Source organism: Camellia sinensis, chromosome 2 (genome assembly GCF_055761805.1).
Source record: "Camellia sinensis isolate YWXY chromosome 2, ASM5576180v1, whole genome shotgun sequence".
In the NCBI taxonomy this organism is placed as follows: domain Eukaryota; kingdom Viridiplantae; phylum Streptophyta; class Magnoliopsida; order Ericales; family Theaceae; genus Camellia; species Camellia sinensis.
This window is the reverse complement of record NC_138962.1, coordinates 90,709,571-90,781,659: the sequence shown is the minus strand read 5'-3', so window position 1 is coordinate 90,781,659 and position 72,089 is coordinate 90,709,571. Positions and strand designations below refer to the sequence as shown.

The 72,089-nt window shown below is 35.6% G+C and overlaps 1 protein-coding gene and 1 pseudogene across 1 annotated transcript; both read left to right on the top strand.

Moving 5' to 3' along the window:
• Positions 1–6,404: 6,404 nt before the first annotated feature.
• Positions 6,405–8,621, top strand: LOC145815434 (ubiquitin-conjugating enzyme E2 35 pseudogene; annotated as a pseudogene).
• A 47,149-nt stretch (positions 8,622–55,770) lies between these two features.
• On the top strand, positions 55,771–71,255 carry LOC114288155 (histidine kinase CKI1-like). Its single transcript, XM_082912109.1, has 7 exons — positions 55,771–55,800; positions 56,027–56,149; positions 56,795–57,236; positions 61,263–61,531; positions 61,707–61,835; positions 62,040–63,257; positions 71,031–71,255. The coding sequence occupies exons 1-7, from the start codon at positions 55,771–55,773 to the stop codon at positions 71,253–71,255; spliced, it is 2,436 nt and encodes an 811-aa protein (XP_082768235.1).
• Positions 71,256–72,089: the final 834 nt, after the last annotated feature.

Here is a 72,089-nt window from a genome sequence, read left to right as displayed (position 1 = left end):
AATTTTGGGGGAAATGAAGTTTCCTGGCAAAAAAAAAAACTCTAAAAGGTAAATTATAAGTAGACTCATTTGCTTGTCTTCAACTTCTTAGTTCAAATCCCAAAAACACCATATATAAATACAAAAACTCAACATGTTTTGAACATGGGTAACAATGTTCAAATCTTAATAAAAAATTTATGGAGAAAAACGAAATCATACAAACTAAATTTCAATTTGTACAAAAAAAAAAAAACAAAGTGCAAAACCCATTTTTTACTTCCACCAAACCTCAAACTCATTTACAAAAAATAAGAAATTACTTACACCGATCGTTCATGGAGAAACCCCTTCATAGAGAATACCTTGATCTTTGTCTTCAATGAGTCTCTGAGTCTTTCCTCTATGCTCTTCTCTCTTTATCTTCTCTCTACATTCCTCTCTCTTTTCTCTGGAGGCTTTTGAGTCTTTTCCTCCAAAAAAGGCTTGTGGTAGGTAAAAAAAGATGTGTTGAGATGACAAATAAAATATCTCTATTATTTTCATGTTTTATATGTATAAAAGTTAAGGATAAATATGTCATTTTAACTTAAAAGTTAATACCGTCAAATAATTATACTGCCAAGGGGGGTCAGTGTAATTTTCCAAATGTAAGGGGGAAACTGTAATAAACATAAACATCAAGGGGTGTCAGTGTAAGCTGTAGAGAGAAATTAGCATGTAAATGCTCTAAGCTAATCTCCTCCACTTTTAACAAATTAACTTGCTTATCTAAGGAACAACAAAAGACAATGCCAAACACATACGGGCGTACGCGCACACACACACGCACACACAAAAAGGGCCCAGTCTACAACGATTACATAAAATCAAAAGCAATGTACTGAATGTACTTGACGCATTTGATACCTGCATGTGTGCATCCTTTTTGAGAAGCTCATCATAAAACTCACCCATTTGTCCCAACAACGATGAAATGGTTATCATTTGATTGAATGAGTGACAATGACATAAGTGAGCTTGATTTCACATACTTGATTTATTTATCCCATGTGAACAAAAGCTATTACCTTCAAAACAGAACCTTGTCCATATACTCTGACTTAAACTTCCACAAATCGCATTACATCTCCAGGACGTTTTCTAAGGATAAAGGGAAAGTGAATGACTCTAAATAAAAGAAAATGCATAGCAATACCGTATCCTTTCCTCTTCTTGAAAAAGAACTAAATAAAAGAAAATGCATAGCAATACCATATCCTTTCCTTTTCTTGAAGAAGAAATATTAAAAATCCTGATATTAAAAGTGAAGCAAACTTGGGCTTCAATTAGTTTCCCATTGATCATATTATACATACATACACTATTGAAGAAGACTCACGAAAAGAAAAGCTGGCAGATGAACTTACTCCCTAAGAAAGCTCAAACCTTTCTGTGCAGGGCCGGCCCTGGGCTAAGGCCAGTGAGGCCTGTGCTTAGGGCCCCATAAATTAGGCCCCAAAAAAGGCCCCAAAATTCATTATTTTGTACTACATCAAAAATTCAAAATGGCCCAATTTTGTTTAATTAATTTAGGCCATTTTAAAATGTCTCAAAAGTTCTATTTGACCCAATTGATAAAAGGCTCAGTTAAAAAATATTTATAAGTGTTAGTTGTTAACCCAATTAAAAAAATAAAATATAAAATATATGTATATGTCTGTGCGGCCTATTTTTTTTCCTTCTGTTTTTATGCCCTAATTATGTGTTTTTTTAGTGTTTTTTTAAATATTTTACGCAATTTTATTTATTTATTTATTTTGTAGATACATCTAATTTAGAAACACTTAAAAACTACAATATATATGTTTTTTTAAAAAAACAAAAAAAATTGCCAAATACAAAAAAATATAAAAAAATACGAATTGCAAACTCAGATAATTATTTTTGAAAATTCTAAACCAAACAGGATGATTTTTATTTTTATTTTTATTTTTATGAATATCTAAAAGGCCTCAAAAAATTATTTCGCCTAAGGCCCCCGAAAACTCAGGGTCGGCCCTGTTTCTGTGGCATAACCCATTAAAAACATCATCCACAAGAAGAATATATTTTTTTCCACCTAACAAGACATGCCCACATCCAATGAATGACAACATATACGATTGGTTCAATGGTAAAATTTTGACTTAATAATCTTGAGGTTATAAATTTAATCTCGAGACAACCACTTTGTGTATTATGGGTTCAAGTCTCGGGACAATCATTTTGTACCCTATGCCAAAGGTTAGGTGTGTTCCCAATTTTTTTTCACTTCCAAACACACACTAATATATACTAATTGGCATTATTTTTTAAATAGAAAGGAGACCTACATAGTGGGAGTTGGGGAAAAAAAAAATTAAATAGAAGGGAGACATACGTGCCGTGGGAGTTGAGAAAAAAAATTACCAATATATGGAAGGGTGCAAGTGAGACATGCATCCCACAAATTTTCATTTGCACTCTACTACATACATATTTGTACCCCATGTGTTTATAATTTTTATTTTTTTTTTCCAATTCTCACCTGCAAATTTGGGTCCATTAAAGGTAGAACTCATGAGCTCTGAAATATAAACTGCAAATTGTAGGATGGTCATGGTTGCAAACCTTGAATTTGAGAATTGATTTGCAATTTTTTTTGTTCATTATATTTGTGTTGCAATCAAGTGACAGTACAGTACAGGGATTTCAGATAATTCTCTAATTATTAAAAGGGAGAAATTACAAAAATAGAGAAAAAGAACTCTCTATACCCCATCAATTACTGTCTTTATCTTTAGGGCTCCGCCCATTAAGGAGCCTCCATTGCCACCTAGAGAAACCTTACATGATCTCTTCTTGGCGCCTTCAGCCCTCTTGCTCTTCTTACCCATCACTCGCAATCGAGAGAGATTTACATGTTTGGTCTGGTTTTCATTTCATAAATTAAAATAAAAAAATAAAAAATTTAAATTAGTTTTGTGAAAAAAATGAAAAATGCTTATTATTTTTACAAAATCTTATACATTTGAAAGGTAAAATATTTGTAAAAAATTTAAAATTATAATTTTGATATTTGTTTTTATCAAATTAATTTCTAATTTTTTAAAAATATTCTAATTTTTTTTTTTTTTTTTTTAAAGATTGAAACCAAACATGGCGGTAGGGTTTCATGGGATATGAATGACATGGGTTCGTTTGGGATGTACGTTGGCTTTTTAATTTTTTAACTTTTTGGCTAGTGCCTGAGGTTAAAAAGTCTCGTTTGGAATAGATTTTTTTGATTTTTTAACTTTTGTGAGAGAAAAAATAAAATGATTAAGGGTTGGATGTGATTTTTTGTTTTATTGGACTAAAAAATCTATTTTGTCTTTTTGTAACTAAAATAACCAAAAAGCCTGACATGCCAAACGAGGACAGAGAGACACGACTCCGTTTGGTAAGATTTTCAAATTATAATTCCACCCATTAATTTGAGTGTGTTGTTTGTTTTGAGCTTTCAAATCATAATTCTACACCCATTTCTCAAAACTCAATTCAAAACATAATCATTACTTTTCAAAACTCAATTCAAATCAATATTTTAATTTTTTAAATATTTTAATATTTAAATATGTACGATTTTTTTAATTTTTAAATTTTTTGAATATTTTAATTTCAAAATATTACGATTTTAATTTTTTAAATTTTAAAATATTTTATAAAAATAAATTCAAACTCTATTTTATAAAAATATTTTTAAATATTTTAATTTTTTTATTATGTATTTAGTTATAATTTGAATGTAAAATTATAAAAACAGTATGTAGTTTCGAGTGTTTGGTTATGTTGATACTTATAATGGATTCCGCGTGGCATTCCGGATCGTTTTCGGGTCAGGCATGAGTACATGCGTTTTTCGAAGCCCAATCTCACCCCCCATTAATCTTAAAACGGTGATCTCCAGTCCAGCCCTAACGCTATTTTTAAATTTTAAATTTATCCACTTAATCCTAAATGGACCCAAGCCAAAAAAGGACTATTAATTATTAAGTGTGTTTAGTTTTAATTTTTTGAAAATTAAGTTTTTTATTTTGTGTTTTTCATTTTTTATTTTTTGTGAATATTTTTAAATTTTTTATTTTGTTAGATACACCTTACTTATATTATATGTATCTAAATAGTAAAATATTTGTGAAATTTTTTTTTAAAAAATTAATAGATACACAAAATATGAAAAATATACTCTCTTTTTTTGTATTTCTGGTATTTAGTAAATTTTTTTAAAAAAATTCACAAATATTAAAATTTTTAAGCATATTTATGTTAGGTGTGTCTAAAAACTAAAAAAAATTCTTAAAATATTAAAAAAAAAATCAGTGAAAACAAAAAATATGAAAAACGAAAAAATAGAATTTTCTAAAAAGTGAATTCTAAAAACTGAAACCAAAGTTCTAAAAGATTATTAAATGAAATTTTTTTATTATTAATAATTACTTAAATTTGAATCATTGATAAATTTTAATTGTAAATGATTGGGTCTTTTAACCAAATTTTAATCTAAATTTTAGTCCAATTCGGAAGATAAATGAGCTCATAATGTTAGGGGTTGTTTGGAATGTCTTAAATAAGTGCACTTTTTGACTTTTTAGACTAAAAAGTTGAGAAAAAAAATATGATTGTTTGAGTTAACTTTTTGACTTTTTATGAAAAAATATATATTAAAAAATTGTATAAATTAGTATGTAGGAAAAAATTAGGATTGAAAATTGTGCATCCATACTTTTTGACTTTTGATAAATAATGATAACTTTTTAACTTTTTAAATAATTTTTTGACTTTTTAAATTTTCTTTAACTTGCCAAACTTGACCTTAATCTAAATTGACTTTGTGAGCCATAATACACATCTCAAAATCCTAAAAGTATCCAGTTGATCAGGTTATTAAATTGACCCTAGATAAGGACAAGTTGAGATAAGGTTAGGATCTGACAAAGAAGGGATGGGATTGGGAACATTTGTGAGTGGTTGTAGTAGGGTGGAAGGTGGCGGGGCTGGGATTACAAAGGTGGTGACTAAATGAGTGTAGGTGAAAACTATCACATAGATTTGAATCGTTACGTAATTAGATACCAGTCTAATTGTATTTTGTGATTTATTTACAACATTTTTTATTTTTTGATTATATAAATATTTTGACTTTCTGCTATTAAACAAGTACACAACTAGTACGGAAGTCTTGGAAAAAAATAATGATAATATTTCATTTAAAGAAGAGGAATTCAATTTGGCATATACAAAAAAAAAATAAATAAAATTAAAAATCATTCTAAATAGAGAAATGACAAGAATTTAACAAGAAAACAATTATTCACATTATGCATTGGAGGTCAATGAAAACTATTTGATTTTTACCACAAAAAAAAAAAATTTCCGCCTTTCGAACCAATTACTAGTATTTTTAAATGTATATATCCCTACCATTAAATTAATTAACAAAAATTATGTATTTTGTTCTCATCTAGGCATCTTTTGATACATTGTCGCTAAACTCAGCTGGCTTTCTTCATGAATGTCAAGTGTAAAACTACTTTCTCCCCCCCTCCCCCCCAAAAAAAAAAAAATCTAATTTGAATCTCTTAATTCACCCACAATGATATAGTAAGGAAGATATACCCTACACAATTGAGTATGACAAAGATTTTTTATCGGTATTAAATATTTTCTTTAAAAAATTGAGTTTATATTTTTTCATCGATTACATTGCCCTCCTCATCTTCAGTTTGGAGATGTATCAGAACTGGATAATTCCGTCAATTTGATATCAATTCTGCAATTTAAATAACAATATTGTTTTATTATTAGACAATGCTAGCAAGTGTCCCATGGACATTGTTTAATATTGAGAATTACACAAAAAAAGCGATTTGAAAACAATGAGAAAGTAAAAATAAGTATTAAAATAAATGCAAAGCATTATGAAATTAATTATAAAAAAATACATTAAGATCTATATTATTTTTATATTTTTTCTTATACCGTGAAACACTTTGTTAGCAAAACCATTATTATTACCCTATAGTTTTGTGCAATTAATTGAAGGGAAAATTGGCCTAGGGTCCCTCCCCCACTTTTCGTAATGGAAGAGATCCACAAAATTATTTTCTGATGTCTAAAGTCCCTAAACATATATCAGAGAAATTTGACTCAAATTTTAAACTTGTGACATTTTCAGATTTGTTCAACATGGCGGGCCGTGTCGCGATCTGTCGCGATCTGACCTCCCCTGGCAGAACCTCACTCGCCGTGTCTGGATCCGACCTCCTTTGGCCGCAGCCTCGCTCTCTCCGACCGATTTCGCATTTTTTGAGTTTCTGAAAGTCTCTCTCCCTCTCTTTCTCTCTGAAACCCTTGCGTACTCTGCAATCGAACTTTCTTCTTCAATGGCCAACAGCAATCTACCTCAAAGAATCATCAAGGAAACTCAGCGTCTCCTTAACGAACCTGCGCCGGGAATAAGTGCGTCGCCTTCAGAAGATAACATGCGGTACTTTAATGTCATGATTCTTGGTCCAACACAGTTTCCTTATGAAGGAGGGATTTTCAAGCTGGAATTGTTTTTGCCTGAAGAATACCTAATGGCTGCCCCCAAGGTTCGATTTCTCACCAAAAAAAATACATAGCAAATTAGAGAAATTCTCTGGAAATATTTGTTTTGAGAATTTTCTCTGGGTTGTGGAGTCCAGAGAAATTCTCAGAGAAATTTGGTGGACGAATCTGCAAACATCAATATCAGTTCCAGAGAAATTCAAAATTTCTCTGAAGATAAATTCGGAAGTCAGAGAAATTTGATTAAAATACATTATAAAAACACATATGATAATGGGAAGGGTTGTTGCTGATCTATGTGCTTTACCTTGAACCACAATGGGTGTAAGTGCAGGTATTTGAAATTTTATCTGGATCAATTTTTTAATTTTCCCTTCCTTTCTCAAATCAGAGAAATTTGTAAAATTTCTCTGAAAAGTCCAATTTTCTCTGTGATGCCAATTTTCTCTGGACCAATTTTCTCTGGATCAACTTGAGGGACCTTAGACATTATGAAAATATTTTGTGTCCTTTATGCTATAAAATGTTAATACCAGGGACCTTAAAAAAAAACCCCTTAATTGAAAGCTGTTAAACCAACTAGTCATTAAATTATAATCCGTTGTGTTTAATTTCAATGCATAGTTGTCAATTGAGTGTGCACACGCCTGGAGGTTCAACAGTGTTTCCTGGTTGTCATCAATGCCAATCCATATGGTTACAAATTTACAATGACAATTTCAATATTTTTGGGGGCAAAAAATGATCTAATTTTTGTGGTCAGTTTTGTTTCAATTCAGTACACCTATTGTTATAATTATAATTTTAAAAATATTAATGACACATTATTATAAATAATTTGTTTGCACAAGTTATTTATTTTTCTTACAAATTTTTTTTCTATAAAAACAAATCAATGCATAACACCCTTCATAAAAATAAATCAACGCGTAACATTCTTTTCATGTGAAGCCGTACTTGTCACAACAAGTGTCATCTATAAACATGACAAATATTGATTGGCTAGAATTAGAATAAAATCAAAGAATTAACGATTAGCGTTTGCCACTTCATTCGTCTTCAAACGAGACTTCATACGTTATTTTTCTCTTAAAACTAAGATTGCCCTTAATTGTGTTGGTTAAAAGGATAATTTCGATTGAAAAATGATTTACAAATAAAAAAGCCATACAAAAAGTTTCATAAAAATGATATGAAATTTAAATCAAAATTTTTTTATTTGAAATTAATGGACATGAATTCAATGTCATGTATAATTTTTTGTACAAATTTTTTTTTTCAATAATCAAATTTTGAGAGAGATCAATTTCACTCCTCCCGCATTACAAATCCTGAGAAATAACTTTTTGTTTGATTCCACCCGCACCTCTCAATTTGTAGAAAAATATTTGGCCTATTTTGACAAAAAAAAAACGAAAAGAAAAGTATTATTTATTAGTCAATAGGTCTAACCTCATCTCCATTGCTTTTCTCTCTCTCTCTCTCTCTCTCTCTCTCTCTCTCTCTCTCTCTCTCTCGTTAAGGTACTTTCAATCACTTCCTTACTGTATTGAAGAAGATCGAACATAACACTCAAACCACATATACATGCATGTATCTATATAAACACAAATCTTTCATGTATAAACATTATTTCTTTTGAGCATGATTTATATATATAAGATTATATACAGATTCTCCAGTATTGGTTGAAGTATCAATGATGAAGATGATTTCAAAGATCTGCTATACACTTTCTTTCCTTTCTTGCTTTCTTTTTTAATTGAATTTTCTCTTTGATTAGTTGTAGAGAAAGAAGAGGAAAGTCATAAATAAACATGATTGCATGTTAAAGTATTGACCAAAGTTCAAAGGGGATGATGATAATCTTTTGTCAAAATGATTAAAAGCAAATCCAGGTACAATGATTTTTGATGCTTTTGTTTGTTGATGTTTTTGTTTGTACATTTTCTTACTCTTCAACTTTCTTTCTTTTCTTTTCTTTAGGTGTATGTCTGGAAGCCATGAAAACCCTCATGGAAAAAGAGTCAACTCTCAAGCTTCTAATGTAGAAAAGAAATTAATTTTGGAAGATTTAGTTCATTTTTCTAAATTTATCACGAATGATCTTTTTGGTAGACAATTCCTTTTTCAGTCACTTTTGCACCTTTACTCAATCGAAAGTTATCACTTCAAACCCTAAATCATAAGCTGATTATGGTATTTGAAAATTATTATTTATTTTTTGATGTATCCAAAAAAAAATTATTATTATTATTTAAAATCAATATATGAAACTAAAATTAATGGTGTCTACGGTTACCCTTCGAGATTAATTGTAAAATAATTTTCAGTGAATGATCTTTAAATATCGCAAATTAAATTATTAGTTTAGCCGTTAAATTATTAGTTTAAATATCGCAAAGATGTACACATGTTCTAATTCAAAATCAATCAACACATAAGCATTCGTTTGTAAACAATATAGATACTCGGTATAATGCTAGACATAGTAAGAATAATATACACAACTCAGATGCTAAAACTGGAAACGCTCACTTAGTATGTATCCATAGTAAGCCAAAAGAATATGCTAAAAACATATGCATGATCCTATATGCAAATAGCTAATTTGATACATACACAAGAATGAACCTAAAGATTCGGTTGCTAACGCATGTCATGTGAATCATTTCAAGGCATGAGGTAGCGCAAAAAATCACTTTTCGAATGACAAATCCCACAGATGCAAATAAGTCGAATCCGAATGCATGAAAAATAGATATGAAGCATGGATATGATAAATAAAACATAATGCTATACATAGGTATGAAAAACATGTAAATCAAAGGAATATAAAGAAATGGAGATTGAAAGTTATTACAACAACGAATGAATAGAAAGACGTGGAGTTGGAAATTATTACAACAATGAATCAAAATAGAAAGACGTAGGTGTACGGGGAGGAAATAATTCTCCTCGTATAATCCTGTTGACCAAGTCCACGCTCCTCCGTACGACGTCGCTTTGTCACCTGAAAACACAAACGTGAGCTAGCCGGCGGGTGTGTGCCGGAAACCTCTCCGATGCCTAAGTCAGAAAACTTGACAAATAGACAAAGCTCTAAGTTCTCAGAAAGATTGTGTTCAATTACCTCCTCCAAGGTGATGCTTGTGAGCTTTTATAAGTTTCCCGTGGCACAATCCTAGTAGGACTTGTATTTCTCCATGCAGAGTCCTCCTAGGATTCATTCTCCTAAGGATAATGCTTATCCTTTTACACCCTCCCCCGCTGCTTAAACCAAGTGGGATGGTTTTCTTTATGGCCGAACTTCCATTTGACCGAAGTAAAATTGGCTATACCGAGCCACAGAGGGCCGAACTATCCTTAGCTCGGTCTTCTGCGCCAACTCCTTACTTCGGCTGCCCTGTTCACCCTTGACGTACTTAGATCAAACTTCCAAGCAACAATTTCTGACCGACCTAACCATTGTAAGTCACGACCGGACTAACTCTGAGACCGGCCTAACCGTAAGTTGCCTAAAGACCGGAGTAGTTTTACTCTTCCTTGGGCCGAAGTAAATATCTCTTCTCGAGCCGGAGTAATTTCACCTCCTTGGGCCGAAGTAACTTTGTCTTCCCAAGGCCGGAGTAACTTTGCCCTTCTGGGCCGGAGTATCTATTGCGGCCTTCTTACTTAGTCCTTCGCGTTTTGGGCCTCAATGCCCAACTCGCGGCTCGGCCCAATTTTTCCCAAACATTACCCTCTCAATTGCCCCTTAATTCCATCTGCTTAGCATGATTGGGATTACCAGTTCATCAGCCGAGCTGCCGTCGTTTTAAGCTATTCCAGCCGAGCTAAAAACCCTCGAATTTTTCAGCCGAGCTAATTTTACTCCGTGCCCTGTTTTGTCCAGTCAAAAACGTCTCTTCAATCATAGTGTCTGTAACGCTTCCCATTCCAGTGACACGTGGCAGGCTCTGATTGGCTAAGGACGGCTGTCACGCCGTCTTCGTGTTTCGTGAATTTGAAACAGTTCCCGCCCTTTCTGCTTTTACACAGGACAGTCCCTTTCATTTTTCGACTTACTCACTCTATTGCTGTTCATCTTCTCTCTCTGAGCCTTTGCTTTTTAAACTATTATCAAGCTCGTGTTTCTTCGTTTGCTGTGACCGTTCCATCTGTAGTTCCTTCTTCAATCTGGTAAGTAAATCCATTCTCTTCTTCTGTTTTCGCTTATGTTGCTTTCCATGCTTTTGCGAAACATTTCTTCCATTTTTGCTATGCTTCTGTATTTTTACGAAAAAACCAGTAGAACTCATGTGTGTATTAACTATTTTGTAGGAAAATAGTCTTAGATCCAAAATCACCTAGCAACCGGACTAGGATACTGTTTGTGTTATGTATGTAGATAGATTCAGAAAATAACCGAACTAGAACTTGTAGGAATATCAGTAGTTTCTTCTGAACCACTCTAGCCGAGATAAGATCACCGAACAAGCTTGCACATACCGAACTAGGTACTTCGGTCTATAACCGAGCTAAGTTTTCGGGGCCAAGCCGGTTTTCTTCGTTCTTAAACCGAACTCGGAAAGCCGCCCCTAGAGGCTTAACCGAAGTAACTCTATTCACACTACAACCGATTTAGGCCTTGGGGCTAAACCAGCTTTCTTAGTTTTTTAGACCGAACTCGAAAAGCTGCCCCTAGACGATAAACCGGTCTAATCTGCTCAAAACCGAGCTAACAAACCTTCTGATGAACCGAGGTAGAACCAGCCCACTAAGCCGAAGTAGGATTTGTATATCTTGCTTATAATTTGTAGCGCGGTTCAACGATCTGTGCTTAACCCCTTTGTTTTCTACTTTGCAGACTTAGGTTGCCCAGGCACTCCTGCGTGTGCTCAACCGAGCTATTGAGCCAAATTTTTGTACCGACATAAATTATAAGTAATTTATTCACCAGATGGGTAAGTATAGATATTTAGTCGAAACCCCTGGTGGTATGGCCGAATTTAGGCAAGATTACCAGATTCCTGATGATGTCCAACTGGTGTTGGCCAAGAAAGATGCTACTCCCTGGGACAATGAAGGCTTCGTCCCTTTTACCCTTCAATCCATAATAGAAACCGGACTACGGTTTCCTGTCCAACCGCTAATCTGCGAATTTCTTAGACAGACTAGGTTGTGCCCCACCCAACTGTCCACCAATACATATCGTATTATAATGGAAATAGCCGCATTAAACCACCAGACCGGACTAAATCTTGGTCTGGCCGAGATCTTTCATCAATACTCTATTGGCTCAAAGAATGCTGGGTGGGTCTATTACCTTAGAATTCGCCGCCGCCGAGAGAAGATAATTAAACACACTCCGGACAAAGATCTTAATGATGATGATTTCTTTTGGGTCTCTGGGAACTTTGAGGATTTTCAAGCTCAAATTCCTGGCCGACCTATAAGTTGGAAAATGGGAGAGCCTGGTAATTTAACTTCGGTCTTCTTCCTTGCATTTTATTTCGGTTCTTCAGTCCATTAACCGAACTAACACTTATCTTTTTTGCAGATTTTGCCCACCTCTGTTCTCTATATAGTTATCCCAACCTTGCAATTTTGCGAGCCGCACTACGGTGCCAAGAGAGGAGTTGGGCTAAGCTACTGAATTTTGAGCCGACCTACCGGTATAGCGGTCGCCGAAAAGCAAAGGTAACCGATTTTCTTCTTGAGGAAGACCCAGAACCGGACCCAACTTTGCCCGAGATAAGACTTGTCCCACTAACAGCTGAAGAAGAAATGGCAAAGAAAAGCAGAGTTAGGGCCCTCCTGACCGCAACAACCAGGACCGAAGTAACACCAACTACTGAGGTGCAGCCCGCCGTCGTGGCCTTTCCTTCACAACGGCCTTCTTCATCTCGCCCTCCCAAACGCGCCCGATCTACGTCAGCCGAACAGCAACTTGTTGATGAGGTCGAATCCGTCTCCCAGAGTCCTCCTCCTGCCCCCCAACCAGAGCAAACTGACCGAGCTCGATCTCCGAAGTGGGCTCCGCCGCTGATCTTCAACGACCGAAACATCAAAGCCACTGACTCGGTCGTGGCTGAAAAAGACCACCAACTGGCCTTTAACCTGGCCAAAGGTGTGTGCCTCCCCAAGGACATGGAGCACCACTTGAAGCAACTGAACACCGAAATGAAATCAATTCGGTCTGCTTCCAAGTCCATGATCTTGGTAAGTAGCTCTGTCTGTTTTTTCTGTCTAAATTTTTCCAACTTTTACTTCGGTTGAGAAGAAATCTTTGTTTTGCCAGGCCTTGCAAAAGAACAATATCACTTATAGGAAAGTCCAAGAACTCCGCAAGACCACAAGGCAAGCGATGGCGGAAGCCGAAGCAAAGGCGGCCGAACTACTAGATGCCGAAAAGAGAATGGCCGAGCTAGAAGCGGAGAACGGTCGTCTTGCCGATCTAGTTAGTTCGGCGGAAGCGGAGAAGCAGAAAGCAGCCATCGTTATGAAGGACAAGTATCTGCGGGAGTTGTTGAAGCTCGAGAAGAGAAAGGACGCCGAAATAAGCGAACTAAAAAAGAACATGGAGGCGGCCGAAAAGGAGGGGCACAAGCGGGGTTACAAAGAGGCGGAGGAAGCCTATGTGAAACAATGTGATGCTGCCAAGGAGTTGTTCTTCAAATGTGGCTGGAGGGCGGCTGTAGAGCAGCTCGGTCATGACCAACAGGCCGAGGTCTACAACCCTCCAGAATACTTCATACCGAAGTCCCTTGCGGCGTATGCAGACGCTCTGAAACAAGAGTTTTTGGAGGACTCAGACACTGATGACTCCTCTGCTCCAGAAGACATTCCGGTTGTTGGTGCTGACCCGTCACTTCGGTTGGAACCCATGGTAGAGGACCATCCTATCGAGCAGCCGAATGAAGACGTGGTTCCAACCGAAGGAATCATGGCAGCCGAGAATGAGCTTCCTCTTGAGACCGGTCTTCGAGTTGGTGATGATGCAGCTTTCGATGCTGAAATTGATGAACTTTTCTCTTAATTTTTTTTTTCTCTTTCTTTGTAACCGAAGTATGCCCCTCTGTAATGACTTTTTCTTTGAATGAAAATTTTACGCGACTCTTATTCCGGTTGTTGTGTGTATGCTTGCATTTGTAATGCCGTTAATTACTCCAACTTGTATTTCGGTTTTGGCTTTTTAAACTATACTTACCAGCCAACCCCTCCTTAGCCGATATACTCACTTCGGCTAAGGAGTACAAAGTGTAGGTTTATTCCAGCCAACCACTCTTCAGTCATGCACTTACTTCGGCTGAAGAGTAACAAGAGTTGGTTTATTCCAGCCAACCACTTTTCAGCCATACACTTACTTCGGCTAAAGAGTAACAAGAGTTGGTTTATTCCAGCCAACCACTCCCTAGTCATGCACTTACTTCGGCTAAGGAGTACAAAGTGTTGGTTTATTCCAGCCAACCACTCCTTAGTCGTGCACTTACTTCGGCTAAGGAGTACAAAGTGTTGGTTTATTCCAGCCAACCACTCCTTAGTCATGCACTTACTTCGGCTAAGGAGTACAAAGTGTTGGTTTATTCCAGCCAACCACTCTTCAGCCTTACCCTTACTTCGGCTGAAGAGTAACAAGAGTTGGTTTATTCCAGCCAACCACTCTTCAGCCATACACTTGCTTCGGCTGAAGAGTAACAAGAGTTGGTTTATTCCAGCCAACCATTGAAGTTAGTTTTTCCAGCTAACTTATAGTATTTGGTTATTCCGACCAAATGTCCTGCAGCCTGGATCCTTATCCTGGGCTTAGGAAGGGTGTTGGTTTAATCCAACCAACCTCTGAGTTAGTTTTTACGGCTAACTTAGAATAGAATGCTTGCAATATACTTGAGTTTTGAAAGCTAACTTTCTACAAAGAGTAACTTGTGCTAAAAAGAATTTCTCATTTTATTGAAGGTAGAGAAAATTACATATGTTTGAAAAGGAAAAGCTAAAAGTAAAATATCTTGAGATTGGCCGTATTCCATGGCCTAGGGATTGCCTTGCCATCCTTGTCCTCTAGGTGGTATGCCCCTTTGCCGGTTAACCCAACCACCTTATAAGGACCTTCCCAATTTGGGCCTAACTTGCCGTCTCCTGGGATCAAGGTGTTTCCCATTACTTTGCGCAGTACCCAATCGCCAATTTTGAATTGTCTTGGATGAACCTTTTTGCTGTATTTTCTGATTAACTCTCGTTGGTATGAGGCGATGTGGACTAGTGCTCTTTCTCTTCTTTCTTCTGCAAGGTTGAGTTCTAAGGCTATGGCTTCTCCATTTAAGTCTGGATCAAAATTTTCGCTTCAAATTGTGGGGAGGCCAACTTCTAGTGGGATCACTGCCTCCATTCCATAGGCTAAGGAGAATGGTGTTTCTCCAGTTGATCGCCGAGGTGTGGTGCGGTAAGCCCATAAAACATGAGGAAGTTCATCCGCCCACTTGCCTTTTGCTTTCTCTAGCCTTTTCTTTAGTCCATCCAAGACGACTTTATTTGATGCTTCAGCCTGCCCATTTGCTTGAGGATATGCCGGTGTGGAATTGTAGAACTCTATCTTGTATTCTTCACAAAAGCTTCTAAAGATCCTGCCGTCGAACTGAGTTCCATTGTCTGAGATCAGTGCTTTTGGTATGCCAAACCGAGTGATAATATTCTGCCAAACAAACTTCTTTACATCTTTTTCTTTGATTGACGCCAATGCTTCTGCTTCCACCCACTTTGTGAAGTAGTCTGTTGCTGCGAGAAAGAATTTTCTGCCACCGGGCGCTGTTGGAAGTGGTCCTACTATGTCCAAGCCCCACATTGCGAAAGGCCATGGGCTAGTTAAGGGTAGGAGTTCTCTTGCTGGTTGATGTATTTGGTGCGCGAATTTCTGGCATTTTTCACACTTCTTCACATATTTTTCTGAGTCTGCTTGCATATATGGCCACCAATATCCTTGCGAAATAGCCCTGTAAGCGAGCGACCTTCCCCCTTGATGACTTCCACATACCCCTTCGTGTATTTCAAACAGGAATGCTTCTACTTTGCTGGGATGAACGCACTTGAGGTAAGGCCCAGAGAACGACTTCTTGTATAATGCCAAAGATGGAGATAGCCAAAATCGCTGCGACTTTGCCCTTATTCTGTTGGCTTCTTTTTTCTCTTCTAGTAGGATGCCGTCTTTTAGGAACAGGATGATGGGATCCATCCAAGAAGGGCCTAATTCTGCGCAACACACTTCCTCCGCTTCGGGGTCTTCTATGCTTGGTTTTGGTAAGAAGTCGACGAGTAATGGATGAGGGATTGATGTATCTGCCATTGAGGCAAGGCTTGCTAGTTCGTCCGCTCGGCTGTTTTCCTCCCTGCCAATTTGTTCTATCCTTACCACATCAAACTTCTTGATCTCCGTTCTGACTAGCTCTTGGTACTTGGCCATTCTGCCATCCTTTGCTTCGTATTCGCCAGAAATTTGGTTTACCACCAGCAGAGAGTCACTGTATACCATTAGTTCGGTTGCTTTCATGAAGTGTGCCGATTTGAGTCCTGCGAGAAGCGCCTCATACTCCGCTTCATTGTTGGATGCTGGGAAGCCAAGGTTGATTGCTTGCTCTATAACCAGGCCGTCTGGAGAGATGAGGACTATGCCAAGCCCTGCACCATGTCGGTTGGATGCTCCATCCACAAAGAGCTTCCACATCTCTCCAACGAATAGTTTCCAGCAGGTGGAAGGGTCAGACGATGCCGTGGGGTCAAGGATGGTGTTTTCTTCAAAGTCCATATTGGCTGTCTGCCCTTCGTCCTCTGTTTGAACTGCTGGTGAGCCTTTGTTTGGCTCTTCCTTGTTGTCCTTAGTATGGTCTGCCTTTGTGCTTGATGGACTACCTTCCACTAGGGGTTGCGCTATTCCGGCGTCAACTTCCGTCCCTGGTTCGGTTGATGGACTACCTTCCACTAGGGGTTGCGCTATTCCGGCGTCAACTTCCGTCCCTAGTTCGGTTGAGTCAGTCAGGTCGACTGGGCAGATATGATGACTTCCAGGAGTAAACTTTGCGACGAAGTCTGCCAAAGATTGAGCTTTTATTGCGGTCTTGGGTTGGAACTTGATGTCGAATTGTCCCAACTCTACTGCCCATTTCAAAATTCGCCCACTGAAGTTCGCCCTTTCAAATAGAGCTTTTAATGGAAAGGCTGTGAGGACGACTATGGTGTGGGCGTGAAAGTAATGCGCCAACTTTCTGGATGCCATCATTAACGCTAATGCTAGCTTCTCTAAGGGCAAGTACCTTGTTTCGGCTCCCAACAATGTCTTGCTTACATAAAAGATGGGCAAGTGTTGTATTCCTTCTGCACGAACCAACACTGCGCTAACTGCGTGCTGAGAAACTGCCAGGTACAAAAAGAGTTCTTCACCAGGTACTGGAGTAACAAGTAGTGGTGGGGAAGACATGTACTCCTTCAAGCTTTCTAGAGCTCGGTCGCATTCTTCATCCCACTCAAACTTGGTTTTTAAAGCTTGGAAGAACGGTCGTAGTCTGTCCGATGATCTGCTTATGAACCGGTTGAGTGCAGCCGCCATGCCAGTAAGATGCTGTACTTCTTTGACTGAGTTTGGTCTCTCCAATTCCTGGATTGCTTTGATCTGAGAGGGGTCGGCTTCGATACCTCGGTTGGTCACCAGGAAGCCCAAGAATTTGCCAGATCCAACTCCGAATGCGCATTTGGACGCGTTGAGGCGCAGCTTGTGTTTCTTCAGGATCTGGAACATCTCGTCTAGATCTTTAAGATGGTTATTCTCATCCTTGCTTTTGACCACCATGTCGTCGATGTAAGCCTCCATTGTTCTGCCTAACAATGGTTCAAACATCTTGGTGACCATTCTTTGGAATGTCGCCCCTGCGTTCTTTAGGCCAAAGGGCATGACCTTGTAGCAATATAACCCCCTTGGTGTTGTGAAGGAGGTGACCTCTTGGTCTGGTTCATGCATGGCGATCTGGTGGTAGCCTCTGTATGCATCCAGGAAGCTAAGACGGTTATGCCCTGCCGTTAGGTCCACCAGTTGATCTATCCTTGGTAGAGGAAAGCTATCTTTTGGGCACGCCTTGTTGACTGTTTTGTAGTCGACGCAGACACGCCATTTACCATTCTTTTTCGGCATTACGACTGTGTTGGAGATCCATCTTGGGTAGTGCACTTCTCTTATTGCTCCTGCTTCCAGCAGGTTGCCTACCTCTTCTGCCACTATTTCGGCGTGGTGGAGTGCCGATCTGCGTGTGCGTTGAATGACTGGTCTGGCGGATGGGTGGACATTGAGTTGGTGATTGATGAAGTTTGGATCAATGCCTGACATGTCGTAAGGTGTCCAGGCAAACACTTCGATATTGGAGGTCAAGAATTCCAAGACCTCTAATCTCTCAGCGCTGGACAACGATGAGCCAAGCAAGAAGAACTTATCCGAGTTCTTCTCATCTATTTTTACCTCCACCAAGTCTTCCACTGCTTTTTGATCAGCCTCTTTGCCGACGTCAGCGAATAGTTCATTACTTTCTGGCTCTTCCACCGAATGAACGTATCCTTTGGCAGCTCGGCTTCCATTCGCTGTGGCGAAGCACTGTTTTGACATGATCTGATCGCCATAGACTTCTTCAATTATACCGGCGTCATTGGGGAACCGCATTACCTGATGGTATGATGACGCTACCGAACGCATGGCATGCAGCCATGTTCTGCCCAGGATGATGTTGTAGGTGGAGGGGACCTTCAATACCCAGAACTCCACCTGTTTTGTTACACTTCCTGCTCTGACTGGAAGGATTATTTTGCCGACAGGCCACTCTGGCATGGAGTTGAATCCAATCAGGGGAGAAACTGCAGGTGCCAAGTCTTTGTCTTGCAGCTTTAGTTGTTTGAATGTGTCGTAATACATGATCTCACATGAACTACCCTGGTCAATCAGAATCCGCTTGACGTCAAAATCCTTGACTCGGAGAGTGACGACCAGGGCATCATTATGGGGGCAGTAAATTCGTTCTAAGTCCTTATCTGAAAAGGTCATGACGTTTGTTGCCTCTGTCCTCCCCTTCTTGATGGCAGGTTGGGCACTCAATACTTCCCTAAAGTGCTCAGCCTTCTTGATTGAACCTCTGAGCTCACATACGCGCTCGGGTTCAAAAACTCCATGAATTACATTGATAATGCCTTGAGGTGGTGCATCGTTTGGCATTCTATTGGGATGGTCATTATGATCTTGGGGGGCCGGCTGCACTCTTCCTTCAATGTATTCGTCCAAGTGGCCTGCTGCCACCAATTCTTCCAAGTGCTGTCTCAGTGGCGTGCAATTCTCAGTTCGGTGCCCCTTTTCTTTGTGGAAGGTGCACCGTGATCTGTCATCGTAATTCTTCTAACCTTCCCCTAGCTTGGCTGGCCACTTGACAAAAGGCTTGTCTTTTATTTCGCTCAGAATCCGATATATTGGTTTTTTGAACACCGTTGTTATGGCAGTGCGGATTCTCAACCATCTTTTGTTTGGGTCTTCTCCGTTATCTCGTCTGCCACGTCCGTTCTTGTTATTTCGGTCAACCGTGTTGACCTTGGCAGGGGTTTTCTTTTCTGGTGCTGCGGTCGTACTTGATTTTGCTTTAGCACGCGCGCCATCCTCTTCTACCCTGATGTGCTGATGCACTCTTTCCATCAGGGCCTCCATGGTGAGGGGTGGCGTCATGGTGATCGAGTCCCTTAGTCGATTCCCTACTGGTAGGCCTCTTTTATACTGTGCAATGGCTAGATTGGTGGGGCAGTCTCCAATCTGGTTGAATGTCTCCCAGTAGCGACTGTTGTAAGATCTGAGGGTCTCTTTTTCACCCATGTCGATGGAGAGTAACTGGTCTATCTCCACCAGTGTTTTAGTATTTGTCCGAAACCTTGTTACGAACGCTTCTGCCAATTGGGCCCAGGAGGCTATGCTGCCCTCTAGGAGTTTTTCAAACCAAGTCAAGCCTAGGTCGCCCAGACTTGATGGGAAGAGTATGCACATTAAGGCCTCGTTTCGCCTGTACACAGCCATGACTTGGCGAAAGTGGCTCAAGTGTGAATACGGGTCCGTCTTCCCTTCATATGTATTGAATTTCGGCTGAAGGAAGCCTGATGGTAGGGGTGCGTTTTCGATCGCTGGGACAAACGGCGAAGTCTGTAGTCTTGCTAATGCCTTGTCCGTTGGTTCGTAGGCCGGTCGCGGTATTGGCATTCCAACCTCGACGCTTCCATGCGTCCGAGGAGCCAACCGTTGTAAGGCCGAAACTCGGTGTGGATCTCTTGCCCTGGCATCCTCCTTGCATCGTGCTTTTTCTTCTAGCACGGTTCGTAAGTCGGATGACCTGGGCAGCTCTGTTTGTCTGGATCTGGTTTGGTGTGAATGTGAAGGCCAATACGTGCTTCCTTCAGTGTATGATCTTTCGGATCTCGTCCTCTCAGACCTGGAGTGACGAGTCCTTGAAGATAAGGAGTGAGTGTCGCCTGTCCTGAGGCTTCTGCTCTCTCCTTGGGAGGGTGTAGTATTCCTACTACGATTCTCTGAGTGGCGAGGGGGCGTCTTATGCTTGCGCCCCTCTCCTGTCGCCACATCTTTAGTCTTCATCTGGCGTTTTAAAGCCTCCATGTCCGCCGCCATCCTTCGAATTAGTTCATCTTGTTCCTTTACGCGATCTTCCAGGGCTTGAGGATCAATCCTCCTCCTTTGCCTGTCGGGACTTTGAGAGTGACGAGGGCTGCCATTCCGCCTTCCCCTGTCGTTCCTCCTGGAATTATGTTGTTGGGGCTCCAAGTCCGCCATGGGAGGGACAGCAGGTAATCCTTCACGCCTTGCGCCCCCTTCTGGAGTTAGTCCGTCGACGGCGGACTGCAGCAAGTCTTCAATGTGTGCCATTGAATGAGAAAAGGAGAAGCTTAGTCAAGAGGTTTTTTGTTCTTGTCTGTTCTTCCCACAAACGGCGCCAATTGTACGGGGAGGAAATAATTCTCCTCGTATAATCCTGTTGACCAAGTCCACGCTCCTCCGTACGACGTCGCTTTGTCACCTGAAAACACAAACGTGAGCTAGCCGGCGGGTGTGTGCCGGAAACCTCTCCGATGCCTAAGTCAGAAAACTTGACAAATAGACAAAGCTCTAAGTTCTCAGAAAGATTGTGTTCAATTACCTCCTCCAAGGTGATGCTTGTGAGCTTTTATAAGTTTCCCGTGGCACAATCCTAGTAGGACTTGTATTTCTCCATGCAGAGTCCTCCTAGGATTCATTCTCCTAAGGATAATGCTTATCCTTTTACACCCTCCCCCGCTGCTTAAACCAAGTGGGATGGTTTTCTTTATGGCCGAACTTCCATTTGACCGAAGTAAAATTGGCTATACCGAGCCACAGAGGGCCGAACTATCCTTAGCTCGGTCTTCTGCGCCAACTCCTTACTTCGGCTGCCCTGTTCACCCTTGACGTACTTAGATCAAACTTCCAAGCAACAAGTTCTGACCGACCTAACCATTGTAAGTCACGACCGGACTAACTCTGAGACCGGCCTAACCGTAAGTTGCCTAAAGACCGGAGTAGTTTTACTCTTCCTTGGGCCGAAGTAAATATCTCTTCTCGAGCCGGAGTAATTTCACCTCCTTGGGCCGAAGTAACTTTGTCTTCCCAAGGCCGGAGTAACTTTGCCCTTCTGGACCGGAGTATCTATTGCGGCCTTCTTACTTAGTCCTTCGCGTTTTGGGCCTCAATGCCCAACTCGCGGCTCGGCCCAATTTTTCCCAAAAATTACCCTCTCAGTAGGGTTGGAAGTTATTATAATAATGAATGAATAGAAAGACGTGGGGTTGGAAATTATTACAACAATAAATTGAATAGAAAGATGTAGGGTTGGAACTTATTACAACAATGAATCGGTTCAGCCAAATAGAAGCTAAATCTAACAAATCATGAGAAAACAGAAAACAAAGTTTAATTAACTACCGCAAATGCCTAGGAGATCACGCATCGGAAAAATTGCCCAGTTCTACTTTGTTTTGCTTGGAAATATCATCTAACTGGCCAAATAAATGATCTGGTCGGATGAAAAAGTTGATGGCCATATGGTTTATCTGGCTGGTCGTACATAAAATCTGAAAGAACTCTGTTTTTGTGTAGCTCTTACTTGGCTTCAAAGAAAACACAAGCAAAATGAAAGCTAACAACTTTCTTATCATCTAACCTGAAGAATCATCCAACTGATTCCATAAGGCAACCACAAATACTCATCAAGATTGAGTATGGATTGAAACACATGAATCAAAACACTTGGATAATGAGAAAAGTGATGAGAAAGTGCATGAAAGCAAAGAAACTACATCATACAAGCCATTCTTGTGGACGGGTGGCTAATTCTTAATTCTCTCTACATCCATAGAGATGCAATAGAAATTACAAGAAATAAGAAATTACATCATTTAATCAAATTTGTGGATGGGCAGTTAGGTTTTAAATCCCTCCACATCCACAAGGATCAACTCACAGACTTAAATACAATAACAACGAAAATGTAGTGCGAAAGAGAGAAGAGAAAGAGATGAAAAAGTTCAAAGTTTATCTATTAGAAAAGCGGAAGATTTTCTTGATTGTCAAACTCTACTCCTAAGACCCTCACGACCCTTGAACAGGGTTTGAAATCTCAGCAAGAAGCTTAGTTTAAGCTTCAATGGTGTTAGGGTATGGTGTATGGAGGAAGAGACAGTTGAAGTTTAAGAATGTTTGAAATTTGAATGTGATCTTAGCTCTTATAAGTCTCTATGCTTGTAACAAAAATTTTCAAAGGGAATGGGCGTATTTATAGACTTATGAAGGTAAATATCTCCAGAAAATATATTTGAAAATATCTCCATAAAATATCTCAGAAAATATCTCCACAAAATATCTCTAAAAATATCTTCAGAAAATATCTTCGAAAATATCTCTAAAAAATATCTCTAAAAATATCTTACGTGCATGGAAGCCAATTTTTCAGAAAATACTTTGTTTTCTGAACAACTTATATGGCCGACACACTTTTAAGCTGGCCAACTACTTTTTATTTAGCCATAGGTTTTTTTGTACAGCTAGATAGAAAAAGAGTACGACCATTTTGAAGGGAAAAATAGGGTTTTTTAGTCCTCTTTCCACTTTGTCTTTTACTCGATTTACTGAAAAAGCATAGCATGTAAAGTTTGAAATGTTGTAGAAATGTTTGAAATTATACAACCAAAAGATTTTAAAAAACAAAGGGTTTTAAAAAAAAAATGTCAAAAATAGTTTTGCCAAAACGAATTCAAGGTTGGGAAGAATTCAAAAGACTGCACATTGCAACTTTCATTATCGGGTGTTCGAAATAAAGTGCTCAAGTTTTAAGGATGGTCAAAATAAGGTGTCAACTAACCTAATTTTTTTTTCAATGACTGATATACACTGAGGGCCCTATAAAAATGAACGATTTGAATCGTTAAAATGAGATCCATTGGCCCATTTCGGGACCCATTTATCTAAACTGTTCACTTTTTATAGTATGTTAAATAGCACATCTCTGTAAAAATCAAATTAATCGAATATTAGTAACTTTTTCATCAAATCATATTTATATTTAATTTTATATTTCAAATTACACCAATTATTTATTTTTTTGAATACAAATGTAATTTGATATAAATATGTAGCTAGAAATTAGTTAAGACAAGGCTTCACACACCCCTCTTTTTAATTTTGAAATGAGAAAAAAAAGAAAAAAAAAAGGAGTACTTCTTGGAGGCATCATTGCCACCTTAGATTCTGATATTATGGTTAAATTTACGTAATTTAAAAGGAAGAGCCCACTATTATTAGGGTAAACGGAAAATGCAACAACTCTCAACACAAAAAATAAAATTATGAGCGGAATATAGCATGATTAATTTCACCAAATAAATAAAACATTAAGGTCATATTTGTTTGGGTGGACATGAGCATTGGATTAATAGTCCAATAAAATTATTAATTCGATGTTTGGTTAAATAATTGAAGTACGGACTAATTATTTTAAACTTGACTATTAGTTAAGAAATGATACATAATCCAATGGATTCGTAGTTCTAGGATTATTAGTCATGAGAATGTTAATCCAGTCCGCCCAAACAAACATAGCCTAATTGTATTTTACAGAAATCAAACTTTACTTACCTGTAGAAGGCCACCGCCTTTTTGCACGCAACCACCACCCATCTAGTGGTGCCGTGGACACCCCTTGGCAATAAAAAAATTAAAAATTAAAAATTAAAGTAAATTCTTGGCACATGGTGATAGATACCAGCAAAGCAATTGAAGTCCTGGAAAAGGTAAAGTTTGGGAACTTGTAAAAAAGTTAAAAAATCAAAAAGTTAAAAAATTAAAATTATTCATCAAAAGTCAACAATTACGGCTGCACAACTCCCAATTCGATTTTTTCCCTACAAATCAATTTTTATAATTTTTTATTACATATTTTTTCATAAAAAGTCAAAAAGTTAACCCAAACATCCATACTTTCAACCTCAAATTTTTAGTCCAAAAAGATAAAAAGTACACTTATTTAGGACACCCCAACCAATCCAAACTGTAACCGAAATAAGAGAATCTTTCATGAAAGAATGGTGCATTGAATCTGGACATAAAGACTAACTTTATGGTGCATTGAATCTGGACATAAAAGAGTTCCATTATTGTATCAAATGCCTATTCTACTCGCACCAAATAGCCACCAACCAAAGCAAAATTTGATAGTAGCCGTTATACTTGAAAGAAAAATTAGTTTTTAAACCCTTGTTTTTCAGAAATTTTGAATTGGCAGTGGCTTTAGTCCAGTCCTAGATCAGACTGGACCGTATTGTTGGGTCCGTGGGAGCCCACCACGGGTCCCGTTTTGATAATTCGGACCGTTCAATGTGTAGAATTTGTCAAGTACTATATGCCTGTAAAAAATCACATTGATCGGATATCGATAGCTATGTGAACAAAACAGTTTTTTATCAACCGTTAATTGTTTCACTGTCCATTTTTGTTATACAAAACTGATTTGATCACATAACTATTGATATCCGATCAATGTGATTTTTAACAGGCATGTAGTGCTCGACGAATTCTACACATTGAACGGTTCAGATTATCAAAACGGACCTAAAAAATGGGCCCCATGGGCCGAACTGGACGGGTCCAGTCTTGATCTCAACTTGAGACAAACTGAACCCTTTTGAATTATAATTAAGGATAAATTACAAACACATCCCTTGAGATTTATTTAAATTATAAATTATTTATGTGGTTCTAAAAATTGCATTATACTCTCTAAGATTTCTAATTTCATAACAAATAGGTCTTTTTAATTAATAAATCATCAAGTTAATTAACAGTTTTTAATAATGTTAAAATTTTATTTCAATTAATAATTTATATAATTTTATTATTATATAGGTAAACAGTTAGAAATTTCACTTTTTATTCGTTAAATGAAAAATTCTGACAGGGACGTATTTGTAATTTTTCAAACCACAATGGACAATTTATATTTTATGCAAATCTCAGGAAATGCATTTATAATTTATCCTATAATTAATGTAGGATCCATAATTTTTTTAAAAGTTTGAGTAGTGATGCGTCCCTTTACCGTATAGTGAACAAGAATATATAATGAGTCCTGCTATTAACATTTTATCAATTATTTTGAACTCTTTATTTTTTAGTTTTTTTTATTACAATAGTAATCTCAAATGAAATTACTAAAAATGATATTAATAATTTTGGGACACTCTATCTCACAATTAAGCCCATACACCCACTACATCATGAGTTAAGATTTATGAGAATACCTACCTCCATCACCACCCACCCATTTTTTTCAAATCCCAGCTTCAAAACCTACACACTTTCAAAACCTCGAAAACCCTTTGGCGACAATATTCCAGCGGCAATGGTGGTAATGATTGGATTACATACACTTTTCAAATAATAAAAATGAGTGGAAGTTTTTTTTGGTAACTACAACTCCATGAAGCGAGAGGAGTATAACAATAAAAACTCAAAAAAGGTTCATAGCTTTTATGATGTTCTTAACTTAGTGGAGATTGACCTTGTAAGGGTAAGTTTTTTGAAAAAAAATGACAAAAATAATTAAAGTTGTTCGTTATTTCTTCGAGGCTGAACTCCCGAACATATGATCGAAATTTGAGAACACGGACCTGAACATTATTTATTTGTAAAGTAGCAACAGAAACAAGCAAACAAAGGAGGTCGGACCACCCTTGGGTGGTCGATCGATGGGTGAAATCCTGTCCAGTTTTGCTTACACAAAGAGTACACAAGTATAGTGAGGCTATGGATGAATGACAGAAAACCAATTAGAGAAGTATGAAAGTGGATTGTGTTATGTGTGTGAAGAAGTAATAATAAAAAAAAAAAATCAAACAGATTGACAAATCTTGTAATGAAGCAGAGAAAAAATTTCTTAATCACCACAAATTTTTTCTACAGATTTTGGGAGGTTCCACCGTCATGGGTTTTATTAGGGTTTTGGAAAAGAGGCTTTTTAGAGTGTGGGGGTGTGCATTTGAATAAGTGAAATATTTTTACGAGAATAATTTTGATATTATTTGGGTGGAAAATTTTTTTTTAAAAAGTTTTACAATTTATAAGTGGAGATCCAAAGAAATAGAACATCTAAAATAAATGATGGTATGCTAATAGTAGCACTTTATATAATTTGTTGACCAAAATCATTTTCGAATGAGTGAAAAATTGACATCTAAGTGAGCCTAATAAACAAGATATACAGTTGTGAAGTTCTCAACTAGTTGTTTTGAATTCTCGTTTCACGAAGGACATTTAGAAAAACTTGGACACTTAGGCATGGGTCCAACGGGCACTAAAGTTTTGTAAGGAAAAGCCCAGTGGCGAGCCAATCCCGTTTGGGGCCTAGGGCAAAATTTTAAAGTGAGGCATTTTCGTTTGAAAATATTTTTGCTTGTTTTTTCTAATGCAAAATTATTAATTAATTTTTTGTAATTGGATTTTTCTAATATGTATTTTCAATTAATAAAATAGTTATTTCATTCAAATTTTTTTGTGACATAGTTGATCTTAGGTACAATTTTATCAATTTTTAATTTTAAAAATTTTGTTTACGCAAAATTAACTGCTACTTAGTAATATTGTGTAAGTAACGCATATACTAAAGGAGGTTGTTGTTGTTGTTGTTGTTGTTGTTGTTGTTGTTGTTGTTGTTGTTGTTTATTAATATCAATTTAAGGGTGTTACTTGATCTTTGAAATTACGTTATTAAGATAAGCCCAAAAGACTTTAATTAAGATACAGTTCCCAATTATTAAAAAAAAATAAATTATAATTCATGCATTTGAAGTAAATCTGATTTTTTAATATGTCAATTGGTGTATTTTTATTTTTTCTTATTTATATAAATTTGTGTAAAACTTTTAGTTAAGAAAACAAATCTGAAAACATTCGAAAAATTCCCATGTTTCAAATTGTCATTGATTTCAATTTTTCAAAATTAAATAAAAATTAACCTTTTTAAGATTGTTCAAATCTACTCTCAAAAGAAGAAATAGTTAGATTTACTATTGTATTGCCTGGTTATTAGTATTTTTCTCAAACTAATTCTTTTCACGAATTATATGTTTTTTAATATTAGAAAATACATGACTAAAATGAGACTGATTTAATAAATTATTAATAAGTCTTAACAGTTGGATTTAATTTCTATCAAGTCTTATTGAAAATAAGATCTAGCACTTCACCCTGGAGCACCCCAGGGTGAAGTGCTCAGATGGATAAATTTCTTGTCTAACAAATCTTGTAATTGAGTTTTCAATTCTTTCAATTTAGAGGTTGACATTCGATATGGGGTTTTTGAAATTGGTTGTGTTCCGGGCACGACATCTATAGAAAATTCAATTTCTCTATCAATTAAATCCCTGGGTAATTCATTGGGATATCAGGAAAGTCATTAACTATAGGGATGCTCTCGACATTAGTATTATCAACAATCGCATTCAAAACATAACATAGATAACCTCGACACCCTTTTCACAACAATTTACTGGCTTTCATAAAAGAGATCAAATACGATGGAGGAACTACTCTATTTCCAGTAAACACAAATTCCGGTAACCCCAAAGGTTGGAATACAACAAATTTATTCACATAATCAACAGTAGCATAATACTTGGTCAACCAATCCATGCCCAGTATATACTCAAAATGATCATTGTTCAAAGGCAGCAAATCAACATATAATGTCAAATCACCAATGATTATATCATATGCCGAATAAACATATGCACATATCATAGAACCTCCAGATGGTGTAGACACGGATAGTAAACAGTTCCTAGATTCTAAAGGTATAGTTAATTTCTAAGAAAAAGCATGCGATACAAATGAATGCGTGGAATCCAAATTTATCAACACATAGGCATTTTGAGCACAAATAAGAATTATACTTGACACCACTGATTTAGGTGCCGTTTGGTAACACTTACGTTTTCAGTTTTCTGTTTATATTTACAAAAATTTAAAAAACTCGAATAAAAACTTGTTTGGTAAAATTTTTGATTTATAAATCAGTGGTCTCAGTTTATAAATTTGGCCAAAAAATGAAAACACAAAAAATGTGTTTCCGTTTTGAGTTTTGAGTTTTGAGTTTTTTTTTTTTTTTTTTACCACCCAACACTAGCCACTACCCGCCACCATTTTCCACCACCGTCTTCCGCCACCACCACCCACCACCCACCACCTACCCCTCACCACCACCTGCCACCACCACTCATCACCTACCTGCTACCACCACTTGCTACCACCCACTCGCCACCACCCACTCGCCATCACCACCCACTCGCCACCACCACCCACCCCTCGCCGCCACCACCACCACCACCACCACCACCACCATCCGTCACCCACCACCCACCTGCCATCTATCCGCTACCACCCACCACCCGCCACTACCATCCACCGCCTGCCACCACCACCCGCCACCTACTTGCCACCACCATTCACCACCCACCTACCACCACCATCCACCACCTGCCACTACCAGCCACCCACCGCCACCAGCCACCTGCCACCCACCCGTCGCCGCCACCCACCACCACCCGCCACCCACCACCACCACCACCACCACCACCCACTCGCTACCACTTGCCACCCGTCACCGTCACCAACCCACCCACCACCACCACTACTACCCGCCACCACCCGCCGCCACTACCACCACCACCACCACCCACTCGCTACCATTAACCACCCACCACCATCACCCACCATCACCACCCACTTCCCACCCACCGCCACCCACTATCACCCGCCATCTACTCTCCACCTGCCTCCACCACCCACTGCCTGCCACCACCACTACCACTATCCACTCGCTACCATCCACCACCCACCACCGTTACCCACCCACCCACCCACCCACCACCACCACCACCACCACCACCACCACCACCACCACCACCACCCGCCACCACCACCACTACCTACCAACCCACCACCACCATCACTCGCCACCTACTCGCTACCACCTACCACCCGCCACTGTTACTCACACACCCACCACCACCACCACCCGTCACTTATCCGCCACCACCCACCACCACTCGCCACCACCACCACCACTCACTCGCTATCACTAACCACCCGCCACCGTCACCCACCCACCTACCATCACCACCCACTACCCACTCGCCACCACCCACCACCATCACCCACCACCATCACCCGCCACCACCACCACCACCACCCACTACCCGCCACCACCACTCACTCACTCACCACCACTCGCCATCCGCCACCCACCTGCCACCATCACCCATCACTCGCCACCATCACCAGCACCACCCACTCGCTACCACCCACCACCCATCCGCCACCGTCACCCACCCACCCACCCACCACCACCACCACCACCAGCTACCCACCACCCACCGTCACCACTTTTCACCACCGTCTTCCATCGCCACTTGCCACCATTTTCCATTTCTCACATTTTTTTTTAATTTTAAAACTTTTTTAAACATTTTGTCCATTACCAAACGCGTTTGTAGTTTATGTTTTTCTAAAAATAAACAAAAAATAAACAAAAACCAGTTTATAAAATTTTTGTAAATATAAACTGAAAACGTAAACGTTACCAAACACACCCTTAGTATTCTGTACATTGCCAAGCACAAGTGCAAAAACTGTACCTTGTCTCAAGGGTTCTCTTATTGTATTAGCTTTGACATTTGTTCTTGATCCAGAAGCAGATTCTGCTGAACTTACCCCAAGGCGATTGGCATTTTCTGACCCAATCGGACAATCCCTTGTCATGTGGCCCGTCTTGCCACACTAGAAGCAAGTACCAAATACCCGATGGCAAACCCCTCTATGCCTTCTTCTACATTCAGCACAAACAGGTGCGGATATACTGCTTTGACTTGAACTGCTAGTAGATCCTGTATTTTGCCTCTTACTTATAGAAAATGAATGTCCCTTTTTGAAACTAAAACTAGATCTTTTCCCTCCCCATTCCATTGTTGGTGCTTTGACTTGTTTCTTTGCTGTTAATGTAGCCTCTGTCACAATGCTCTATTAAGTACTTCTACATATGTAGACAATTTTAGGACGCCTACTAGATCTAGACAATTTTAGTCCAAACTCATCTTAATTATTTGAATTGCTAATTATAATTCTTATTCTAGTGCAGACCTACAAGCCTGATGATGGACCTTGCAAAGATGAAAATATGAATTGCAAGCTTTGATGTAGCCAAGCTCCCTGAATCAATAACATAGGTTCCAACTGATGTTGAAAATGATAAATGCACTCCATAGATTGGTAATGATAAATGAACTTTATTTAAATAGAGTCCATTTGTCATATTTAATATCAGTTAGAATCCATGTTATTGATTCAGGTGGGTTGGCTAGATTGAAACTTGCAGTTTGTATTTTCATCATTGCAAGTTCTTCATATTAGGCTTGCGAGCCTGCAATAAAATAAGAATTATAATTAGAGATTCAAATAAATAAGACGAATTTGGGCTAGTATTTTCAAAAATTAGAAGATTTTAATTTTATACTCCTGTTAATGGCAAGCCATATATCTACTTAGCTAACCTACCTAAATCAATAACATGGGTTTTACTTGATGTTGAAAATGACAAATGGACTCCATTTATCATTCTTAACAAATGGGGTCCATTTATCATTTTCAACATCAGTTAGAACCTATATACTGATTCATAGAGTTGGTTAACCCTTCTGGGCTTGGGAGAACCGCACCCAGTGTCAAGAGTGTGGGCAAACCGTACCTAGTGTCAAGAGTGTGAGTTCAAATCCCTACCTGTGTGCCAGTCCGTGACTTATTACTACATAGTTGAGTGGATCTACTATGTAACAATCACCTAAGGGTGGCCTCTGAGACTTCAGCTCCTTATATGATCTAATCTCAGAGGTTACCCCTTTGTGATTAGGCCTTTATACACACACACACACTCTTTCTCTCTCTCTCTTTGTGTCCATATATATATACACCTTACCTACATCACTGTTATCACATGGTTTGTTTATCTTCATACTTTTAAAACATCCATTAAAAATTCAAAACCGTCCACAACATTGAATAGCAACCAAAAGCATTAAACCCATTGAACGAAACATTTTTATGACGATTTTTTACATATGTTGCTAAAAATTGACAATTAATGATTTTTTTTGTCACAATTTTTATAAATTGTCTTTAAAACTTACAATTAGTGACTTTTTTTGTGACGAATTTTTTAAACTGTCGCAAAAATTTAAAAATTAGTGACCTTTTTTTGTAACGATTTTTTAAACTGTCGCTAAAATTTATAATTAGTGACATTTTTGTGATAAAATTTTCAAATTGTCATTGAAAATTAACAGTTACTGACGTTTTTTTAATAGTGTATGATGAAAAATGCCATAAAATATCTGCAAAAGAAATTGGTGGCCGACCGGCCATCACTGGTGGCCGGCAAGCCACATCAGTGGCCGGCAGCTAAAAAGTGATGGTCGATAGTCCATAAGGGTGGCCGACAGCTCACCAAGAGCTGCAAGCTTGAAAAGCACAGGGTTTGGTCCAAAAACAGAGCAATAGGTGTGCAGGGTTTGAAGGGCTCAAAGCTACGGCTTTTCGCCGAGGACTTCGAGCACTAGACAAGTATTTAGACTCATTGTCAGGTGTGCATGCAATGGTGTCCAAATCGTAATGGCCGTAAGAAATGGGATGTCTACAATAGGGTCTGGAATATATCAAGAGTGATGGGTTTGAAGCCTATAAAATCATAAACCATGTATGAAGATACCCAACCTGGGGACCAGAAATCCTGTAACTAGGTTTAGTGGGAAGAACGAATCTTATTGTGGTTGTAAAAATGCACTCCTTAATATTTTATTGTCATCCCTGTGATGTAAATGCATTTGTCCTGTAATCTTGGAGGGTTAAGTTTTTATACTCTTAGGGTATGTTTGATTGGGGGGATTGGGGGGAGGGATTATTCACTGTTTGGATTGCTTATCCGAAGGAGGGAGATGTCCATCGTTTGTTTTTTTTTTAGTCCGCTGGACATGGAGTCCAGCCGAACTTCATATCCCTCATATGAGGGACTATTGTATCTTGGGAGAGGGGAGGTTATTTTCATGGGATTATTTACTGTTGAGATTAGGTGATGAAATGACCATTTCGACCCTCTACTATTTAATTATATATTATATTTATTAAAATTCAATAAAATTTAAATGTCTCAATTTAAAAATAAAATAATTTTATTTAACTTTTTATTGATGTTTTATTTATTTAAGTTTTGAAAATAATTTTTTATAAATATTTTATTGATGTTTTATTTTATAATTTTGTTTATATTTTATTTAATTTCATTATATAAATTTTAATAGAGGTTTTATTTAATTTCATTATTTAATTATTATTATTTTTTAAATAAATTTAATTAAAATTTTAATTAAAAAAATAACATATATTTTTATTGATATTTTATTTATTTAATTTAAAAAAAATAAATTTATTTAGCAGTGTAAAAAATTAAAATAAATAAATTTTTATTTAATCTAGCTAAAAATAATTAAAATATTAAAGATATGTTTAATATTGCTATTACTTAGTAAACAATTGAAAATGGGTAAAATAGTCTTTTGTTCATTTATTCTATCCAGTCCGTCTTACTAAACATTGGATTCACTAAAACTAGTCATTTTCAGACATCTAATCCCATGAGAAAATAAACACGGAATATACATCTAATCCAATCAAATAGTTCGGGGGATTCACAGTCTTAAGATTCAAGTCTAACGGATTCTAATCCCCCCTTATCCAGTTCGTTCAATCAAACATACCCTTAATGAAATGCTGTAGCTCTTGTTGAGTGTGATGTGTAAATTACAGGAACATCTTTAATAGATTTCACCTATGTGAGCATGGAAGTGGGGCCGTTTTCTATGAGAATAAGGTTTATTCTCAAATATGTTCATGAAAACTAGGATTAGCACAAGGCCATAATGTGCTAGCTATTAAAAGCTCATGTCAACACTTGGATTATTATGTGTGAGCAGTAATACTTTATTTCCCCAAAGTAGTTATAGTTCAAGTCCGAGTCCACTATTGACTCTAGAGTAGAGGTTGTTGTTTCACTAATAAAGGTTCAATGCATTGCATACCTTCATGATGCATACTAGTCTATCTTTGTTTAGTAATCGCTCTTGTCCTTGTTGATATTAAAATGTGTGGGGGATTGTTGGACCATTTTAATATCTTTTATTTATTTATGTAGTTATTATTATTTTTTTTATGACCTTTTTGTCTTGTTCATGAATGGAGATTAATTGAAAGTTCATGGACTTGGTAGTGAGTTAATATTTGGAGACTCTCCATTTTCTCTAATTTAATGGTCATTATTATTTTTGGGTGTAAATTGTAAGGTCCTAGGGGCCTATAAATTGTTCCTTTCATCTACTCTTTTCTATACCAACTATTTTTCTTTACTTGGGCGATTACTAGCCAAAGAATGGTGTTTTTTTCTTAGTGGAGCTTTGGGTTCTCTGTCTTGTGCAGAGTTGGCCTAAACCATATGACAAGTGGTCGGGCTGTTGTATCCTGGAGGGACAAGTCATAGTTTTGTGACTGCTACATCGGTATTTGGGGTCTTCCTACACTGCAGTAGGCTTCATCTCCTTAAAGAAAACAAGATATCCGTGTCTCAGTCTGATCTATTTGTATCTCATTTTTTTGCATTACTTATCAATAAAAAATAATTCTTCTGGTATTTTCACCAACAGTAACAAACATAAATTTGTCGTATAAAATTTAAGAGGCAGAAAGTATTCATCCAAATAAATGTCCAAGTTGTAGACAGAAATTAGCATGTAAATGCTCTGAGCTAATCTTCTCAATTTTTAACAAATTAACTTGTTTATCTAAGGAATAGCAAAAGACAATGCCAAACACACAAGCGCGCACATATAAAAAAAACAAATAAAAAAAGTCCAGTCTACAACGATTGCATAAAATCAAAAGTAGTGTACTGAATGCACTTGACGCATCTGATACCTGCATGCGCGCATCCTTTTCGAGAAGCTCATAAAACTTATCCATCTGTCCCAACAACGATGAAATGGTTGTCATTTGATTGAATGAGTGACAATGACATAAGTGAGCTTGATTTCACATACTTGATTTATGAGTAAATTATACTGACACCTCCTCAGGTTTATGTTTAATACAGATACCCCCCTCACATTCAAAAAATTACATTCTTACCCTTGAGGTTAACAATTGCATTACAGAAACGCCCCTGTTGTCATATGGTCGTTAAGGCCATCAAAAGAATCTTGATGACATCAGCCCAAAAAAGTTTAATTGACTAAATTACCCTCTGTGAGACCTGTATATCTTGTTTATAATTACCAATATATCTTGAAAAAACTCTAATGCATGTCCAATCACAGCAAACACATCACCATTTTATTTGTATTTACATTTCATTTTGGATGTAACAAATATAGCTGTTGAACAAAGGTAGTAGTTAGAAGCTGGTAATAAAAGGCAAATGAATCTCAATCAAACTCATTGAGAAAAACAAAGGGAAAAAAAGAAAAGAAAAAAAAAGAGAGGAGAGTCACGAGTTCAATATCTCCATCTTCTATTTTCACGAAGTGCATTACCCAAAGTACTAATAACAGTTAATGCCCATATGGCCAAACAATAAATGACCATACATAATCATGTTCCCCTTCACAAAACACGTAAGGGGACATCTTCCCAATTTAGAGAAAGATATCATGTTCCCTTTTAAAAGAATATATACAAAAATATACTATATTGTCCTATTTTACAAAAATATACCACATTACCTACACAAAAATATATCATATAATTTGTCTTGGAACATTACATTTCTTGTTCCATCTCAGATGGCATGTTGCATAATTTCCAACCATCTTATACAAATGACAAGAATAAACAAAAATAAGTTACGTAACAAGAATACAATAACAAATAGAGTAACAAGATTACAATTAATTATTAAATAAGCAATACATGAGCCAAATACCATGCTCAAGACATACTCCATTTACTGGGTTGCACTCTAGGCTGCCTTCCATCCTACAATATCACATTACATAAAAATATAATGACACTAAATAAGTAATGTTTCAATGCATTCAATAGTCAAGTTCAGAATGTATGTGATACTTACATGTTGTCGCCCTACCACTGTTGAAGTAGAACCTCTACCACTTGCACCTCTTCCAGTTGGAATTCCACGAATTGAACCTCTACTACTACTTGTGTAACGGCCACCTGCATCACTCCCTTTAATAGAAACTCCACTTCCTAGGCTTGAACCTTTTCCACTTTCTTGGCTTAATGCAACCCCACTTGTTTGCCCTCTTGTAGAAACACTTGAACCACTAATTGAGCTAGATTTACCCTTTCTCTTCACAGGAGCCCTTTGACAAGTCCTTTTGTTGTGCCCATTTTCTTTGCATATGGCACATTTAACAATGCATGACCTTCTAGAATCACTAGCTCCAGGGGCAGTTTTTACCAGCTTCATTTCTCCTACTATTTGAAGGCCTACCAGGCAGGCTCTTAAGAATTGGAGGCTTCAAAGCTTTTTCTGGAACTTTATCCCACATACTCTCATCGTGTATGGGATGAATAATATCCCCATATGCACCTAAGAACTTATGCCTCTGATAAGCTTGATCACAAAATGTTTCAATGTTCATTCTCCTATAAGAAATACAAGCAGCTGCTTGCTTGCAAGGAACTCCAGTAATGTCCCAAACTCTATAACAACAGGACTTACTTAATTAGGAGGTTTACAATGTGTACAGTGTAGACACCCCATTTTTGACCGACCTTAAGACTCAGACGTCACCAGTTGAGCGCTCGGTGATGTTGCATGTTGTGCTCGTTCTGAGGTTTCAGAGTCTCGGCTGCGAGCCTTGCCTCCGGACTTCGGGGCTCTTTTGTGCTTTGTCTCGATTTGCGAATCGGGTCCTGTTTTCTCCGTTTTCTCTTCCCGAAGGGAGGGAGAGGTCTCGTCGACCATCTCTCAGTGGCCGTAGGCTACGTTTCGTGGTCGTAGGCCATTTTTCCCGTTTGGAGCCCAGTTTTTGGTTTTCGGAGCCGTCAGTCGTGTGCCTCGATTCGGGATCGCTTAACTACCTCTGTTTACTCCGATTTTTGGTACACATCTTATTTCCTCCCTTTAGAGGAACACTGTGGCCCTGGAGACCACCTTCGTGGTTATACGCCACTTCCGGTGCCTAGTAGCCTGTTTTCGGGGCCCCGAGCCGCGCGTTTTGGCCCCCGAACCTTCGTTTTGCATCCGTTTTGGTCCATTTTTGGTAGAGACCCTATTTTCATTGCTAAGGAGGTGGTAGGATGGTGGTCGGCCACCTCTTCCCTTGAAAAGCCAGTTTTCTTATTTTCTCTCTCCAAAAGCCAATTTTTCTGACAGAAAGCTGGTTTTTTCCACTTTTGAGCCACATTTTCTGGCTTTTCATACCACCATTGTGTTGTGCTCATCTGGGAGGCCACCAATATGGGTAGGATGATCAGTAATTCACTTTGACACTTTTGAACCTTGCTTAAAAGCTAGCTTTTTTCTCTCTTGGGTCACATTTTCTGGTTTTTCTCCACTGGGCTGTGTTCTACTCCTTTCTGGGTAGGCCGACCAGCAATTGTTCTTGAACTTTTTGACCCCTGGTCGGCCGACCAGGGGGAGTGGCCGGCCGGCCACTTGAACTGGCCGGCCTGCTTATTGCTTTTCCTCTCTTTGAGTGTAATCCAGCTGTGCCAGCTGGAGATCATTTGGTGCATCCTCCATACACGTATATGGAGGATCTTTGAAGCTTCCAAGAGAAGCTTTGGCCTCTCTTCTCTATAAGAGAGGCCCTCCTCTTCATCTCAGCTGGTTAGACACTTTTGCTTAAGGCTCATCACCTCCCTCCTCCATTGTTACTACTCAAAGCTTCAAAACCCTAACTTTCTTGGTCTATTTACATTACAACCCTTAGCACCACACCTCCATCATCCATTTCAGCACCTTGGAAGCCATTTGTAGAGGTTGAAAGCTCACCAACTTGGTCCAAAGGCTGCTGAAAAGTTAGGCTACAAGGGTAAGCTCCTATTCTCCCCCATTTTTGCGCTATTTTGTTCTATATCTTAGCCCCTTTTGCTTACATTTTTGGGCTTCGGCCTGAACTAAAAACAGTCTTATTTTGAGCTCATCTTCATGTTTTATTAAGGACTTTTCTCTGTTTGAAGTCTTCTACTCCCCCTTTGTGCTTTATCCCTCTTTTGGGGCTTATTTTGCATGATATATTAGCCCTGTTTTTGAGCATTTATGGGCTTCGATCCAAACTGAAAAAGTCCTTATTTTGAGCCCCTCTTCAACTTTGTTGAGGGATATTTACTTTTTGAGGCCATCTACTGCCCCTTTCCCTTTATCTCTCTTTTAGGGCTATTTTTGCATCATATTTTAGCCTTACTTGTGAGCATATTCAAGATTTTCCATAAACTGTAAAGTATCTTTTTTTGAGCCCCTCTTCAACTTTGTTGAAGGACTCTTTTCTGTTTGAGGCCTTTTTATGCCCTGTTTGTTCAATCTCTCTTTTAGGGCTGTTTTTGCATGATACATTAGCCTTATTTGTGAGCCATTTTAGACCTTGACCTAAACTAAAAAAAATCTTGTTTTGATATCATCTTTTTGTTTGATTAAGGTCTATTCTCTGTTTGGGGTCATCTTCCCCTATGCTTGCTTCATTCCTTCATGATTAAGGCTATGCATTAGAGCACTTGCATTGGCCATGGTTTGGCCTCTTAGCCACTGAAAATCCATTGGATTTTCAGAGGCTTTGACGCATTTTTGAGGGCCAAAATTAGAAGGGGGTGACCCCCTCTCTCCTGGTCTTGTTTGGGGATCGTTTAGGCCTTCCAAAGGGACCCTATTTTGCATGTATTGAAGTCACTTTCCAGGCCTCATTCTGAGGGTTTTGAGGCCTTCCTTGGCTCTGTCCGAGGCCCATTTCACCATATTTTAGGTCTATGTTGCATGTGTAGACCAATCCCATTCAAGGCCTTTCAAAGAGGCCTTTCTTTGCATGTTCCCTAGACCAATTTCAGGGTCAATTTGGTGAGTTTTAGGGCTGTCATATTTGATTTCCACAGTTGGTTGTGCCATGCTAAGTGTCCTTAATGCATGTGTTTAATTACCCCTTGTATGCCCTTCCAAAGAAGCCCCTCATTTTTGCACATGTTAGCTGCATTTCAGTGATTATTTGGACATATTTTGACATGTTTTATTCACTGATTTTTTTCTAGTTTGGTGAGATTTCATATGCTTCATATGCATGCCATGTAAACTATGTTTGCTAGTCAAAGTTGCATGCTATTTTAGTCCATCATGCTAGCATCTTTTGGTCATGCTTTGAACGAGAAATGTTCATGTTTTGGGACTGCCTTGGCTCTTTGTGCTTCATGGTCAAATAATGCATGCTTTGTATAGCTACAAGTCAATATATGTGCCTAGTTTTGAAGTTTCGGGGCTCATCTCATGCATCGGGTGCCATATATCCATGATTCGGGATCGTTTTGCATCATATTTTAGTGCTGAAATTTACATGTTTGAATGCCATGTTGCATGCCTTGCCATGCCTTATTAGAGTTGCACGTTGTGCCTTAGGTTCGGTCCTCGGTTTGCGTGCATGTGTGCACGTATTTCGGTGGTCTCATTTTCATCTTATGGCCACTGATGTGAGTGTGGCTGAGGTCCACTCGTATTGGTGTAAGCCTATATTGCATTGTGTATGCCATCTTAGTTTATAGCATTATGTATGCTAGGTTGTATGTTAGAGCATTGCGTATGCCATGTTACATCGAGCATTGCGTATGCCATTTCAGAGCATTGTGTATGCTAGGTTGCATGTTAGGATTGCATTCATGCATGTCATGCATATTGCATTGTGTTTGGGATAGGAGTTAGCCCAAGCACGGGAAACGAGGGACGTTTTGTACTCCGAGTGACGGAACGTGTCTCAATTCCCAGTCGCCGACACTCCGGATTAACCATGATGGAGTCTCGATCTTGTTATGTTTATATGTGCATTCATTTCATATTGAGTCGTGCAATTCGACTCGTCGGCCATCATGCATCGAGATGCGTGATTGGTGGCACGAGGATCGAGGCATGCATACATATGTGAAAATACTTTGCCATGTCCTTTTTTTGCTCTCTGTTGCAACAAATCAGAAACCGGAAGTCTTTTGGAGCTTCGTGCAATATTCTGGGCTTAATTGTAAACAGAGGCTAATTGGGACATTGCAAGGGATTTCCGCGCAAAGGCGACTCGAGCATGCATCATCCATCATTCGGAACAGAGCTGAGGCGGTCCATGGATTTGCGTGTCATTTACTGCTTTCCTAGATTAACTTGTTAATTAATTAGGATTTTGTATTTATTCAGATTGTATATTATTTATTCGGAACCTCCGATTGAGGGCACAATTGTAATAAGTGTGCGTGAGTGTGATGTATGTCTTCCAACCGCACGTCTTTCTCCCTTTTATTTACCAGCTTATGATGGTTAGATTAGGACGTGTTTCAATTAGCATACAGTATGATAACATGTTTGCATCCATTCATCTGCCTTGTATGCACTGGGCTTGGCGCATCATACTAACTGCATTTGTATTTCAATTCCAAGTTGAATACGTGTTAGCTGTAGCATTTCATATGTCATTTTAAAATAGCCGAGCCTATCTTAGTTGCATTTTGCATATGTTGCATTAGGCATTTTAGCATAGTTAGGATCATGCATGGATTTCTAACATAGCTTTTGTTTTGGCTTGGAGTGCTCGGTAAGTGTTTATGCTTTAGCATCCTTACAAGTGTGTGAGTGACTGCCATGATAGCATGCTTACCATGAGGCTATGTGCTTATATGATATACCTGCCTGAATGCTTGTGGGTGAAGGTTGGGTTATTCGAATTGGAACAATTCATTAAATGCGAGTTTTAAGCCCACTAGATAGTGGCAAATTATCTTGTTTTCTAAGCCCACCTGAGGGTGGCAAATCCACATTTTAGCCTATTTGTGAGTAGCAAACCGTTTTTTAAAATAAACATGAGATGTTTCGTTCTAATTCAGGCGACCCAGTCTATACTTGTATGCTGTGTGCATCACATAGTAAATCTAGGCTAATAACTGAAATAAGAACGCATAATGTTTTCAAAACTCGATATCATGGTTAGTAGAGGTCGATCTTTGATCGGGCGAGTGGGGGTGCTCACGAAGTGACCTTCCCCAATCGTACCCAAGTTCCCGAGCCGAGGCAACTTTGGTGATGACGGACACGCGGCCTTAGGCAACGAGTCAGGGTTTCCTAAATTTCCCGAAAATAAAATATTTAGGTGGCGACTCTGTATCTGGCAAAGCAGTCCATGTTTGGCACTTCTTTCAAAAAATCTATTTTAAAAAACGATTTGCCAGATTTGGACTCTTTGATGATTCATTGGTCTTGCATTGCACTCTGCGAGATTAGATACAGGACCGTGACATTGAGTCCTGAACTGTAGTGACCCCAAATGAACAACTCGGGACTTTCTCTCGGGACGTTCGGGGACGTCTACATACAGTAACACCTTCCATCACTTGATATTCATCTCCACCAGCAAATGTGATCTTACACATTTGATTTGAAGACAACCTTATCTGACTTCTTCTTAATCGTAGGGGTCACCAAATTTTCCCATGTAGCAGCTTTCTCAAATCTTTTATGTAATTTTCCCATTAATTTGGTCTTAATACTTTCCAATATTGCAATGACAGGTTTCCCTTTTATATTCCCAATCAATTGTTAAATGATTCAACCATGTTGCTGGTGATATGGTCATTTTTCACTCTAGGATCAAAGGTGTGTCTAGCCCAAACTTCTAGTTTCAAGTCCTTTAACCATTTATAGGCTGGTTTTGACACCTCCTCAATTTGCCTCATAGCAATGTTGTAATCCTTCTGAGTATATGCTCTAGCTGCAGCCCAAAATGATCCCCTAAGCTTCAAACCAAGAAATTTTGATTTAAAATTGTTGAATAGGTGTCTACAACACCTCCTGTGAGTTGCTTCAGGCATGACTTCTTTCAAGGCAAGTTCACTGCCCTAATACAAAATAAAAGTAAACAAAAGGTTATATTATAAATGCATAAATTCATTAGACAAATTACAAACTAAATTATTTCATTTCAAAGTGCATAAATTTACCTTTTGGCCATCTGACATTATAGTCTATGGCTTGCTTTGAGGACAATCATCAATAATGGTGAGCAGATGGTACAAGAAGAATCTTCAATTTTCTTTGCATTCACACTCTACCACAGCATATGCTAAAAGAAATAGACCATTATCCCCATCCAAGGCCATGACAGCTAGCAAGACTCCACTATAAGGACCTTTCAAATGACACCCATCCACACTTATAAAAGGTCTACAACCATCTTTGAACCCTTTCTACATTGCTGCAAGTGAGATGAATATCCTTTTGAACATAACTACATCTAATTTAGGACCAACTCTGTCCCTTTCAATTTTCACCAAACTTCCTGGGTTAATCTTCATTATTTCATTTGCATACTTCGACAACTTACTATATGATGCAACATGATTACCCTCAATTGCTTCCAATGCCTTCCTCTTCCCCCTATAAAGTTGCATTCTTGAGGCCTCTACAACACAATTTTCAGTCAATTCATTGTGTATAGCTTCAAGAGTCATCCCTGGATTACTCTTAAGGATTCTTATGAATTTTTCTACTATCCCTATTGATGTTGCTTCAGGATTCCTCTCTACTCTCACACAAGTATGGTCAGGCCCTAATGACTTAATTTTGAAAGTTAATCCATCAGGAAAGAGTGAGGCATGGATTCTCCAATTGCATCCCTTAGAACCACAATGAGCTGTTACTCTAACTTTTTCATTCTTCAATCTCACCAATGTGAACCCCCTCTCAATGGCATATTCCCTCAAAACAGTTCTAAACTAGGAGATATCTTCAAACATCATTCCTTTCTCCAATGTAATTGTTTCCTCTTCTTTAATCTCAAACATATTTCTCTTCATAAACCTATCAATATTTATAGCTTGTACATCTTGGTCATCACTAGAATAGTTCCCTTCATTATCCTTTGATTCATAATCTAACAATCCACCAAGATCAGAACGATTCCCATTATCCTCATGTATTTCTTCTTCAACTTCTTCACCATTCCATTCTTCATCTTCTTCATTTGAATCAGAAACCATATAAACTTCATATTCTTCACCATCTTCACGGTCAAATATGTTATCATCACCAAGTTCATTCCAATCCGTATCACTATAATCATCCAAATCCTTGAACAAATCATCAATCATACTAGGCCTAGATCGAAAACCCATAACTGACCTATTGTTGATCTCATGCTGCTAATGCATGTTAGTCTCATGGTTCTCCACGAAGCCCATAGGGGTTGAACAATGTGCAACGTCAAAATAAATAGAATTTTCTTTAATTCCTACTAGGGTTGGGTATAGGGTTATCCGACCCGCCCAAACCGCCCTACCCGATCGAAACCGCGCACGTATGGACTGTTTCGCAAACACATAAGGATAGGGTGTAGTTTGGATTTTATCTAATTTTTGGATTGCTGGCGGGTTGCGGGTTTGAACCACACCTGCCCAACTAGCACGCACAAAACTCTTTTTTTTTTTTTTTTTTCTCTGACTGTTAAAAAAAAACCCTAAATCTATAATCTAAATCTGACCGTTCAAAAAAAAAAACCCTAAATCTATAATCTATCTATCTCTGAAGCTCCAAAACAAAAACACGAACTCAGATTCACTCACTCTCTCTCTCATATTTCATCTCATCATCAGTCTGTCTCTCACTCACACTTTCACTCTCACTCTTGCGTTTTTCATCTACACTGTCTGTCGTCACAAGATCGACTTCTCGACTGATCGACCTCATCGCACCGATCGACCTTGAAGACAGGTAAGCCCGATCGACTTGCGACTTCATCTACAGGCATAGACACAAGCAGACCGATCGACTTCATTTACACTCTCACTTCTGTGTCATCGGAAGACATGTAAACCCCTCTCTCAGTCTGCGTCTGTGTCTTTGTTTCTCTTCCTCTCTTTCTCTCTCTCCCCGATCTTTGATTTTTTCCCCCCCAACATATCAGATCTCTCACTTTCTCTCTGATCTGTCTCCCTCACTCTCTCATCTCATCAATTTCACACTCTCTTGGAATTAAATCTGATTTTTTTTTTGTAGCAACAGATCTATGAAAAAATGGAAACAGATCTGTCAATTTATTTATTTTTATATGTGCAAACAGAATTAAATCTGTTGTTGAATGTGTAAGAATCTATATATAAATTGCATCTGTGTGTTGAATTAAATCTGTATATAAATCTGTTGTTGAATTAAATCTGTATATAAATTGAATCTATACATTTGTTTGGAACTGAATCTGTTGTTGAATTAAATCTGTGGTATTAGAATTAAATCTGTTGTTGAATGTGTGAGAATCTGTATATAAATTGAATTTGTGCGTTGAATTAAACCTGTATAGAAATCTGTTGTTGAATTAAATCTGTTGGTGAATTAAATCTGTATATAAATTAAATCTTTTTTTTTTTGAATTGAATCTCTGATTTTGGAATTGAATCTGTGCTTTTGCAATGCTCCAACAAAAAAGATTGACAAAATGGGAGAAAAAAAAAAGGTTTAAAAATAAATTTTTGAAAAATAGTTCAATCCGCAAATTGCCCGCAACTGGCCGCACATCCGCGAACCCTATCCGTACAAACCGCAAACCGCATTGCGAGCTGTTGCGGGTTGACTTTTCTCCAAACCTCATAGATGCGGGCGGGTCCAAACCGAACCGCAAACCGTCCCAAACCGAATCGCGAACACCCCTAATTCTTACATATAATCCAAACATTCTAAGGAGATCTTGGTCACATTTGAGTTCAATCCTAACTTCTGACCTTGGTACCACACCATATAAATCCAATGCAATCGCATGACTTCCAGGGACATTACTTAATGCAATTTCACAACTATCAGCAATTAAATTCATATGATTGTACTTGTCTGGGTCTATATTTAGAATGTGATTAATAGATCCTTTATAATGAACCATTATATCATGCCTCATTTCAGTAGCCATTTCTTGATATAACAAGTAAATAATAGACAAATCATGTACACAAAAACGAGAACTCAGTTTATCCCCAATATCCATTAAAAAAAAAAAAGAGTTTATCCCCCAATATTGTACAAAATCAGTTTCCTCAACTTTAATATGTTTGGTTTGATTTTCATAATCTGTTTATGAATTTTTTGAAAAAAAACTAAAAACTAATTTATTGAAATAAAATAACTAATAAAAAATATTCATCAATTTCATATAGTTTTACATTTTTGAAAGAAAACAAAATCTCAAAATTTAAATATATATATATATATATATATATCTTTTTCGTATTTATTTTTGTTAAATTAATTTTTATTTAAAAAAAAATCAGAAAATTGATTTTGGAACAAAACTAAGCAGATTATGAAATCAAGTATTTTTGTGACAACATTAATGAAATTACAAACTTCATACATAAAGCATAATTAAACCCAAGTAAAAACCCAAGTAAAAAAATTGGTGATTTAACCCCCCCTCCCCCTCAAAAAAAAGAAGATAAATCATTATAAAATATGTTCAGAACTCAAATGACCATCCTACGAAGAACACATAAACACCATTACAGGTATATGGATAAGGTTTGTGCAAACCCTTGTCAACAAATTTTGGGAGAAATGAAGTTTCCCGGCAAAAAAAAAAAAAAAAAAAAAAAAAAAAAAACACTAAAAGGTAAATTATAAATAGACCCATTTGCTTGTCTTCAACTTCTTAGTTCAAATCACAAAAACACCATATATAAATACAAAAACTCAACATGTTTTGAACATGGGTAACAATGTTCAAGTCTTAATAAAAAATTTATGAAGAAAAACGAAATCATACAAACTAAATTTCAATTTGTACAAAAAAAAAAAAAAAAAAACAAAGTGCAAAACCCATTTTTTACATCTACCAAACCTCAAACTCATTTACAAAAAATAAGAAATTACTTACACCGATCGTTCATGGAGAAACCCCTTCACAGAGAATACCTTGATCTTTGTCTTCAATGAGTCTCTGAGTCTTTCCTCTACGCTCTTCTCTCTTTATCTTCTCTCTACACTCTTCTCTCTTTTCTCTAGAGGCTTTTGAGTCTTTCCCTCCAAATAAGGCTTGTGGTAGGTAAAAAAAGATGTGTTGAGATGACAAATAAAATATCTCTATTATTTTCATGTTTTATATGTATAAAAGTTAAGGATAAATATGCCATTTTAATTTAAAAGTTAATACCGTCAAATAATTATACTGCCAAGGGGGGGTCAGTGTAATTTTACAAATATAAGGGGGGAACTGTAATAAATATAAATATCAGGGAGTGTCAGTGTAAGCTGTAGAGAGAAATTAGCATGTAAATGCTCTAAGCTAATCTCCTCCACTTTTAACAAATTAACTTGCTTATCTAAGGAACAGCAAAAGACAATGCCAAACACATACGTGCGCACGCGCGCGCGCACACACACACACAAAAAGGGCCCAGTCTACAACGTTTACATAAAATCAAAGCCAATGTACTGAATGTACTTGACGCATTTGATACCTGCATGTGTGCATCCTTTTTGAGAAGCTCATCATAAAACTTATCCATTTGTCCCAACAACGATGAAATGGTTATCATTTGATTGAATGAGTGACAATGACATAAGTGAGCTTGATTTCACATACTTGATTTATTTATCCCATATGAACAAAAGCTATTACCTTCAAAATATAACCTTGTCCATATACTTTGACTTAAACTCCCACAAATCGCATTACATTTCCGGGACGTTTTCTAAGGATAAAGGGAAAGTGAATGACTCCAAATAAAAGAAAATGCATAGCAATACCGTATTCTTTCCTCTTCTTGAAGAAGAAATATTAAAAATCCTGGTATTAAAAGTAAAGTAAACTTGGGCTTCAATTAGTTTCCCATTAATCATATTATACATACATTCACTATTGAAGAAGACTCACGAAAAGAAAAGCTGGCAGATGACCTTACTCCTAAGGAAGCTCAAACCTTTCTGTGGCATAACCCATTAAAAACATCATCCACAAGAAGAATATATTCTTTTCCACCTAACAAGACATGCCCGCATCCAATGAATGACAACATATACGATTGGTTCAATGGTAAAATTTTGACTTAATAATCTTGAGGTTATGAGTTTAAATCTCGAGACAACCACTTTGTGTACTATGGGTTCAAGTCTCGGAACAATCAATTTGTACTCTATGCCAAAGGTTAGGTGTGTTCCCAATTTTTTTTTCACTTCCAAACACACACTAATATATAAATACTAATTGGCATTATTTTTTAAATAGAAGGGAGACCTACATGCAGTGGGAGTTGGGAAAAAAAAAATTTAAATAGAAGGGAGACATACATGCCGTGGGAATTGAGAAAAAAAATTACCAATATATGGAAGGGTGCAAGTGAGACATGCATCCCACAATTTTTCATTTGCACTCTACTACAGACATATTTGTATATTTGTACCCCATGTGTTTATAAATTTTTTTTTTTTTTTTTTTCCAATTCTCACCTGCAAATTTGGGTCCATTAAAGATAGAACTCATGAGCTCTGAAATATAAACTGCAAATTGTAGGATGGTCATGGTTGCAAACCTTGAATTTGAGAATTGATTTGCAGTTTTTTTTGTTCATTATATTTGCGTTGCAATCTAGTGACAGTACAGTATAGGGATTTTAGATAATTCTCTAATTATTAAAAGGGAGAAATTACAAAAATAGAAAAAAAGAACTCTCTGTACCCCCATCAATTACTGTCTTTATCTTTAGGGCTCCGCCCATTAAGGAGCCTCCATTGCCACCTAGAGAAACCTTACATGATCTCTTCTTGGCACCTTCAGCTCTCTTGCTCTTCTTACCCATCACTCGCAATCGAGAGAGATTTACAAGTTTGGTCTGGTTTTCACTTCATAAATTAAAATAAAAAAATAAAAAATGTAAATTAGTTTTGTGAAAAAAATGAAAAATACTTATTATTTTTACAAAATCTTATACATTTGAAAGGTAAAATATTTGTAAAAAATTTAAAATTATATTTTTGATATTTATTTTTATCAAATTAATTTCTAATTTTTTAAAAAAATTCTGATTTTTTTTTTTTTTTTAAACGATTGAAACCAAACATGGCGGAAGGGTTTCATAGGATATGATAGACATGGGTTCGTTTGGGATGTACGTTGGCTTTTTAATTTTTTAACTTTTTGGCTATTGCCTGGGGTTAAAAAGTTTCGTTTGTGATAGATTTTTTGGTTTTTTAACTTTTGTGAGAGAAAAAATGAAATGATTAAGGGTTGGATGTGATGTTTAGTTTTATTGGATTAAAAAGTCTATTTTGTCTTTTTGTAACTAAAATAACCAAAAAGCCTGACATGTCAAACGAGGACAGAGAGACACGACTCCGTTTGGTAAGATTTTCAAATTATAATTCCACCAATTAATTTGAGTGTGTTGTTTGTTTTGAGCTTTCAAATCATAATTCTACACTCATTTCTCAAAACTCAATTCAAAACATAATCATTACTTTTTAAAATTCATAACCAAACACATAATTCTAAAATCTTTTCAAAACTCAATTCAAATCAATATTTTAATTTTTTAAATATTTTAATATTTAAATATGTTACGATTTTTTTAATTTTTTAATTTTTTGAATATTTTTAAATATTTTAATTTCAAAATATTACGATTTTAATTTTTTAAATTTTAAAATATTTTATAAAAATAAATTCAAACTCTATTTTATAAAAATATTTTTAAATATTTTAATTTTTTTTATTATGTATTTAGTTACGATTTGAGTGTAAAGTTGTAAAAGTAGTATGGAGTTTCGAGTTATGTGTTTGGTTATGTTGATAGTTTTAATGGATTCCGAGTGGCATTCCGGATCGTTTTCGGGTCAGGCATGAGTGCATGCGTTATTCGAAGCCCTATCTCACCTCACAATAATCTTAAAACGGTGATCTCCAGTCCAGCCCTAAAGCTATTTTTAAATTTTAAATTTATCCACTTAATCCTAAATGGACCCAAGCCAAAAAAGGACTATTAATTATTAAGTGTGTTTAGTTTTAATTTTTTGAAAATTAAGGGTATGTTTGGTTTGTATTTGAGAGATGTGTTTTAGAGATAAAAAGTACGAAAAGTTGTTTGGTTTGGTTTTTTTCAAAAGATGTTTTGCAAAATTATTTTGAGAGAGAGTTTTGAAAAAAGTGATTGATTTGATGTGTGTGAGAGAGAGATTTGTTTAGAAAACTTGTTTGATTTACAAGTTTTGAAAAAAAAATTTGGAAAAATTTGTTTGGTTTCATTACTTTTAAAAACTTATTTGTAGAGAAAATTTCCCAAAAACTTTTCCGAAATTCAAACCAAACGAACCCTAAGTTTTTTATTTTGTGTTTTTTATTTTTTATTTTTTGTGAATATTTTAAAATTTTTTATTTTGTTAGATACACCTTACTTATATTATATGTATCTAAATAGTAAAATATTTGTGAAAAAATATTTTAAAAAATTAATAGATACACAAAAATATGAAAAAAATACTCTTTTTTTTTGTATTTTTGGTATTTAGTGAATTTTTTAAAAAAAATTCACAATATTATATTTTTTAAGCATATTTATGTTAGGTGTGTCTAAAAATTAAAAAAATTGCTTAAAATATTAAAAAAAATTATTGAAAACAAAAAATAGAATTTTCTAAAAAGTGAAATCTAAAAACTGAAACCAAAGTTCTAAAAGATTATTAAATGAATTTTTTTATTATTAATAATTACTTAAATTTGAATCATTGATAAATTTTAATCGTAAATGATTGGGTCTTTTAACCAAATTTTAATCTAAATTTTAGTCCAATTCGGAAGATAAATGAGCTCATAATCTTAGGAGTTGTTTGGAATGTCTTAAATAAGTGTACTTTTTGACTTTTTGGATAAAAAATTGAGGAAAAAAATATGATTATTTGAGTTAATTTTTTGACTTTTTATGAAAAAATATGTATTAAAAAATTGCATAAATTAGTGTGTAGGAAAAAATTAGGATTGAGAGTTGTGCATCCGTATTTTTTGACTTTTGATAAATAATGATAATTTTTTAACTTTTTAAGTAACTTTTTGACTTTTTAAATTTTTCTCAACTTGCCAAACTTGACCTTAATCTAAATTGACTTTGTGAGCCATAATACTCATCTCAAAATCTTAAGGGCATGTTTGATTGGGTGGATTAGAACATGAGATTGTAATTATTAATCCGTGGGCCCAATTATCCTATGTTTGTTTTAACATTTTGATTTAGGATAATTAATCCAACAAATTTGTAGGATTATTAGTAATGAGATAGCGGTGAGATTATTAATCCAATGGATATTGATCCAATTAGATAGTGAATACCACACTGATTTAATAGGATTATTAATACTTCACTATTAATTTTGTGAATCAAACATGACCTAAAAGTATCCAGTTGATCAGGTTATTAAATTGACCCTAGATATGGACAAGTTGAGATAAGGTTAGGATCTGACAAAGTGCCCGTTTGGCATAGCTTAATTACAGCTTATTTCTGCTTTCAGCTTAATTTAAGCTATTTTGATGTGTTTAGTTTAGCTTATAGCTTTTTGGAAATCAGAAATCAGCTTATTCTTTGAGTGGGGCAGGAGATGCTTTAAGAATAAGCTGAAAATCAACTTAAGCTGAAAGTTATAAGCTATAAGCTGTTGAGGCATAAGGTATAAGTACTTTTCCACAGCTCTACCAAACAGGACCAAAGAAGGGATGGGATTGGGAACATTAGTGAGTGGTTGTAGTAGGGTGGAAGGTGGCGGGGCTGAGATTACAAAGGTGGTGAGTGTAGGTGAAAACTATCACTAGGGGTGAGCATGGTCCGGATTGGACCGGATTGGGATAAAACCAAGACCAATCCGTTATCTACGGTTCCTGAAAAATCGGAACCAATCCGATCCGTTTAAATCTTGGAACCAATCCGAACCAATCCATTTCAACACGGATTGGATCGGTTTAGGACCACGGATTCACATAATTAAATAACAAAATATATATATATATATAATACTTTAATTTTATAAAAATATAAACATAGCGCTATATTAGTTCTACAATAGCAACATGTTTTTTTATAATAGCGACATAATGTTCTAGAATTTAAACAATCATAAAAAAACTAGTTTCATCATAAGTATTTAGATCATTACAAATTAAAACTAAAAACTAAAAAACAAAAGTAATAAAATAAGATATTATACGAGGTTTAGGTTTGAGTTTAGATTTTATATAGAATAAGAGAAGATACTATGGGGGAGGATGTATAATAAAAATATAGACTATTTGTATACGGTCCGGATCGGTTCCAATCCGGAACCGTGAGGTTCAATCCGGAACCAATCCATGGACTACGGATTTTTAATTCTTCAATCCGGAACCGAACCACGGATTCGAAAAACCAATCCAAACCTATCGGATTGGACTGGACTGGATCGGATTACGAATTTTACGGATTTCTTGCTCAGCCCTAACTATCACATAGATTTGAATCGTTACGTAATTAGATACCAGTCTAATTGTATTTTGTGATTTATTTACAACATTTTTTATTTTTCAGATCATATAAATATTTTAACTTTCTGCTATTAAACAAGTACACAACTAGTACGGAAGTCCTGGAAAAAAATAATGATCATATTTCATTTAAAGAAGAGGAATTCAATTTGGCATATACAAAAAATAAATAAATAAAATTAAAAATCATTCTAAATAGAGAAATGACAAGAATTTAACAAGAAAACAATTATTCACATTATGCATCGGAGGTCAATGAAAACTATTTGATTTTTACCACACACAAAAAAAATAAAATAAAAAAAATTGAGTGTATTTTTTATCGGTATTAAATATTTTCTTTAAAAAAATTGAGTTTATATTTTTTCAACGATTACATTGCCTTTCTCATCTTTAGCTTGGAGATGTATCAGAACTCGGTAATTCCGTCAATTTGATATCAATTCTGCAATTCAAATAACAATATTGTTTTATTATTAGACAATGCTAGCAAGTGTCCCACGGACATTGTTTAATATTGAGAATTATGCAAAAAAAGCAATTTGAAAACAATGAGAAAGTAAAAATAAGTATTAAAATAAATGCAAAGAATTATGAAATTAATTATAAAAAAATACATTAAGATCTATATTATTTTTATATTTTTTCTTATACCGTGAAACACTTTGTTAGCAAAACCATCACTACGCTTGGTTATCATTTTTCAAAAACACTTTTTAGAAAATTTTACTTTTTTATTTTTCGTGTTTTTTTGTTTTTACTGAATTTTTTTAATATTTTGAGTAATTTTTTTAATTTTTAGACATACCTAACATAAATATACCTAAAAAGTAAAAAAAATTTGAAAAAAACCTTTTAAAAATTCACTGAATACCAAAAATATAAAAAAAATACGAGAATTTAATATATTTTTGTATTTTTATGCATTAATTAATTTTTAAAAATATTTTTTCACAATTTTTTTACTTTTTAGATACATCTAAGTAAGGTGCATCTAAAAACGTATAAGAAATATTTAAAATTTTAAAAATATTCATTAAAAATAAAAAAACACGAAAATCAAAAACTCAATTTTTAAAAAACTTAATTCAAAAAACCCAAACTAAACGCACTGATTATTATTACCCTATAGCTTTGTGCAATTAATTGAAAGCTGTTAAACCAACTAGTCATTAAATTATAATCCGTTGTGTTTAATTTCAATGCATAGTTGTCAAATGAGTGTGCACACGCCTGGAGGTTCAACAGTGTTGCCTGGTTGTCATCAATGCCAATCCATATGGTTACAAATTTACAATGACAATTTCAATATTTTTGGGGGCAAAAAATGATCTAATTTTTGTGGTCAGTTTTGTTTCAATTCAGTACACCTATTGTTATAATTTATAATTTTAAATATATTAATGACACATTATTATAAATAATTTGTTTGCACAAGTTATTTATTTTTCTTACAAATTATTTTTCTATAAAAACAAATCAATGCATAACACCCTTCATAAAAATACATCAACGCGTAACATTCTTTTCATGTAAAGCTGTACTTGTCACAACAAGTGTCATCTATAAACATGACAAATATTGATTGGTCAGAATTAGAATAAAATTAAAGAATTAATTGATTAGCGTTTGCCACATCATTCGTCTTCAAACGAGACTTCATACGTTATTTTTCTCTTAAAACTGAGATTGCCCTTAATTGTGTTGGTTAAAAGGATAATTTCGATTGAAAAATGATTTACAAATAAAAAAGCCATACAAAAAGTTTCATAAAAATGAAATGACAGTGACTTTTTAAAAAATTTAAATCAATTTTTTTTTATTTGAAATTAATGGACATAAATTCAATGTCATGTATAATTTTTTGTACAATTTTTTTTTTCAATAATCAAATTTTGAGAGAGATCAATTTCGCTCCTCCCGCATTACAAATCCTGAGAAATAACTTTTTGTTTGATTCCACCTACACCCCTCAATTTGTAGAAAAATATTTGGCCTATTTTGAAAAAAAAAAACGAAAAGAAAAGTATTATTTATTAGTCAATAGGTCTAACCTCATCTCCATTGTTTTTCTGTCTATCTGTCTGTCTCTCCCGTTAAGGTACTCTCAATCACTTTCTTACTGTATTGAAGAAGATCGAATATAACACTCAAACCACATATACATGCATGTATCTATATAAACACAAATCTTTCATGTATAAACATGAATCTTTTATTTCTTTTGAGCATGATTTATATATATAAGATTATATACAGATTCTCCAGTATTGGTTGAAGTATCAATGATGAAGATGATTTCAAAGATCTGCTATACACTTTCTTTCCTTTCTTGTTTTCTTTTTTAATTGGATTTTCTCTTTGATTAGTTGTAGAGAAAGAAGAGGAAAGTCATAAATAAACATGATTGCATGTTAAAGTATTGACCAAAGTTCAACGGGGATGATGATAATCTTTTGTCAAATTGATTAAAAGCAAATCCAGGTACAATGATTTTTGATGCTTTTGTTTGTTGATGTTTTTGTTTGTATATTTTCTTACTCTTCAACTTTCTTTCTTTTCTTTTCTTTTCTTTAGGTGTATGTTTGGAAGCCATGAAAACCCTCATGGAAAAAGAGTCAACTCTCAAGCTTCTAATGTAGAAAAGAAATTAATTTTGGAAGATTTAGTTCATTTTTCTAAATTTATCACGAATGATCTTTTTGGTAGACAATTCCTTTTTTAGTCACTTTTGCACCTTTACTCAATCGAAAGTTATCACTTCAAACCCTAAATCATAAGCAGATTAGGGAATATGAAAATTATTATTTATTTTTGATGTATCCAAAAAAAATTTATTATTATTATTATTTAAAATCAATATATGAAACTAAAAATAATGGTGTCTACGGTTACCCTTCGAGATTAATTGTAAAATAATTTTCAGTGAATGATCTTTAAATATCGCATATTAAATTATCAGTTTAGCCGTTAAAACTTGGGTTATTAATCTTGAAATTATAAGTTTAAATACTTCCTACAAATAATGTGCTAAAGATTAGGTCTATATCTAATCTTCGCTGCCAAACCCCGTCTAATAGAAACTAAACTAGGGGGCAATTTGGAAACTTGCTAAAAAAGTTAGCTTAGCTTTTTGACTTCTTAATTTTTTTACACACAAAAAATTAGAAAAAAAAAAAGCCAATTTTTTTACACAAAAAAGTCGCCAAAAGCCAAAAACTTAAAAAGTCAACGTTTTACTAACTTTCCAAAATACTACATAGATGTACTTTTAAATCTTTAAATATAGTAATAATAATAAAATAATGATGATACAAGAAAATAATGATAATAACATAGTTATAGGCGCATTTAATGCACAAGTACTAATTTCGTTGAAGTTAAATAAATGTTATACAATAATACTAGAGATCAAGAACTCTAAATTCTTGGTTTCTTGCATTAATGTTATATGTTATAATTATCAAATTCTTTTTCTTTTCTTTTTTTAGTTTTATTTTCTTGGATCTTTGGAGATAAAATTTTAAATATGTAAGCTTATTTCATACTTTATTTTTTCACTTCTAAACATAAGTCAAATGAGACTCAAACGAGACCACTCACTTGTAACTAGAAATGATAAAATACAATAAAGAATGAAATTATATGTAACATTTTTTAAATTATTAATGAATGCTTTAAGAACCAAAATTTCATCATATAATTATGTTGCATCTTCTTGTAATTATTGATTTTATTTACATGGGTATAGTATGTATATCAGTTTGTTGTCAATCTATTGAAAATATATTACCGTTATATGTTGGTCAGAACTTTTAAATGATAGAAAGAAATCTTTTAGAACTATTTCCATTTATCGTACTCAAAGATCTTTACTGTGATTTTTAAGAAATAATTTAGACATATAATTATTAAGTTGAATAATGATGTCATTTATTTATTCAAAAGCAATACTGGAAGGTAATATAATGTTTATAATAGGGCTGTTCAAAAATCCGTTTAAACCGGTAATCCGGACCGAACCAGACCGAATCATACGGTTTGGTTCGGTTCTATTAAGAATTGGTTCGGTTTCGGATTAAGAAATATGAGAACCGTAAAAACGGTTCGGTTAATGGATTTTATGAAAAAATCGCGGTTCGAACCGAACCGAACCGAATTTTAAAAGATATATATATAATATCAAGTTTTATTTTTATTAATTAGTTTTTTATAATTTTAATGATATTACGATAGTATATATATGTAATATTAAGTAATGCCTTAATATTATTAGTTTTTATCATGAGTTAAATGTAATTAGTTTGAGTAATTATTTTGCTAATATTAATAATTTATTATTATAAATAGAAATTTTTGGAACCGTAAACCAAACCGAAACCGAACCGTTTTTTCGGTTTGGTTCTGGTCCGGTTTTACAAGTGTAACGGTCTGGTCTGGTTCTCAAAATCACAGAACCGTTAAGATCGGTTCGGTTCTTGGATTTTCTCAGAACCGAACCAATCCGGACCGTGTACACCCCTAGTTTATAAGTAATATATTAGATATATATATATATGTATATATATATTAAGGGAAAGTTTTTAAACGAAAATAATTGTTATAGGAAATATTATGATCTCCTTCACATTTCATGCATATAGAAGATTCTGTATGTCCTCTAGATATGATAAGGATTTACTTTCTCTCCTTGGGATATTATTGCACGTCCCCAAATTTCATTTCCTGTTTTTCCTTGAAAATGCAGAAAACATATGGCCTTCCATTGATAATAACCACACAAGCTCGATGAAGCTCGGCTTATTGATAGCAATGAGGCCTGTTTGTTTCTTCATCCTTCTGGTAATTTCTACAACTGAATGATTACGTGTACTATATTTGATTTTCTCAATCATGTAGCGGGATCATAGTTCTAAAAAACGGCCAGTGAGTATATATCGTACAAGCCGATATGTGTCGGAAAATTAAGGTGGCAATACGGATACGAAAAAATCGCTGCTGAACCGGCTAGTTCCCGTTACATAATGGATTGTAATCGTTTTTCATGCTGTTATACAATCTGCGACAGGATGCTACTCATGTAAAAATAGCTAAGAAATTTTATGGCCGTGACATCCAATACCGATACTCTACGATCAATACCGTTACATTACACGATACTGGAATTCAGAACCATGATTGGGATTGCTTGGTTTATATAAGTTCCCAATAAGATGTAAGAAAGCCAAAATGATTTGGAATCTTATGACTACTTATTTAAAATATTCAAGATTTTAGGGTTTCTTTCTTTATTTTTCACTCATATCACTGACACAAAATAGAGCATAACATTCAAAAAGAAATATAGTTGGAATCTCTATAGTGGTATTCTTCTTGTTTGGCTAGCTAAAAATAAAAAATAAAAAAATACTGAGCTTTTCTTAAATATGTTATGCAATTTTCTTGAATAGTGGTTATGATTTCTTGTTTCTTTTCTTTTGTTTTTTCATTACAGAAAAGAACTAATGTATTTAATTGCATCATGCAGGCTTTCTTAATTGCTTCCCAATCTGGTGATCCCATTTTGGATTGTTAAGGTTAAAAGAATTGAGCAAGAACTGAGGTCGAATTCCCACAATGTCAGCCATGAAGTGCTATCAGAAATCGAAAAAACTGCATACCTGTTATCTCCAGTGAATTCATCGGCAACAAATTTAGCAAGAATTTTGAGTTCATCATTGGATCCTTTCATTCTCTACCATTGAAACTGATGTCTGTATACCAAAAAAACCCTTTTACTAAAATGTAAATGAAAAAATAGAAAAGAAAAGAAACTAATGTTAATTGTTTGATGCAGGTGGCCCCAGTACTGTTCCAAGCATTATCAACAATTCCACACTTGTCACATATTTCGTATATCGGAGCGGATGGTTTGCTCTTCTCATACTACACCAATGGCTATCAAACATTAGCAGTGTATGCTAATTCTTCATTGTTTGTCAATGTGAGTGCCCCAATAGCCATAAAACAGTACACTCAGCCGGTGAATTGCAGCACTGGAAAGCTATATGGAGAAGCTGTTCCTGTTAGGTCACATCCTTCATTTACATTTAATGGAAGCTGGTTGCAAAAGGCCTTGGTTAGTACAAATGGGCATGTTTCATTAGGAACTGGGTGGGAAAACGATCAAGATCTTCAGTTTTTCAATACAGCTGCTATGGATGATAGAAGAGGAGCTCTCTCTCTAGGGTTTCCAGTGAAACCATTGACTGGCTTTTTCTCTGGGATAGACTTTCATGGTGGGAACTTGTATTTTGCTACAAAAGATGGGACATCATTGTTAGATAATGTCTCAATGGGACCACATAATTAAATGTGGTGTTATCATTTATAAGAAGCCTACAATTTAAGTGATTCAATTTAATTAATAGGTTTAAGGGTATATGTGTTATGGACCTAATGTGTAGATACTAGTTGTATAATTTCTATTTCTATGAGGGGCAGAAATAGAAATTAAAACATATTGGTTAAAGTTGGTTTTCATTCCTTTTGAACTTTCACAACCTTTCAGTTTTGAAAACCAATAAATAGAAATTAAAACCAATAATGGTTAAAGTTGGTTTTCATTCCTTTTGAACTTCCACAACCTTTCAGTTTTGAAAACCAATTACAACCTTTAAAAGGTTATGGTCCCTATTCCTTCCCAAGGTGAAAAAATAAGAACACTACCATTTTTCTTTCTAAATCCTCTCATGGAGAAACATAAGGCACCAAAGGGGAAATGATTAGAAGGCAATAACATAGTCAATATCAAAGGTTTTATTGACAATCAGACGCTTCCGTTTAACCGTTCATCAATGGATTCAGGTATGTCATTTTGTCTTGATTTCTTGATAATACACATGGTAAATGATCCAAAGTGTAAGGTTTATGTTCTGAAATTTATGTTTACAATTGGTATCAGAGCATGCATATCATGTGTCTTATCAGAATTGATATGCTTTATTCATTCTATTTAGTTTCCTGGAATCAGATTCTGAATTTTCTTATGGATGTAAATTCTGTTTTTTCCTGTTTTGTTCTGTGAAAATGGCAATTTGTTTTCTGGAATTGTAAAATGATTCGGTGGGCAGTTTTTTTTTTTTCCTCTCAAATGGATGAACATCATGTATTTATATATATATATATAGATATATCTTGCGATTTGATCGGTTTCATTTTGAACATCATAAAAAAAAAAACTATTTGTTTTTGGACCCGTTAATTCTATTTATATATGTATATATATAATTGGAATTGCTGCAGATTATATAAAATATACGGGGTCACAAATTTAGAAATCTTTAAATTTAATGTAATTTCATACAACGTCTACAGAAATTTAATTTTCTAACACTCTCAATATAAGTCAATTCAAACAAGATGTCACAAAAGTGATCTCTCTTGTCTAGATTGTTTTATATGGAATGTTTTGAAGTTCATGTCTGTGTATCTCATGCGGGTATTTATTGGTCCAAAGACATGATTAAGACTTGGCAGAATTACACACACATTTTGTGGTGATAAACATGTGCCAATTGTCAAGAAAACCTAATGTGAATAATAAATCCATCAAAAGATAGATTTGCTATTTGACATAACTTATTGTCAATGTTTGATCATTACAACAAGAATACCACTTACAGTTAATATCACTACCCAAAGGCTTGGTATTAATGTTGTGCTAGATATCTTGAGATGTTGTCATTAAATTAATTTATTTAGAGATTATCTGTTTGGTAACTTAATGTGAACATTAGGTAATTGCAACATTTTTTGAGGATGTTGAGTTTGGGGAGAGAAATCCAGTTAGAGACATTGTCTTTGAGGAGGAAGCAGGAGTAATCCCACTTCCTACTACTACTTTTGACCAATCACAGGTTCCTATACCTGTCATTGCTCGAGAAGTAATTTCGAATCTTCAACCAGACAATGTTGTTCAAGATAATATAGTTCAAACCTCCATTCAAGATGAGGTAATTGTTCCTGAGGAACAAACTCTACAACCTCAACCTCAACAATCTGTGCCATTAAGGCGATCCACCAGAGAAAGGAGATTTGTATTTTCAGATGATTATATTGTATATCTCCAGGAACATGAGGTAGAAAATGGAATGTCGAAAGATGATCCAATCAACTTTCGTCAAGCCATGAAAAGTTCCAACTCTCATAAGTGGATAGAAGCCATGAATGAAGAATATAAGCACTGCAAGACCACTTAAGTTATATTGTGACAATAAGTCTGCAGTTTTATATTCCAATAACAACAGGAGCTCGACAAAATCAAAGCATATTGATATCAAGTTCCTAGTTGTAAAAGAAAGAGTGCAGAGTGGACAGATTTCCATAGAACACATTGGGACAAACTCCATGATAGCGGATCTACTTACGAAAGGACTACCACCCAAGGTCTTTCATGAGCACACTGCTCAGATGGGTGCTGTTCTATTTGAGAACATTCTGGTTTAGTGGGAGTTTGTATTTATATTACTGCTTTATGTCAGCCTTGAGTTTTATCTATGTAATTAGATTAATTTCTGCAAAAATGAAATATTCAGGTTATTACGCTCTGTTACGTATTGTGAAGTATTAATCTCAATAAAGTTAAGTAGGACCAGTTGGAAATAGGCATGTATGGATCACATCACATGTAATTTCCATGCTACACATCCATGATTGATCTATGTCATTTAGCTGTATTAGTATACGTGACCATTGGTGGGTCGAGTTACGATTGATGTAACGAAGACCGCTTTGATCCTATATTAATATAGTTAATGGACAAAATTGTTTGGATACCCTCAAGTTATGATAACAAATTTCTGAGCTTACTAAAGTTAAGCACATTTTTCAGGATACATATGTGGTCCAGTGGGAGATTGTTAGATAATGTCTCAATGGGACCACATAATTAAATGTGGTGTTATCATTTATAAGAAGCCTACAATTTAAGTGATTCAATTTAATTAATAGGCTTAAGGGTATATGTGTTATGGACCTAATGTGTAGATACTAGTTGTATAATTTCTATTTCTATGAGGGGCATAAATAGAAATTAAAACATATTGGTTAAAGTTGGTTTTCATTCCTTTTGAACTTCCACAACCTTTCAGTTTTGAAAACCAATAAATAGAAATTAAAACCAATAATGGTTAAAGTTGGTTTTCATTCATTTTGAACTTCCACAACCTTTCAGTTTTGAAAACCAATTACAACCTTTAAAATGTTATGGTCCCTATTCCTTCCTAAGGTGGAAAAATAAGAACACTACCATTTTTCTTTCTAAATCCTCTCAAGGAGAAACATAAGGCACCAAAGGGGGAAGGATTAGAAGGCAATGACATAGTCAATATCAAAGGTTTTATTGACAATCAGACGCTTCCGTTTAACCGTTCATCAATGGATTCAGGTATGTCATTTTGTCTTGATTTCTTGATAATACACATGGTAAATGATCCAAAGTGTAAGGTTTATGTTCTGAAATTTATGTTAACAATCATGGCTAGTCAAGCCATGATGTCCGTGCTTTACTCGCAGGCATTACCGGTTTGATAGATATGTGCCATGATGAAGTTACGCCTGAATCAGAGTTGGAGAAAAATTGATGCAAATGGAGGATTGTACAAAAGATCTTTTGGGTAATCTCTCAAGTAATCTTTCTATCTTCATAAGATTCTAGTCAAGAGGTACATATATCATAATTGCAACGGATTGAAAATCCATGTACAATTCAAAAAATTTCTAGTGTGGTCCAAATTCATTTAGTTGTGAGTTTCATCATACAATAATTGAATACGGATTGCACATTATTTTTCTAAATAAACTTCTCGATATGAGTTGTGGGTCCTAACTTTATTTACAAAATAAGCTTCTATAGAAACTTTTAGAGTAAATTATGCTTTTTTTCCTTGAACTTTCTCCTTAATGTCACTTATGTTTCTCATCTTCTAATTGTAACAATCAAGTTTTCAAACTTCTACCCATCCTTGATTGAAAGTTGAAACATGAGAAACCAAAGTGAAATTTGAATGGGAATTAGAGGGTGAAAAGTATAATTTGCCATACAAAAATTTTCCTCTAATACCCCAAAAATGTGCTCATGTGACCCTCATGTAAAAACTTTCCTTTTGAAATCTTAACAATAAGTGACTGCAAAACCCAATTGAAGCACAAATTAAACTTGAAGATTTGATTGTTGTATGCAAAAAGATGAAAGACCAAAGTGAAATTTGAGTAAAAGTTTGAAGGTGAAAATTTTAATTTTCAACTTCTATATGTACATACAGGTATTTTGAATTCAATTCTTGATACAAGTAAAATTGAAGCTGGGAAAATGCAACTTGAAGAAAAAGAAATTGACTTGGCTCAACTGCTGGAAGATGTAGTTGATCTGTATCATCCTCTTGGCACGAAAAAAGGTGTAGATGTGGTTTTGGATCCTTGTGATAGCTCTGTCACCAAATTTTCAAAGGTTAAATGTGATCAGACCAAACTCAAACAGATATTCTGCAACTTACTGAGCAATGCTGTCAAATTTACATCTGAGGGACATGTGGTAGTTCGGGCTTGGGCTAAAAAGGCCCATTTTGATACCGCCATGTTTTCTTCTAGCTCGAACAAGTCCTTGCAGTGTCTTTCATGTTTGTTTTTCAACGATGATGAATCATACAATGGCCTGGAATCTATGAACACCATCCAAGAAAATTCAAACTCTGGAATTTGTTTTCGAGGTGGACGATACAGGACCAGGAATTCCAAAAGAGAAGCATAATTCTGTTTTTGAAAACTATGTTCAAGTCAAAGGGACAGGTCTTGCACCAGAAGGCACTGGCTTGGGGCTTGGTATTGTTCAATCTCTGGTATGTTGTAAATTTGTAGTAGTAGTTCACTGCTTGATTTCCATACTAAGATGTACTGATTTGCTTTCAGCTACTAATTTGCAACTGCTCTAAATTAAATGACTGATGTAGTCCTAAATTTTCTTCATTCTTCTTTCTTTTCGCAAGGTTGGTTAATTAATTTCCAATGTTTTAGCTTCTTAATTACTTGTTATTCCATTCCAGGTCCGTCTAATGGGTGGTGAAATCAGTATTGCAGACAAGGAAATTGGCGAAAAGGGGACCTGCTTCAGGTTTAATATTTTCGTTACTATGTATGAGACGACAGATTCAAGCGCTAATGCAAGAGAAGATGATGTTGAGTCACAGGGCGGTTACATATCTTGTGATTCATCTGAACATTCGAGGCCACTGAGCACCCGCACCACCAGCCCTAAACCGGAGGGATCACATGTTGTACTCTTTATTGAAAGTGAAACGCGACAGAGGATTTCACAGAAAGTCATGGAAAGACTAGGGATAAAAGTGTCTGCTGTGAGAGATTGTGAGCAACTTTCACATACCCTAAAGAAGCTAAAACAGAAGCTAAACCTCTCCCACTACAGTTCTTTGGGTAGATCAGATTTGAGTTTGGGCAGTCTCAGCAGACCCGTGTCGCGTGATTCCAGTACCAGAGCCAAGGAAGTCCTATTAAGTGCATTAGATGGGACAGACAACATACCAAATTTTCAGAAAAGGACTAATCTGAAAGGTGCGTTAAATTTCATACTAATTGTGATCGATACAAGGGCCAGTCCATTTCAAGAACTAAGCAGGGCAGTGGTAGAGTTCAAAAGAGACCTTCAACATACTTGTTGTAGAATTGTTTGGATCGATAAACCTGGCGCACATAGCATCCATTCAAAAGGACTCGACTTGGATAAGCTCCCTCCTACTGATTTGATCATATCTAAGCCTTTCCATGGTTCTCGATTGAATCATGTGATCGGACTTCTACCAGAGTTTGGGGGCACTTTGCCCGATATTTCACCCAGAAAAAGGAGACAAGACGCTCTTCAACTTGAAAAAATTCCTTCAGGATTGCACTTTTCAACGAGTGAGAATCATATGATTTCAAAATCGAAGAGTGGTGAGAGGCCCTCTAGTGGGAAGGAAGTTTTGGGTTCAGGTGACAAGCTCGCAGTCAAACCAGTTGGAGAAATAAAGGAACATGGTGGGACAAGCAGTGAGAAGCCTTTGAGTGGGAAGAAAGTATTGGTTGCAGAGGACAAAGCAGTGTTACTTAAGCTGGCTGCCGCTAATATTTCAAAGCTTGGTGCAGATGTTGAAACATGTAGAAATGGTGAAGAAGCTTTTGAAATAGTCTGCAAAGGTCTAAGGGATCGAAGGAAAGATGGAGGTTCTGCATTTCTTCCTTATGACTATATTTTGATGGACTGCGAGGTAAAAGAATCTTCCTACCATTTTTTTATGCACACCCTCTTGCTTGTGTTATGCTGCATTTTTTACAACTACTCTATCAACTGCAGTAGCAGTAAAGTTGTTCCAGTGTGACTTAGGCATCATAGGTTTAAAATGTTGGAAAAATGGTTAAATATAGGCATATTATTGAATCCAAATTTGAGTGGGCTCCAAACGTCTTTTGGGGTGGGTCCGAAGAGGTGACGTGTTCCTTACCGCGTGGCAAGTCACACGGTGAAGACGGAACGTCAAAACTATTTATGAGTGAATGGGAAGTTGACGTTGTTTTCGGGTTTAACATTAATTTTTTAGATAAAAAATTCTTTTGAATTTTTTCAATAAAAATTATTGTGGAAATATAATTTAATTCTAAATTCAAATTTTGGGTTCCTAAGTGGTTTCCTAAAGTTTGTAATTGTGAGAATTTTATTTAAATTCTAAATTCAAATTTTAGATTCCTTAGTGGTTTCCTAAAATTTGTATCTCTTACTGTATTTATTAAAATTTTCAATTTAGTTATATATATATATATATATATATTCTAAATAGTTTTTAATAAATAAGGTTACTAGCAGTTGCTTTAGTTGACCAACGGACAACCTTTTTCAAATTTGTTTGAATATAAGGTTTCATAGTGTTAACGGTCCAAAATTGTTTTGGATACTTAACAGGTAGCACCTGTTCGGGCAGGTTTTTTGTCTCATTTTTTGCCTATATATAGATGCTATTCCAGCAGTTTTGGTACTTGAAAAAATTCCGAAAATTTCAGTATGATATTCCATCATTGCTGTCTAATTTTTCTCTAGTGCATTTATTCTTTATATTTAGTTTTAGAATAAAATAGAGAGAGTATAGATCACAAGTTTGGTTCGCCGAACAAATTATTTGAAGTGCTACTACAATTTGTGAAGATCATTGTATCTTGGGAGATAGACACCACTCAACCGTAAGCACCGTAGCGGGGCGAATCTGTCTTAAGGACAGAGTGTCACACACTCGACTTGGTCTTAATTTTAATTTGGTTCGATAAATAAATCTAGTATGTTATTTATTTATTTTGTTTGAATTTATTTCAAGTTATTTTATTTACACAGAAGATTGTTCCTACAATCTTAAGACATATTCGAATTATTCTGTTTACAGAATTTTTCGTTTGTTTCCCTTTTTCATTCTTTGTAAATAATTTCGGAAGAAAATTATTTTCTGTGAATTTACAAAATAATATTCTGGTTGGAAAAACAAATAGTGATTATATGCTATGTGACAGATAGTAGTAATATACTGTCTCTTTTCTTTGACAACTAATAGCACGATACTGGTGTCATTAACAATTCAGAATATATTTTTGTGGAAATTTGTCAGGAAATTAATTTTGGTTTTTTAGAAATTATTTTCTGAGTTTTCATTAATTAAAATTCTGTTTTCAGTATTTTAATTGTTGAAGTGTTACTGAAATTAATTTTCTGTGTGTAATTAATTTGGTTAAATAAAATTTTATTTTATTTCCTAATTAATTGAAAAATAAAATTTATTTTCTTATTTCTTTTATTTTACAGAATTTAATTTCTTGTGTGGAATTAATTTGGTTAAATAAAATTTTGTTTTATTTCCAAATTAATTGAAAAATAAAAGTTATAGTTTTATTTTTTTTATTTTACAGAATTTAATTTTCTGTGTGGAATTAATTTATTTAAATAAAATTTTATTTTATTTTCAAATTAATTGGAAAATAAAAGTTACATTATTGTTTCTTTTATTTTTACAGAATTTAATTCTGTGAATTTGGTTTAATTTTCTGTGTAGTGTAAATTCTAATTATAATTTTGTTTTATATATTAGAATTGATGGCTACTGAAACCAATGCCCAAACAAGTACTACTGTGGTGGCTGCAATGACACCAACCCCTTCTCCTGTTGTAACAGTACCGGTAAATCACGGTGAAAAGTCAGAGAAGTTCTCAGGAACTGACTTTAAAAGATGGCAACAGAAAATGTTGTTCTATCTTACAACTCTGAATCTGGCTCGTTTTCTCTGTGAAGATGCTCCTATCCTGAAAGAGGATGAAACTGACCGGCAAGTGGTTGCTGCGGTTGATGCTTAGAAACATGCCGATTTCCTTTGCCGGAATTATGTCTTGAACGGACTTGACAACACATTATACAACGTCTACAGTCCAATCAAGACAGTAAAGGAACTTTGGGAATCGTTGGAGAAAAAGTATAAAACGGAAGATGCCGGCTCAAAGAAATTTGTGATTGGCAGATTCTTAGATTTTGTAATGGTTGATTCAAAAACTGTGATCAGCCAAGCTCAAGATTTCTAACTCATTCTGCATGACATTCACGCAGAAGGCATGTCACTCAGTGAATTCTTCCAAGTTGCAGCCTTAATTGAAAAATTACCAAAAGGCTGGAAGGAGTTCAAGAACTACCTCAAACACAAGCGCAAAGAAATTTCTATGGATGAATTAATTGTGCGTTTGAGAATTGAGAAGGACAACCGCAATTCTGAAAAGCGGGTTGGTAAGCATCCTGTGGAGTCTAAGGCAAATGTGGTGGAACATGTTTCAAAAACCAAGAAACGAAAGTCTTCTGGAGAAAGTTCATCACAAGGCTCTAAAGGGGGGGATAATAAAAAGTACAAGTTTAATGGCAAATGTTACATCCGTAACAAAGAGGGACATCGGGCCAAAGATTGCCGTAGCAAAGGCAAAAGCAAAAGAAGAACAAGCAAGAAGCCTGCTCAAGCCCATATGACTGAAGTGGACAATATTTCCAATGGTGTCGATGACATCAATCTTTCTGCAGTTGTTTCCGAGGCTAATCTTGTCAAAAATCCTAAAGAATGGTGCTTGGACACTGGTGCTACTCGTCATATTTGTGCCGACAAAAAGATGTTCACATCTTATTCTATAGTGGACAATGGTGAACAACTCTTTATAGGCAACTCCTCAACTTCCAAAGTTGAAGGACAAGGAAAGATTGTACTCAAGATGACATCTGGAAAGGAACTCACTCTCAACAATGTGCTGCATGTACCGGACATTCGCAAGAATTTAGTTTCCGGATCTCTGTTGAGTAAGAATGGGTTTAGGCTAGTTTTTGAAAGTGACAAGTTTGTACTTACTAAAAACGGGATGTATGTAGGGAAAGGTTACATGTCTGATGACCTTTTCAAATTAAATGTAATGACCGCTGTACCCTCAGTTATTAATAATACATCTTCTTCTTACTTGCTTGAATCTTCAAATTTATGGCATGGTAGACTAGGACATATTAATTATGGATCTTTGCGTAGATTAATTAATATGGAATGTTTACCTAAATCTAACATTGATTCAAATCATAAATGTGAAATTTGTGTTGAAGCAAAATTATCTAAAACTCATTTTCATTCAATTGAAAGAAGTACGGAACCACTTGAATTAATTCATAGTGACATTTGTGATTTTAAATCAATTCAAACCAGAGGTGGAAAAAGGTATGTAATCACTTTTATAGATGACTATACTAGATATAGTTATATTTATTTAATTCGAACCAAGGATGAAGCTTTGGAAACTTTCATTCAATATAAGAATGAAGTTGAAAATCAACTTGGTAAGAAAATCAAGAAACTTAGAAGTGATAGAGGTGGTGAATATGAATCACCTTTTGGTGAGTGTTGTAAAGAACATGAAATAATTCATCAAATCACCGCTCCTTACTCACCTCAGCAAAATGGAATTGCTGAAAGGAAAAATAGGACTTTAAAAGAAATGATGAATGTCATGTTAATCAGTTCTGGATTACCTCAGAACTTGTGGGGGGAAGCAATACTTTCTGCTAATTATATTTTAAATAAAGTACCCCGAAAAAAAGTGAATCAAACACCTTATGAAATGTGGCATGGTAGGGTAACCATCCTACAAATACTTAAAAGTGTGAGGGCGTTTGGCTAAAGTGGCTATTCCTAGTCCTAAAAATACTAAGATAGGTCCTAAGACCATTGATTGCATTTTTATTGGTTATGCTAAGAATAATAGTGCATATCGGTTTTTGATTCATAAATCAGAACATATCGAAATACATGTAAATACTATTTTTGAGTCTCGGAATGCATCATTCTTTGAACATGTATTTCCAAATAAGATTGGACAAGAGACTAGTAATAATAAGAGATCTTTTGATGCTATTACTAGTCAGGATCAAGAACATGATCTAGAACAAGAGTTAGATCAAAATGAGGAAGAGGAACTTAGGCGTAGTAAACGTGCTAGAACCTCAAAATCTTTTGGTCCAGATTTTCTCACATTTTTGTTAGAAAATGAGCCTTTAACTTTTAAAGAAGCTATGTCCAATCCTAAAGCTCCGTCATGGAAAGAAGGTGTCAACAGTGAAATTGAATCCATCTTGCAAAATCACACTTGGGAATTAGTGGACTTGCCACCAGGTTGTAAACCTCTTGGGTACAAGTGGATTTTCAAAAGAAAATTGAAAGCAGATGGATCAATAGACAAATACAAGGCAAGACTTGTAGTCAAAGGTTTTAGACAGAAAGAAAGTCTAGATTACTTTGACACATACTCACCGGTTACTAGAATAACATCCATTAGAATGCTAATTGCCATTGCATCTCTATACAATCTAGAAATTCATCAAATGGATGTTAAAATCGCTTTCGTAAGTGGTGAGTTAAATGAAGAAATTTACATGGAACAACCAGAACGGTTTTCTGTTCCAGGGAAAGAAAAGAAAGTGTGTAAATTGGTTAAATCATTATATGGTTTAAAACAAGCGCCAAAGCAATGGCATGAGAAATTTGACAAGGCAATGATGTCAAATGGATTTAAAATTAATGAGTGTGACAAATGTGTTTATATTAAAAACACCGATAAAGGTTATGTCATTGTATGTCTTTATGTAGATGATATGCTCATCATTGGTAGTAATAATGACATGATTAAAATTACCAAGAAAATGTTGAATAAACATTTTGACATGAAGGACATGGGCATTGCTGATGTAATACTTGGTATAAAAATCACCAAAACATCAGAAGGATATGCTTTGTCACAATCTCATTACATTGAGAAAATACTTGACAAATTCAACGAAGATGATGATCATCTTGCTAGAACACCTGTAGATGTTAATTTGTATCTTTCTAAGAATGTACAGGAAAGTATTTATCAATTAGAGTATGCCTAAATTATTGGAAGCTTAATGTACTTGATGAACTGCACTCGCCTGGATATAGCTTATGCAGTAAGTAAATTAAGTAGATATACGAGTAATCCGGGAATAGAACACTGGAAAGCAATTATAAGGGTTCTAAGATATCTCTGATTTACTCGTAACATTGGGCTTCATTATACTAGATATCCAGCAGTACTTGAAGGATACTGTGATACAAATTGGATATCGGATACTAGAGACTCGAAGTCCACCAGTGGGTATGTCTTTACTCTTGGTGGGGCGGCTGTATCTTGGAAATCTTCCAAACAGACTTATATTGCTAGGTCTACTATGGAATCTGAATTCATAGCTTTAGACAAAGCAGGAGAAGAGGCAGAATGGCTTCGCCACTTCCTTGAAGATATTCCAATATGACCAAAACCGGTGCCTGCTATATGCATACATTGCGATAGTCAATCAGCTATAGGTAGAGCACAGAGTCATATGTATAATGGTAAGTCACGACATATTCGTCGTCGACATAACACCGTGAGACAACTACTCTCTAATGAAATTATTTCCATAGAATATGTTAAGTCTAAAGATAACATAACGGATCCACTAACCAAAGAGTCAGCAAGAGAGTTAGTTGAGAATTCATCGAGGGGAATGGGACTTAAGCCTATTAAATAAGAGTTACCACAACGGCAACCCAACCTAGTTGACTGGAGATCCCAAGATCTAGGTTCAAAGGGACAACCGAGTTGTGATTGACCCAAAAGGATCATTGGGGAGTCTAACTCCTACCCATTTCTTTGATAAAATAGTGATGTCTGCAGCGTTTGAGGTTAAGTAAAATTTTAATGATTCTTATATCTAGGTGAGTGTGAACTAGGCCGGTTCTATAAGATTTGTGAAGGGCTACAAGTCTTTAGAGCACTCATGAAAAATCAGGCTGTTCAGGGCCAAAATGAACACAATAGTGAGAACTAAACTGTGTCTGGAGATAATCTGTGTGAGTTCTATTGTCTTGGTTTACACAAACGGCTGAACAGTTCAAGACATCATGTTCACTGGTTAGCTAGTAAATCCGATAGTGTCTCACAAGGGAAGGTTTAAAGCCAAAAGCTACCTATTCTTTGCAGAATATTTTCAATTTATGTACTCTCTGTTATTAGGTCATGTTGTTGCATTTTCTCTCCGTCAAATTCCATTCATGTGGGGGATTGTTGGAAAAATGGTTTAATATAGGCACATTATTGAGCCCAAATTTCAGTGGGCCCAAACGTCTTTGGGGGTGGGTCCGAAGAGGTGACGTGTTCCTTACCGCGTGGCAAGTCACACGGTGAAGACGGAACGTCAAAACCATTTATGAGTGAATGGGAAGTTGACGTCGTTTTCGGGTTTAATATTAATTTTTTAGATAAAAAATTCTTTTGAATTTTTTCAATAAAAATTATTGTGGGAATATAATTTAATTCCAAATTCAAATTTTGGGTTCCTAAGTGGTTTCCTAAAATTTGTAATTGTGGGAATTTTATTTAAATTCTAAATTCAAATTTTAGGTTCCTTAGTGGTTTCTTAAAATTTGTATCTCTTACTTTATTTATTAAAATTTTCAATTTAGTTATATATATATATATATATATTCTAAATAGTTTTAATAAATAAGGTTACTAGCAGTTGCTTTAGTTGACCAACGGACAACCTTTTTCAAATTTGTTTGAATATAAGGTTTCATAGTGTTAACGGTCCGAAACTGTTTTGGATACTTAACAGGTAGCACCTGTTCGGGCAGGTTTTTTGTCCCATGTTTTGCCTATATATAGATGCTATTCCAGCAGTTTTGGTACTTGAAAAAATTCTGAAAATTTCAGTATGATATTCCATCACTGCTGTCTAATTTTTCTCTAGTGCATTTATTCTTCATATTTAGTTTTAGAATAAAATAGAGAGAGTATAGATCACAGGTTTGGTTCGCCGAACAAATTGTTTGAAGTGCTACTACAATTTGTGAAGATCATTATATCTTGGGAGATAGACACCACTCAACCGTAAGCACCGTAGCGGGGCGAATCTGTCTTAAGGACAGAGTGTCACACACTTGACTTGGTCTTAATTTTAATTTGGTTCAATAAATAAATCTGATATGTTATTTATTTATTTTGTTTGAATTTATTTCGAGTTATTTTATTTACACAGAAGATTGTTCCTACATAAAACACCAAAGCCACGTCTCTATATACAGAGATAAAGCAATGTACATCTAATATTTTCTACCAATTGAATCATATTAGAATCATAACTACAATAAAATTAATAAAGGAAATAAGAAAATCTAATAAAATCATGAACTATGTTTAGTTTAAAATTACATTTGTGTATCCAATTTTTTGTCCCGACAATGTTAGGTAGCTCAAATTTTTGTGGCTCAAATGGCTCAAATCTGTCAAAACGACGTCGTTTTGACAGATTTTGAGTGTAAAACGACGTCGTTTTGACAGATTTGAGCCATTTGAGCTACAAAAATTTAAGCTACCAAACATTTTCCTTTTTGTCCTTGTGATGAAATTAGTACTCCTGATTTGATTATAACAGATGCCGATATTGGACGGTTTCACAGCAACAAGACGAATACGGGAGGAGGAGAAATATTATGGTGTTCGCATACCCATCATAGCACTCACTGCTCATACATCTGGGGAGGAAGCAGGTAGGATGATGCAAGCCGTAATGGACTTTCATCTACCTAAGCCACTGAAAAGAGAACTGTTAATGGAAGCTATTTCACATATCATTAGTAATAGTAACCAAAACATGTGAAGCATTTCTTGTATTTGCCTTTTACCTTGGTCAGTACTTACGTGTATTAGATGTGTACTTTTAAAGCAAAATTATGCAAACATGTCAAGTCGCAGGGCTAATTAATTGATGGGTCAAATAATTTGAAGAAAATAAGTTCTTTTGTTGTATGAGATTTTTGCAAGTTTCTGGTACCGTTGTCTCATGATGTAATTGAGTTGAGGTTGAAATCGAAGGCCAAAAAAAGTGGAACGTAATATAATGAAACATATATGAAATCAATGTTTTAAAAACTGGATCGGTGAGTGAACCGAAAAAGAAATCGGATGGACGGTCACTGGTTCAACCGTCAGGTTGAATCGAAATCGAACCGTGCTGTAATAAATATATTAAAATTGTATTTAAATAAAAATATAAGTAATAAATTAAAAATTAAAAATATTAAATTATCTTAAATATTTGTCCTAATTTTTTTTTACTGAAAAATATAATAATTTATTTTAAAATATTATTAATTTTAATTTTGGAAGAGGAAATCAAAATATTTAATATTCTATCCATATGATTTTAATTCAAAATTTTGATTGAAAGAAGAGCAAAAATTTTGAAGGATATCAAAATTTCAATATTCCCTCCAATACATTTGATTGAATCCCACATGAATTTCTTGAGTTTTTTTGAAAGAATTTTTTTCTTATAAATGAGTAGAGACTTTCACAATAATTTCAAACTCTTAATGAGATTCCTTACAAGAGGAGACCATTGAAAGAAAGTTTCCAATTAAAATTTTCTTATGTTCTTTTATATTTTATATTAATAAGAAAGAAAGAAAAGAAAAAAAAAAAGTTAGGAGCA

Bases quoted from the DNA above. Each gene is read 5' to 3' on its own strand.
- LOC114288155 (XM_082912109.1), top strand. From the start codon at position 55,771: ATGAGGCCTGTTTGTTTCTTCATCCTTCTG. The intron at 61,532-61,706 runs GTAGTTCGGGCT...TTTGTTTTCGAG, and splicing joins TTACATCTGAGGGACATGTG to GTGGACGATACAGGACCAGG. The intron at 63,258-71,030 runs GTAAAAGAATCT...TGATTATAACAG, and splicing joins ATATTTTGATGGACTGCGAG to ATGCCGATATTGGACGGTTT.